Below are 72,089 nucleotides of genomic sequence, written 5' to 3' on the forward strand. Positions count from 1 at the left end.
TCGTATAAAATCATATTCGTCTTATACCGAGAAACATGCGAAGGGTTAAGATGCGTGTTAGGTTGAGCTCGTCCGACAAAATCAGGAAACCGAATTAAAAATATAAACGGGTTTCGATCGTGCTTTCGAGTGATCGAAGAGAACGAGTACGCGAGCTGACAGAAACGGGAGATCATGTACACATAAAACCTCATTTACATTCAGCCCGTTTTCGTGGCAGTGAGCAGGGAACTGGGCATGGAAGTGGGCAGCACGAGTATGCGAACACGTCACTCGCGCTGATCATGCCCCTCGCATTGTCACTGGCCGCCGCTACCGTTAGGAGCGGTAAATTGGGCAGTGCGAGCAGCAGGTTAACCGACAGCGTGATATTAGCACACATTAACAGGGCAATGTAGACGCTCACTACCTGCGACGCTGCCACTGAAGTATTTTGACAACGAAATACAGCAGCGCGAGGAACAGCGGCAATGGCTGAATGTAAATGGGGTATAAGGATGAAGTTTACCGTTCATCGGGCGTACTCACGCCGAGCGCATTTTTTTTTTTTTTTTTTTGTTGACCACAGGCGCCGGAGTCGCGAGCGGTTGGGCGGGCGTCAACGGGCACGGCGGAAGCGGTTGGGCAAGAAAGTCGATGGTCCACGAGCCGCATTGGGTGGCCTACAGGGCTTACATCCCGACGCCGGAAGACGATCACGCCAGCGAAAAATAGACCCGACGAAATCTCCAGACCAAACGCACACAATGTATTATTTCGTAATGCGCATACAATTAGTATACGTACCGTTTGTAATATACCGTATAACAATGTACACACGTGTAATACGTAGATGCATATACGTATTCGCATTCTATAGATATATATATATATATATATATATATATATATGTATGTGTGTGTATGTATGTGCGTGTATGTGTGCGTATGTGTACGTGCTAAATTATTATTTAAACGTGGTTGTATTAAACATTAGGTACATAAGATTCGAGAAAAACGCGCCAATCGCGGCCGTGCCGTCCGTTCAGATGCTTTTGGACGGCGCGAACGGGGTCCAATTATTGTCGACATAATACACCGATTTGTTGTGAGACCGGTTCGAAACGTTAATATCATATTATTTACGAGATCGCGCGCAATAAGTGAACACCGTCGTCCGGTCGTTTCTGTTCAATCGATTATAATATAAAAGTTTCTTTTTTGCCGTAATAATGTTATATATACACGTATAAATACTATTTATTATTATTATTATTATTATTTTATTTTTATTTTTATATCGTTACTCCGTTAATTTATTTGTAAATAATCTATTTATATTTTTTCGATATTATTATTATTATTATTATTATTATTTATTAAAGTAAACTATACACATCGTGAAAATTACGAGCTCAATTTTTGTTTTGTTATTAGTTTTTTTTTTTTTTTTTTTCGATATCCATTAACACTTCGTACAATAGTGTGGTCGCGCATGTGGTCAATAGATGCACAGACCGTGTTTTTGAAGCACGTGCGACAAATTGTATTTCAAAACAGCGTTTATACTTTTTATTTTTCTTTTATTTTAAAACACGCACAGAAAATAGCAAAATGATTTATCGTCGATTGAGATTTATTTGTACATACATATAAGCATTTAATAGATTACTTTAATATTGCTCGTCGTGTATCAAATTTTTCATTACTTCGTATTAAACTGCAGTGATTTCTCTTCAATATGGATATACATTGGTTTTAAACTACTCGTCGTTAAAACAGTATAACATTCCAACACACATTCTGTGGTATACTTTTAAGCTATATTGGAAAAGCAATTTTCTGTTAAACCAAAAAAATCATTTTCGCTATTAATAACCACTTAAAACATATTATAATAGTAGTAAAAAAAAAAAAATAAGTAGCTATTATATTAATGAAAAATATAGGTAAAATAACACATATTTTTAACTCTCATAATACACAAGGAAAAAAACTGAACTTGACAACCTATATTCAATACGCTACAACAATAGCGTATATTTTACTATTATTTTGTGAGACTGGAAGAATGTAAGTTTTTTTATTTACCTTATTTAGTAACTCTCTCACACAGTCACACAATACGTATTAATATATCAAAACAATACAATTATTATGAAATAATCGATTTATAATTATTATTAATTTACACAATTATACGCACTCAACAAAACATTGTAACTGTAATAGAAATAATAAATCATATACAGACTTGCTATGACACTGTAACATGATTATAGATATTTTGAATTATATCTAGCACTTATTATATAAAACAATATATTTACATGATTTAAATTTAACAATAGCAAACTATTCTTTCGAATATACTCATGTTATGTTATTTGAATAAAAGTTTGATTAATGTATACATGTATTATAATATATATTCATATAAATCTGAAATCTCATATAGATGTTGAAAATTGTCTAAATTCGTGTAACCAGGTATCGCAGTTACATAGTTATACTTCTTATGTTAAATTATTATGATTTAAAATCAAGCTTTGAATACACTATTATGATGCGATGTATATTATGATAATAATTGAAAAGAAAGCACGATAGGACTGATTTGTAATTTTTATTTATAATTTCTTTATGTCAAGAAAACAATTTCAAAATATTATTGATGAATAACGGGGAAATTAATTTTTTATATATAAAAAAAAAAAAATACTTTGACGAATAAGACAAGAAATTAATACAATAATAATATTATAATAATTAAAGCCCGAATTTATATGCAAAAATATTATTGAATATGCAGATATTTATATACACGAAAATTCAAAAATATGCACATTCTTTTTAAGTGTAAAAACCATCGTTCCTAATAGGTGTACTTCATCGTATAAACTATTACAATTTACCATTATATAAAAATTAAGGAATAAGTAATAATTTATTAAATATATAAATTCAAAACTAACAGCAAAAAAAATATTAATTTTTGACCAAATAAGCACGGAACTACAAAATATGATTTTACATTTTTAAAATAGAAACTTTTATGGTTGTCGTACATAGCACGTTGTACGTGTTGTTTACATTGTTCTATGTAGCATACATTTATACATTAATTATATTAAAATTTCATTCTACGTCACAAGAAATTATTAGCGTTTATTTAGAATAAGATAAGTCCTCAGGTTACTATACTACAATACCTAAATTTTCGTCATTTTTTTCGTTATAAAATTTTTTAATTATTTATAAAATTTGCATTTTTACGCAGCTATATGGAAATATCTAATTAATTATTATTTTCACTCAAAAATAAAAAATATGCAAAAAAAATTATCCATAGGAATCCGTATAGGGCGAGACGTCAAAATTTGTAATTAATATTATTTCTAAGTGAATTATAAATGAATATGCATTTACATAAAAATTCGGGCTCTAATAATGATAAAAAAAAAAAAAAAAACAGATAATTTTAAAAATATTTATCCAATAATCCAATGATTATGAATTTTGTGTAAATACTATTATAATAATATTTATGTTAACTAGTTTGCATAGTTGCCTGATTGTTTTTTTTTTTTACTAATAATAGTAACAGTTTAATAGTTTAATCATATTGCATTCAATAAAGGTCATACGATAAAAATATAATAATAATAAAAAAAATTAATAATATAATATTTTTTATGCAGAATATTTCAGCCTAATAAATATTATATGTAATTAATTAGTAGCTGTTTGATTTTCAGTAGTTCCAAGCTCGGTATAGATTACACCTGTAGTGTAACTTAAAGTCCATCAATTTTAAAACGATATTTACTATACCAAAAATAATATAAACAAGTTTTTACTTTATAAACTTTGTAGTTAATATCGAATATCAATATTTATGCAGTACTACCCATGTAAGTAAATAAGTGAATATTGACGTTTTGTACAGTAATATTTTGCATGCGCACGCAGACACGAATCAAACGATAACGTATATAATATACGCATCGCACGTATTTGTTTTAAACATTACAAATGGGTTGTACCTATATAGCTGTAAAGTTAAAAAAAAAAACAAAAAAAAAAAAAAATAATATGGAATAAAAAGTTTTTATCAGTTTTTTTAATTAGACAATTAGACAATATTAACTATAAAAAACGAAATAAGTAACGGTGGTGGGACGGTTTTAAACGACGTTGATTTTACTACCATATATATATATTTGAACGTTTATTTTTGTGTACATAGTCAATTACACCTAAGCGCAATCACGTGACTCTATATTATATACACAAATATATATTACACGACTACATAGGTATATATATTTTTACGCGATTGTCGAACAGCTGTTTGTGTTAACGTGCGTATGAGTGTATGTGTGCACACGCGTGCGTGCGCGTGCACTTTATGTACACTACCCGGTCGGAAAAGGATAAACACGTAAGGTCTAACCCTTATGTTCAGCCCACCCCACTGTTTAATGTCGACCATTTTTTTTTTTTTTGTTTTTTAAATGCTCCGGACGTGCATATATATATATATATATTCACGATATTATATCGTTGCGAGCGGCTAGCACGCGTTCGAACTTCGGCACACTGCGCGCGTGCCACACCATCTAACAGCGGTTACGTACATCGTAAACGACTTTGCCGGTCAGTCGCGGACGTGGACGAGTGCGGTCCGTACCGGCGTCCGATCGGTTCCGACTGGGCTTTTGCATGCGTGTTCGTCGTTTTCGTTGACGTTTAAAAGAAAGAAAATAATGAGAAAGAGCTGGAGAAAAGTAAGTGAGCGCATCCGTACGTTTGCCAAGTTTTTTCTGTCACGTTCGTTGACTTATCTATTGTTGACCGCCACCCGGGTGGTTTTTATTTTTTATTTATTTATTTATTTATTTTTTTTACAGTCATACAGTAGCGTAGCATATCATACCGCTTACGAAACCGTAGTCGACGTGGTCGTTATTAGTACCGACCGACGTTGTTACGGTACACGTTTGACGTGGTTGTTCGCGCTTTAAACTTGCGACAGTCGTTTTTTTGTAGCCGCACACGCGTTTCCATCATAATATCAAGAGATTAAAGCGGAAAACGTTTACGTTTACAATTTACATCCATCTGGTTTACGAGCTACCCGCGTCGACGGCAGAGAGTCGTTCACATCGCTGTAATCGCAACGTATATCACCAACGGTTATTCGTTTACCGGTGTACTCGCGTGACGATCACGTTCACGGTGGATCATCTCTGCGTGGACGTCACTTAGGAGTAGATCGCATTCGAAAACAATGTCGACGACCGGCACTGCTGAAGACCGTCGGGATACCATCGCTGCGATCGACCGCTTTTAACGACCCGGACCGTTGTGGCCGGACGGACGGCCCGTTATGAATATTCGAGGAGCGGCCGGTGGCAGCGGCGGCGGAAATTCGCCCCCCGACCCCGGGTATTCGGCTGCTCTGGTGGACGTGGGCCGGAAAATGTTGGCCATGGAGGGCGTGCAGCCGGCGATCAGGACCGGGCCGTCGCCGGTCGCGCACAACGGCCGCTATTGGACGCCGGATCGGCGCCGGGAGAACGCCGAGACCGTCCGGTACATCCGGTGCCTGGTGCAGACTTGCGAGACCATCAAACCGTGGACGGCCGGAAATCGCGGACAGGCGTCGTCGTCGGCCACGCCACGGGCCAAGATCACGATGGACCAGTTGCCGCGAATAATGCAAAAGGTTAGTTCGGTTAATACGTTTTCCGGTTACGGTTACGGTCACGTGATTTATTCGTTCCCTGTTCAAACGTAAACCTCGGTGAACCGCCTAAAAAAAACGCGGTGTAGATATAACAAAACAAAATACGGCAACCATGTACCGACCATGAACGTGTTTTCGATGAAATATTTTATAAATTCCATTTTGCGATCTCTTTAATTTTTCTTCCATCGAATAGACATTTATGAAAAACCAAAAGGTATAACACAAATTATGTATTCCTACGATAACGTATGAAAAGCAAACATTATTATCGTTACCTCGAACAGTTCTTAAAATGCTACTTTATAGTAACCGAGTGGTCGTTGAGTGTTTTTTTTATTTTTATTTTGATTCAGCTATACGTTGCGATTTCGAAACGTGGGTTCTTGGAAAATCACCAAAATTAATCATTAAAAAAAAAAAAAAGCAGCATCATAGACGATATTTTCGCACCGATCAACTATTGATAATACTCAAGTGTTAAAGAAAATAATAATAATTATAATGAATGAAAATGTAATTTACGTAATACGGAAAGTCTATTAATGTGAATTCGCCGTGAAAGTGTGCAAGTAACTAAATTCAAGTGAAATATAACTACCCGTATAATAATCATAAATTATTATTTCGATATCGTACAGCAAATAAGCGTTCTCGAGTTAGTTTTCAAAACGGTATGAAAAAGTGATGATAATGAGTATATCATAATGTATTAGATTGCAATACCTATGTATAATATTTACACTATTTTAGTTGGACCAATTATTATTCCGATTCTCAACGTAATATTATAAATGCGATGAAAAACAATGAGTTACGTTGAAACGTTTCGTTCTCACGTGTGTCATTCGTATTAATATGCGCATTCGAAAATCTTCAACTATATTAATTCAAACACTACCGTTCTGATGTGGTCAATTCTAATTTCAAATTGATTTTATGTAACGGGTAAATGCATGTTTTCAGTACAAAACAAGAAATTTATCATGATTGTAGTTTTCTGAAAATTACAATAAAACAGAAGAAATAACCTTTTATTTCCTCGTAACTACTTACAAAACCGTTTCGAAGAAGTTAGCCTAAAATCTTTATCATCGTCATGCAACGTTAAAAATAGTAATTGCTTTTATTTGCATTAAAATCGCGCGCCCACTGCATAAATTAAAACGTTTCAATGTCATGAACAATGTATATCTTATATAAGCCATCGTGATATATGGGGTAGTTATATAATATTCTACTACTCACAACTTAAGGTTATTTGTGAATTAAAAAAATATTTTACATTACTTTAGATTTTATATAATTGAAACAAGTATATTATTGGATAATTTTAATTTACATTATATTAAATAACTATTCTATTATCTTATTTTGAAGAATGAAAATCATAAATATGTAAATACTTCGTTTGAAAATTTTAATTGTAGGTGATTGATGATTCATTAGAATAGCTATAGGTTAGTCGATAAGTAATAAAACAAAACAATATAAACGACTTGTGTGTGTTACAAAGAAGAACGAACATTTTGAAAATATAATATATTATATAATAGAAGATAATATAAATACGTTGAGCAGACAATAAATAAAATCATACTGTAACTTCAATACTTTCACGTAAATCAACGAGAAGCATGCATTAAGTTTGTGTGTAGTCGGTGGAATCGCGTGCTCTAACAGAGTATAAGACTTCATATTTTGCGCGGTTGTAGGTCTCCAGAGGAGCAAAAACTATACCCGCAGAATAATAATATAATTTGATATGGCCATTGTTATTATATATTCTCGTCTACCGCAGTAGTGTAATTATCGAACTCGTATACCTATCACTAGGGAAGCGTTTTCGAGTGGGCCTGAACGATTCGATGTGTTCGCGTTCCTCGCGGTTGCGAGTCTCGGAGGGATGGCGTGTCGGAACCGCTTTAACCAAATCGTGTTATTATACGACACTCCGGGTGGTTCGTCGTTATCCGTTTTACCGCAATCTATCCTTATCTACCGTACGCAGGTGCGGGTCACGGTGAACATGGGTCCATGGGGTAGGGGGTAGATGGAACATTGAAGTCGATAAATCACGCGGAGCGCGCGCACGCGTCAGTTCCTCGACACGTTACGTTACGTACGCGCACGGTATGACGTACACGTGCTTTGCGTTACTCGTCGAATTTGCATACGTACGTACATATTTCATATAGGGGTGAAGGGTTGGGTAGGTATTCATGACCGAAGGTAATACATGTATATGTACGACGGGGTAAAAACGCACCAGACGCACCATAAAAAGGGGTGGAAAAATACCATGATCTATGATACACCCCCGATGCAGCGTATTTCAGTTACGTCTACTCCAGTGATATAATTATTACATTATTATTATATTTTTTTTTTTTCAAGGCCTTTAAGACCAGTATCGTCACAATTTTTTGTGAGGTCCTAGGCGAAAGCAGTAACATTTTTTACACCTAAATAATCGAATTCTACCAATTGTGGGCCTTCGGATTTATTTAAGTTTGAGGTCCTAGGCAATTGCCTATGTTGCCTGACCGCTAGTTAACGGAACTGTTTATGACCACTTTTAAGACTATCTCGTCTGTATTACAAATCCTTTTTTATTCTTTTTTATTCTCCGTTACCTATTTTCAGTCCTGGTCAATATCATTGCCTCCTCTGGCTCTTATGAAATATTTTCTCATATCTTCCCAACCTAGCATTGACTTCCTTTATAAGTTTAACATGTATTGTATATATCAGGGATGGGCAACTGGTGCTCCGCGAGCCACATCCGATCCGCGTACATTTTTTATCTGGCCCGTGCTCCATTTTCAAATTATTTCATAACATTTCACCGTTTATCGGTATTTCATTTTATCACTTTGAACGTAATATATTAGGTTTTTCTCTATAACTGAATTGTAGCTAATTTATTAAATGTATGAATATAATATATGTATATTGACATAGCTAACATAGCTATAGGTATTGGGTAAGTATTGTATTGGTTTATTCGTTAAATTAAATTATATAAAGTAAATGGTGTTTGTCAATTTTAATGACTATTTTTTATTTTTTGCTTTTTTTTACTTCGGCCCGCCAGATTTCAAAACGCTATAAATTGGCCTTTGATTTGCTCATCCCAAATGTGCATTATAGCAGGGGTCTCTAAACTACAGCCCGCGAAAAAGTTTTAACCGGCCCGTGGCCCGCATAGGACGCATAGATAAATATAGATATATAAAATATATAAAATATAAGATAGGTATGTGTAATTCAGAAAATCGTTATCGCGGGCACGTATCATAATAATTTATGAACTGAAATTATTTTATCTATTTATTTATTTTATTTATAATTTATAAACGCCAAACGGCAATTTTAAGTTACAGATTGAGTATAAGTTTAAAATTAATAGATATAATAATAATAGTAAAAATACACACAAAAACAGAACATATGGAAACACAACATAATATAAACTAAGTAATACCTTAATTTAATAATATAAAACTATATTTAAATACATATTAAAATCAAAATTAAGATGGTTTAGATTGCGAAGCATTCTATGCAAGGGTTGATTATGTCCACATAATGTATTGTGAGTTGGAACTTGGAAAAGTGAGTGATTTCTGTAAAAGAAGGAAGAGATACGAAAACCTATGTTAGAAAGGAGATCGGGTGCATCCATGGTGCCAAATAGGAGCGAGGTTATAAAGTGCTCATCAGCATTTTGTCGACGAGTTGACAGCATTGATATTCCCAATGTACTACGTAATAAGGAATAGTCATGTGTAGGGTAAGGTATCTTCATTATGTAGGCAATGTAAGAAAAAAAAAACTATTTTGTACGCGCTCGAGTCTTAATTCATCTTTAGCTAAGTAGGGATGCCTTACTACCACTCCGTATTCTAATATTGAACGTACTAATGAGAAGTATAATGTGCAGAGACAACGAGCAGAAGAAAACTGTTTAGTATTGCGTTTAATAAAACCCAATACTTTTAAAGCTTTACCTACAGTGACATTTATATGGTGCTTAAAATTTAATGATGGTTTATAATGAATACCAAGATTTTTATAGAGGGAAACACGGTTAAGAGAAGTGTCATTAAGAGAATAGTTGTGGTGAATAGAAGATCGCTGTCTAGAAAACGACATGACATGACATTTGTTTATATTAAGGCTAAGACCAATGGAGTTCGCCCAACTTGTAAAAATATCGAGTTCAGATTGAAGGATATAACATTGATTAAGATTGTCTATTTTAAGAATGATTTTTATGTCATCAGCAAAAAGAAGAAGTTTAGCCTTTGTGATCCATTTGGTTATTGAGTTAATGAACAGAATAAATAAAAAAAGGACTAAGGCGATCACAAAACATATGAACGACTTCAATCTCAAATTATAAGGTAGAGGTGTTCTTATTTGCGATACTTACACATTAGTAAAAGCTTAAAATTTATTTGAAATACAAATTTCAAAATATTGTTTTACTCATTTTTTTATTTGCGATATATATAATAAAGAATATAAAACACAATTTCCAATCGAATTTGCTCAAAAAATAATTTCTGAACTTAAAATTAAATTTAAATAACGTTCTTCTGACTTTGACGTAAAATCTGAAGATATATATATCTTTCAAAATCCGTTTTTTGTGATATTGAGAAGTTACCTCTTACACTTCAAATGGAAATGATTGATTTGTAATGTAACGATGCACTGAAAATATAACATCGCGAAGAGACTTTAGTTGATTTTAATAAATTTCTACCAGATATACAATATCCAAATTAAAAAAAAATTGCTATTGATTATATCTCTGTATTTACTACAACTTATTTGTGTGAACAAAATTTTTCCAAAATGAAATACATCAAATCAAAATATAGATAATATAGATCGGCCATGATGGACAAACATTTGGAAGCAATTTTGAAAATCGGAACTAGTGACATACAACCTCAATTCCATATAATATTGGCAGAAAAACATCAATTTCATAATTCTCATTAATAAAAAAATTATTTCAAAAATTTATTTATCTTATATTTATATTTGTTTTTATTTAAGTATATTTTAAAGTAAACAATATTTTATAAAAAAATGTAAACATATTTATTTACCTATATTTTCATGAAATTAAACATTATATGTGTTAATAAACTTTTGGACCACTAAATGCATTTGATTTTTTTTGTGGCCCTTGAATAAAAAAAGTTTAGAGACCCCTGCATTATACCATCGTTGAAATTCAATATGTTACAATAACATTACATACGTAAGTGTTCACTGGTGATAGGATACGAGTTTAGTGATAAATCATTAAGTCGAATGACTTAATGTTGTATAAAATTTAAATCCAAATCCCACCCGAATACTCTACAGTGGAAGGCTTCATTGTCACTTCGAAGAAATAAAAAAAAGAAAAGGAAACATTAGGTGCAATGTATTATCGTTTTTTATAACAAACGAGAACTTTTTTACTTTTTGCACTTGGCGATTATACATTTTTCAATTTTTCAAATGAACGTAAAGTGACAATTTACAGTGTAAACGATCCAACACGTGTTGCAATAATAATGATAAATTATTACACAATATAATTGTGATTAACAATCGGTATCGTTTTCATCTGCGCAGATACTCGGAAACAAAATTCGGAACAACAGGGATCATAAATTCGTCAATAACTGGACGCCAAGTCATTTTGTCAACGACTGTCTGTTTTGGCACAACTTCTACAGGCACTTTCATCGCTCGTCCGACTTGGTATTGAGCGCGCACGTGAGTCGATCGGTGGGGGCATCGTACATGGGTGACAGCGGCGGCGGTCTATGTGCATTAAATTTGCACGCCGCCTTATAATAATATTATTATATAGTGTTGACAATAGGTCGATGAATGGTATTTGATAAATGCACTTAATTGTGTGGTCGAAATTTATCGCACGTGACCCTTTGACCAACTCACCTTTCGATAATTGCAGCAGAAATGTATACATTATCTCTAATCAGAACGTTGGAATAAAAATATAAATTTTTATTTTTTATCGAATTACGAACATTTGCGGTGCAATGTGAAAAAAATATCGGTACCTATATACTTTTACTATTTGATATTTTTGATTTCTGAATCAAAATTTCAGTGTTTATACTTATTTCAAAACTTATTAAAATCCATAAATAAATAAGTATATATTATTATAATTATTATTATTATTATTATTATTATTTATTGTTATTATTTAGTGTTCATTAATATATATTATGATTGATAATTAATTACATTTTTGACGTTGCCCAAAATGTTTTCAATTTTTTTTTTTTCGACTTTTGAGCATTAAAACTAATTATAAGATCATATTGCATCCAGATTTCTATGTAATAACGATAATATCTAATTACAAAATTAATGTCTTAGTTAAAATAATGGCAGAATACCAACGATATCGTCCAACACGGACGCACATTCGAATTGCCTATGTTTAACGCCGTTTTACTCAATAAAAAAAAAAACAAATTTTTTACAAATCTCCTAGTTATTACTTCATTTATTTAACATAGCGGAACTCCTTACTTATTATTAATTTATTATTCAAATTGAATATTACTTTTCAAATCATTTTTTATATTTTTAATTTTAATTATTTATATTAACTTAAGTATTCACATGACATAACTTTTTTTAAATAATAGCACCGCTTATACTATTTCTTTTGAAGAGTTGTATAAGCTCATCATAGTATATTTATCAAATAACAACGATTATATAGTATTTTTATGAGTGTTGTGGAAATGAGAATATTTTGATGAACGAGTGAAGTGACAAGAGAAGATAGAATAAGAAACGAATATGTGAGTGGTAGTATTGATGTAGCGACTATAGTGAACAAGATGAGAGAAAATAGACCAAGCTGGTTTGGGCTTGTGATGAGACGAGAGGAAAAAAATGCAGTAAGAGTTTTTATGAAAACTAACGGTGAAAGAAAAAAATGAAGAGAAATACCACAAAAGAGATGATTTGATACGTTTGAGATTGATACGAAGGCTGTTGGTGTGTGCGTAGGAGATGTAGAAAATTTAGACAAGTGAAGGCTTAGGACAAAGTTTGCCGACCTTAAATAGTTGTGAGAAAAGTGAAGGAAAGAAGAAGAATAACAAAAACAACAATTTTATTTTAATACACTGAAGCATAATCATTTTAATCTTTGACTGCATGTAAACTCCTACACACATGACCTTTTTACCTGAATTTAAAACATAGTGTAATCCCATACACAGATCCTTTTTACCTGTCAATAAAATATGGTAAAACTCCTACATAGACTTTTTTTTAGATAGAGGTTAAAGCTAGATGACATAAACACCAAACACTTAAAAATATTGTGTCACATAATATGATGCTCTATCATTATCGAGGTGGTGTAATATGTATTTTACTCATATCTCATAATATTAATTTTATTCGTTTCATTGTTCATTATATACATTCGTGTGTATTCATAATGAACATTTTATTCAGTGCAGTAGACATTTATACTTGTATAAACACCTGTCATTTTGACGTACTTTTTCGAGATCGTATAGAAGATTCTTGGACAAACGATAACGTATAAAATTACGCCGTATAATCAGTGTGTATTTTGTGTCCATTCTTTGCGTCAGTAGTATTTTTGTAAAATAATAATAAAATAATAATTACAATTGATTTTAGGTACAGTTAAAAATGGTAAAAAACTTTTATTATTAAATAACATTATTGCATAAAAAAAATTATATAATTACATGATTTTGTAATTGAGCTTTATCTTATTTTTAAAATAATAAGACTGATTTTCTTTTTATTTGGATTATAAAATAAAGGATGTTTTAGTAAAATATATTTATTTTTAGTAATTAATAAATATTTAGTAATTAAGATTTTTGTAACTTAAGTGTAGGAGTTAACACTAAATGTGTAGAAGTTAGCACTATATCCATATAGGAGACCTATTATTTATTTTTGATTTTTAGTCTTTGATTTGAGCCTCAGTATAAAATTATAACTTAAATTTCGTAGATTCTGAATGAAATGGAGAAAATAATTGATAAACCCTACTGTTTTTTTCTTTTTTTTTTTGTGTAAATGATTTCGACCAGAATAATTACTTCAATTATTACAACTAAAAGAGAATTCCAATATAAAATGTTATTTGATTGTTACTTTAATGTAGATAATATTATCAGTTTGCCTTATGATTATGATAAATCGATGAAAAGTTATTAAAAATAGCCTAACCTTCATTTAACTATTTACAGATTAGTGAAAAGATTTGAGCTTAAATATAAACACAAAAAAGAAAAAAACAATGTTTTGAGTATAAACTACTAACAAAATGAATAAAATTATAAGAATCCTCTATATTTTTATAGCAAAAATTCTTTACAAAATTCAATTGGAAACTGGATAAAAGCCTTTTATAAGATTTCCTCTGTGGTTAAAAAATTAATTTTCTAAAGAGTCTCAAACACTTTATATAAGCATTGCAAAATTCAATTTTGAAGAAATTGGATAATGCCATTAAACGATATTAGTTATTTAGTTAAATATATTTCGTATTTTCGAAGTATTACAATAAAAATTGTGCTATATATAGATACTGAAATAAGTAAATTTTCCCACAATTTAGATATATTTTTCTTATAAATGTTAGAGCATTAAAACTCAGTTTTCAACTGAATTAATTAAGAAAATTGGTTCTTTTACTGTTTCAAACCATATATATAAATATAAACTGATCCACTCGACCTGTTTTTTTTTTTTTTTAGTTTCAAGTTTAAAATACCGATATTGAAATACCATTCATCTATCCCTGTATCTTGTCCTATCATAAAGTTACAACCCAACTTAAAAAATTTGCTCTTTTAATTCACAAAAAAACAAAATATTAACTTATTAACATTGAAAGTTTAAAAATTATTATTTTTTATTTTTTTTTGTACTTAAAACTTTTAATGGTTTATTGAGTCTTTGAATAAAATAGAAATATATTGTTTTAGTTGTGCGAAGAAGCACAAAACTGGGCAAATAATTTGGCACATACTGAAACGTTCGCCTATCAAAACAAAATCAACTACGGTCAAAATCTATTCTGCAGAAAACTAACAGATAGGACAGTCGAAATCGAAGGTAAGACTAAATTATACTATATACTTCAGGAATCGCATCACAAATATAGATGTGGTACGGTCTGAAAAAATAAATCTTGGATATTAAACTTTGTAGATACTTTACGTTTTTTAATCAAATATCAATACTATGTAGTAATCGCAAAAATTCAGAGTTTTTCAATATATTATTAGGTCATTGATTTATTTTAAATAATTTCAGGGAAAGATGTGGTTCGCGAGTGGTATTCGTCTTCAAAAGTGTATAAGCCAAGGAAGAACCCGAGAATGTACTCGGCAAACATAAATTCGGGTAATCGTCGCAATTCGGTTATCATGTATACTTGTGTGTGTATAGTGTGTTTGTGTGTATGTGTGTCGATGTGAGTGTGAAATAACATACAATTTAGGTTTATTTTTATTTTTGTTTTCTTTTGCAGGTCCTTTCACGCAACTCGTTTGGTCAAACACGAAAGAGTTGGGCGTCGGGAAAGCGTGCAGCCGTTCGGGCAGGATGATCGTAGTGGCCAATTACCATCCGAAAGGCAACGTGAACGGACAGTATGCCAACAACGTGCACATGAATCAATATTTCTTACCTGTAAACAAAAAAAAATTAGAAATAATCACGAGACACTGAGAAAAACAGATCGTTTGGGCGGATATACCAACAATACCCGTTCTCTGGTAGCCGGGTCTTTTTTTATTATTCTGTACTTTTTTCCGCTGCTCGTTTGGAGATTGAATTCGGTGCGTACAATAATGCGGAAAACTATTTTATGTTTCCATCTCACCGATTCGACTTTATTGACTGCAATATTCGAGATACTGTTGGACGAAAATCAATTACAACAATATGTATGTGTGGACGCTTTTATTACAATAGGTTGTTGTCTATGCGGTTTTACAATGATGATTTTCGTTTCAATATTTACACGTGTCAATACGAAAATTGATTGCTGGTCACCGCAATTCTAATGAAATGCACGGCTAATACGTACAGCAAAGACACAATCAAGTTCATAAAATAATATGTCGTGTTAATATGAAAAAAAAAAACTTAATCGAATTTTATTATAATTATATAATCATCATTATATGACTGGTTCAAACATTCAACTATTGTACACACGGAAATTGTATATTTATTTATTTATTTATTTATTTAATTAATATACGCCATACAGCTTTTAATACAATTTAAATAATGATACTATTTTGAAATGTATACAATTAAATGGGTAATATATGATAAACAGTTATTGAGTAGTTGACAAAAATGAAGAAAAAAATAACAATTTACCTATAAAAAGAGAAGAAGGGGTCCGAGTATGCTTTTTGCATGCAACGAAAAGGTTGGTTAACTGAATAATTTGTTTGAGTTGTTGGGATATGGAAAGGAACAGAATGACGCATGAGACGAGATGGGGCTTTAAAGTTAAGTTGTATTAATAAAGAGGATGAGTCAATTTTTCCATTGAGTAAATTTTGTAGGAATAATAAATTAGCAGCATGCCTACGGTCGGCTAAAGAACTTAGATTTAAGTGTGATAATACAGGAGCGTAATTATGGAGGGGGCAATCAATGTTTTGTACGTAACTGACAAACCTCAAGAATTTTCTTTGAACTTTTTCAAGTTGAAGAGAGGCTGAAACACTATTAGGATCCCAAAAGACTGAACCGTATTCCAGAATAGGTCTTACTAGTTCGCAATATAAAGCCTTAAGGGGTGTTGATAATTTAAAAAACGCTGAAATACGCATAATAAAACCTAGTGTTTTAAGTCCTTTGCAGCATATATTATCAATGTGTAAATTAGGATTAAGAGTAGGAGTAAGAATAAATCCTAAACCACGTACTGAACAATTAACAGAAGAAATGGAGTTATTATTGATGAAGTAAGTAAATTTAAATGGATTTTTTGTGCGACCAAATGTCATAGAATGACATTTACTAATATTAAATGGTAAACCTTAAGTATTAGCCTAGAACACCAGTCTGTTTAAATCACTCTGAAGTAGGTCGTAATCATTTATTGAATTTATACGCAGAAACAATTTTATGTCATCAGCAAATGCTAAAAGTTGAGATTGTTGTAATACTTGGTTGGCACTATTAACGAAGAGGGAGATGAGCAAGGGAGATAGTAGAGGGTACGATAGTAGAAGGTGATTTAACACCATGAATCTTGACTATTTGCTTCCTATTGGAAATAAATGAGCCAATCTAAGACAGCAGAGGTTCCCCTAGACCAGAACGAGCAAGTATATATAATATAGCATAGTTATTAACCCGATCGAAGGCCTTATTGAAGTCGGTGTAGACCATGTCAACCGTAGGTATTATATATAATAATAATATGTATTACTTTTCAATCGTGCATTTTTCTATTACTATTGGTGGACAGTGTATGATTAATGTTTTCCATGTATCATATTGTTTAATATATTACTAATATGCGACTGATTGGTATTACATCAAATTGGCTCTCTACATGAAAATGGCGTGTTCAAAGTTGTCGAACGAGATACTGAATAATGTCAATTTAATTTTAAAACAAGCTAAATTGATACATTCTTAAAATTTAACCGTGCCATTCGATTCATAATTTTACCTAATTCTCGACACAACGATTATATTTTAATGTTTACGCAAAATATGTAAACAAAAACAACATTTTACTGACAACCTCGTCTCATCACCACTTCTAGATCACACTCTTATTACTTAGTATTTAATTAGAAACTTTTAATGCATTACATTTTAACGAATATTGACTTAAATTCGATTAAAATATTAAAATTTCACTCTTGCGTTGTAGCCATACACATAGCATTTAGAAAATAATCATCTAATTCGTTTGATTCTTTGTTCAACGAACTTTCGTTTTAATAAATATTATCAAAATGAAAATTAAATTAATAAATTAATAAATACGTTTCAAAAGTAGATCAGTGATCTTTTTTTAACAATGTCAATATACGAGTAGTTTCATGGCATGATGAAATATTATTATATATTTCTTATACTATACTAGATGTATACTAACGCACTGCATTTGAGTAATAAATATTAAATAACACATACATTTCCAGTTAATAACTAGTATATAATCGTTTGAATATAAATCAAATTATTCAAAATTATTTTTATTTCAGAGTATTAAAATAGAATAAAGCGTATTAAAAGTGTTATTATTATTATAACATTATCAAATTAATAAGGCTTCAACATTTGAGGTCATCAACTAAATATTTTCACGTATTTATCTCAACATTTTCAAATTAACTTCCCCTTCCACAACTAGACACGAAGGAGTAGTTATTACAAGTTCGTATTGGACACTCTCGTTTAATACATATATATCTTATAACCAAAGAAAAGCATCTAATCTCCGAGTTCTGTAACAAAAAAATTACCACAAAACACTTAATAGAATGGTCTAAATTTAGCAGTTTCAGAAAAATTTTAGGAAACCCACTTGTGATGAAACAAGCACTTCGAGAAGAAAAATCGGGAAAGATTTTCAAGTTTTTTACAAATATAGGTTAATCAAAGCTAATGTAAAAGTATTATTATTTTATTCGAATATAGAAGTTTTATTGACACTGATGTATTATGTTTGTCTCTGACTTAACTAGTTGAAAATTTAAATATAAATATAATAATCTTTTTTTCTATAAATTATATTATACTTTTTAATATTTAGGTACATATAAACATGTTCATTAATTAAATTACAATTTTTCTTATTTAATTGTAATTTAGAAATTAATCTAAGTATTCAGAACTTCATTTTGTTATTATTTGCGTTTAATTTTACTTCAGTTGTCATGTACTTATAATATATATACATTACAATTCCGTGTATAATATTTAATTAGTAAGAATACATTTATTTATTGATTATAATATTATAGTATAATAATTATTAAAATTATAATATATTATTTGATTTTTATAACGGACAATTATCTTAACATGATATTGGATTGACTTCAAGAAAATAGATGTTTTGTTAAATCATATAAATAATATAATTCAATTAATACTGTAATAATTATTAAATATATAGCAGTACATTATATTTAAATGTAAGAATAGATAAAAATAAACAGGCAATAATCAGCTGTGTATCTTAAAGTTATGTAATTACATCACACTTGTAACTTTTAAGCTAATACATTTTGTATGTAATTTGCATCAAAACTGAATGTATTTTTAAGTGATGAAAATTTAGAAGTTCAGTAACGTAGACTTATATTGTATAAAGACCAACAAGATGAATTGTTTTAATAGTGAAGATAAGAATTTATAACTGAATTTAAATATGTTTATTATATTTTTTTTTCTTTGTTTCAAGAGCGATACATATGTTTGAACTATACACAAGTAAAATTGTAAAATGTATGTTGTATAGTATGTTTTAGTAATAATGGTAGCCAAGTGGGAAAATTGTTCATTTCTCAATCGCGAATGCCTATACGTTTACATTTAATTAGTTAAAAATAATTTTTGTCCAGCATTAAATCATCGAATAAATGGTTGCGAATACTCTTGCTATAGTGTGAGTGATAAATAAAAACAAGACATGAAATACAATATGTGTAACGTGTAAATGATGGACAAATTGTTTTCAGAATACGCGTGTAATGGAACATAACGAATGCATGTTGTTAAATTATCTAAGCTTGCGCCGTCTCACAAAATCTTAGTCAAACACTGTTGCGCCGTTACGTTTTTGCCGACACGGAACTGTTGAAATGAAAAATATACTATAATATTATATGTACACTCAATGAACACTGTTAAAATATTACCACGACACCAACGAACGTTTCGTTTTTTTGGAATTCCTTCAAGTGTTAAACTATTTTGCGATTATATTGATTTAAAACCTTACGAACAAATTGATTATGATTATCATTTATTTTTACAATATTGCATTGGTCAATCTGGTTTATACGGTAATTGCTATTTTAGTAGTCGAAATATACTATAAAAAAAAAAAAAACTACCTATGTAAAACATCATAAAAATAAAAGGATTTCGTTCGGGGAGTTTACTTTATGGAAATGTGTTCTGAGAAAATAAAATAGAAAAAACCAACATTTGTCACTTCGTTCGTGATCTAAATTCAAATAAAATTAAAAACCAAATAGTTATGGATCAAAAACACGTTGTTTAATCATGGTGACTAAACCGTTATCGACTAATAAAACTGTATAATACTAATATAAAACTAGAATCGTTTTACAACGATAAAAATGGTTCCAATAACAAAGTTTTTCATATAAATAAATATAAAATGACGTGTTTATAAACAAAACAATATAGTTTCAATGTTGTAAAGATGTATTCGAGTACAGGTATTCAAATTTGCGTTGAATAAATAACAACATTATAAATGATAGTATTATAGTTCTTGAGGACCCAACGAAGGGTTCTAAGAAGGTCCAACTGTTTAGTATTGAAAACATTCGCTTTGAACACAATTGCATAACATCACGTGTGAGAGAACGCAACTATCACAATGGACGAGTGTAACTAAAGGTGAGATGGAACAAAAAAAAAAAAAAATTCAAATACGTGCATAAAGTTAAATAAATAATTATATTAAACACATAAAACTTTACTATATTATCGGTTGTACCTCTTACAGTATTTTTAACGGTTTTCGGATTCCATCAAAACGGTAAGCGACTTTTTTTTTTTTTTTTTTTTTTTATATAAAATTTAAAATAATTTAGGCGAAAATACAAAATAATACTCGGAACGCGTGTCGAAAGACGTTTTTCGACGCGGCGACGGGTGACGATGAATAAATAAAACGATGGGTTCACGTAAACAAATGTTAGCGTGTCCCGGCCGCCGGCACGTGGAGGAACACGGCGACCGCGTTCAACGGTTGTACGAGCGGCGGCGGCGACGTTCGATGGGTATGTAGATGGGCGTCTTGTCGGACGTGTGGATGCGGTACACGATGTGGTCGGGCTCCTCGTCGGACGACGGCGGCGACACGCGCTGCACGGCCGCCGAGCCGATGGACCGCCGGTACGCCGGGCCGTTCTGCGTGGCGGCCGCGTGCGCGTCGTCCGCGATCGCGTGCGAGTGCGTGTACACCGGTTTGGTGACGATCTCGTACGTGGTGCTCTTCGGCTCCGAGTGGCCGCCGCCGCCGCGGAACGACGCCAGCCCGGACAGCAGCAGCGACATGAGCGCCGTCATCAGCGCCTTGCCCGCGAGCACAGCGATCGCTTTCATGCCCAGCGCCAGCAGCATGGCACCGGTCACCCAGCCGGCCATCAGGATGGACTGCGCGTACTTCTGCTTCTTGCCCCGGCCTACGGGCGGACGGGCGAAACGGGGGTTGAGGAAAAAAAAAAAAACAAAAAACAAAATTATAAATCTTTCGAAACGCTCGGAAACAACGTATGTACATCGTTTATACGAACGTGAACGGCCCAGTGGCGCATTCAAGGGGGGGGGGAGGGCGAAAGGGGCAAATTCCCCGGGCGGAAAAACATTCCAACTTTTATTATTGATGGGTTCATGATTTTTTTTTAATTTTCACACCTTTTTCGGCATTGTTTAGCAATTTAAAAAATATTGTTGAGCATCTAATTAGAAATTAAAAAAAATTATACTATACCTAGTCACCTAGGTAATAGTGAAATAGCAAAATAGGTATATTACATTTATTATTCGATAAGATATTATATTTTCGTTCAATGTTTATTACTAAGACTCGGGTACACAGAACGTGGTATTCGCTTTAAAGCACATTTAAAAAGTTTACAAAAGGAGTAAAATTGTACCTAAAAATGTTCAATGTATGTTAGCATTTATAAAAGAGAATAGTTTAATTGAATTATATACTTATATTGATATTGGTCTAAGGATATTACTATGTAACATATGTACACCTTCAAGTAATTGTAATTTAATAATTCAATAAGTCAAATCATTTTCCACATTAAAAAGGGTCAAAACTTATTTAAGATCAACAACGGGAGAAAATCGTCTTAATTAATTATCAACCCTAAACATTGAAGCTGATTTAACGAAAAATATTAATTTTAATGATATTATTGAACATTTTTCTTATCAAAAGTCAAGTAAAAAATTATAAACTATAAAAATTATAAGCTAATTATTTTATTAGATATAATTAATAATAAATATAATATATTGAATCTAATAAAAAACCATGTATTATTAATCATTGTGCATATAAGTGTTAATTCCGTTTTCTATATTTAATATATATATATATATTTTTTGAAAGGAATATTCACTTTGAAAAAAAATTAGGTTAACGTTAGGATATATATTACGATAAAATTATCTAATACAATATCGCAAAACAACTGATTTATAAATTGTTTCATAAAATTAATTTTTTTATTGCTTAACTTTGAATTTATTTATATATATATATATATTTTTTTTTTTTGTAATGGGAAAGGGGGAAAAATTATTTTGCCCCGGGGCGCGTATATTATAAATGCGCCACTGAAAGGGCCCCGTACACGGTCAAATTTGTTTGTCACGAATTTCTTGTTTTCATCGAACAAAAACGCGTATGTGCGATAGATCGAATCGATATGTTAAACTCGCCCATAGTTTCGGCGGTATATGGGAATGAATTGCAAAAGAAATAATTTTTCAGAAATATTGCCGCTATTTCCGTTGTCGTTCATCGCACATGTGTTCTCGTTTGTCGAACAAAAATTTGACAAATAATTTGACCGCGTACTTAATATCATTATTACGACCACAGGTTTCGTGCGAAACTATTATTGTTTTGCTTATATCACCGTGGTTGCGACCCGACAAACTCTAAACGATCCGCTGTCAGGACGACATAACGACACAGAACCTACCGATCTAGAGGCGAAAACTATTCACAAGTGCGTCGAAGGCACCTGTAAGTGCCCCACTTAACTGGGCCGAGAAATCGTCAGTGCTTAGCTAACGAAATGCGAGGAACGTCTCACGTGGTAGTCGTGTAGGGCGGCGGGATTCAGAGAGCAAATATCCCTCGAAAAAATTCTGTTATTTATATTTTACTACATTCACCCATGTAATTAATTGGTTTTAAAAAATTGTTTTAAATCCGGTTCGTATAACAGTTTTTCAGTGTATTATTATTATTATGACCCAGAGCTCGGAAGCTACAGTCCGATATGCAACTCCGAGATTCATTGATCTGAATGACATACGTACGCAAATGACGTTTGTGTTGCATCACCAAAAAAATCACAACAAACGAAAAACGAACAAAAAAACCATTCAAATAATGAGTTTAGACAACACGTATTTTTTCGATGATGCTTAATTCAAAATTCTGATGAAAACGTCGAAAACGGTAACGAAATAAATATCGCGTGCCTAATCCCCCCAATCACGGACTAAAAAAAATTAAAATTTTAGGATTGAGAAGGCAATTCAGAATGATAATTGAAATTATTGATAATCTTCGGATTTCCTTTTTTTTTTTTTTTACTTTACTTTTAATCTTACTTGAAATTTGCGTTAAACGTCTAGAAACTTGCAATTGGTTTAAGTTTGTGTTATTTGAATATCAATGTATTATAGGCATAAATATGATTTGTCTGTCTGTCCGTTCGGAAACACATGTTTAAAAACTGTACGAATAATTTGCACGTATTATCGTATGATTTAAAATAATTAATAAAATATTATTTATTAATATTAGTAATATTTTCCGGAATAATTTAGAATTCCTTTATAAGAATCATTATTTATCGCACCGTTACGTAATTTCTTTTTTTTACCAACTCAAGGGATTGACCGTTCTGTATATGAATCGCGATGAGTTTTTCACTTTATTCTTTCTGCGTTTCGACACTGCGCGCAGGCGCTGGTCACCGGTGATAATATTAAAATCTTAGAGAACGATAGTCAAAACACGATTAGCTCGCTTGTAAAGTACCTGCCGACTGAATGGACGCGTCGGCCGTGGCCTCGCCCAACTTGCGAACCGACCGCACCGTCGCTTCGTCCAGCAGCTTGACGTTGAGCGTCAGCGTGCCAAAGTACCGGCCCAGCCTGTCCACGAAGTACCGGTCGAACGCTTCGGAGGAGTCGCTACCGGATGCGGGGACGGGCCCCTCGGCCGTTCCGTACTTCTCGCCCGACACCGTCACGCCCGGCGCTAGCGCGTAGCTCTCGTTCGCCCGTTCCAGCCGGTCCACCAGGTGCACCAGCGCCAGTTTGACACACGTCACGTAGTTCTTGGACATGCACCTCTTCCACATGACCTGAAACGAAGCGACATCAAGGATTATTATACGTAAGGCCGGTGTGCGCCGTCAGCGTGTAGTTGTTACGTTTGGACCGGACGAAACGCAATCAAATCAAATCTTTTGTCCGGATTGATCTCTGTTCGGCTAATAATACATTAATATCGATCCAGGCATGTTTCCAGTCACCCGAAAACACATCTAAATCGAATGAAAACGTTTCCAAGGAAATTTCGATAAATTAGTACATCGAGTTTGTTCTGTGGGATAAAAATATGTCTTAAGTTGGACAAAACCATTCAGTGTAAATTCGTAGTAATAGCACCATTTTTCCCACCACAAAGAGACGATGATAAAATGTTATTTGTATGTTAATATTTGTAACATTTTACGGTTTTTTTTTTTTAGCTATAGGAAATTATCAAAAAATATCATCGAAATAATAAAAAAACTTCATCATAGATAATGTTCTCTACTTAAAAATAAAAAATAAAAAGACCGCTACTCGGATACGATCACGATTACATGCATCCATATGTGTGCGTCCGTTAGCCCTATCATCGTGGATCTATGGAGCGTTATGCCCATACGGGTGCATTTTTGAGTATCACGTCCTTTTAGAATTTTCGCACTCTAAAGAGTTCAGCTAAAATAATAGACCGTACTGGATATAGTGTCGATGGCTTAGTCGGTTTTGTTTTTAAACGTATTATTTTGTATCATCATACGGCGCCAATTCAATGTCCAATCGTATAGCTCTATACAAATGAAACAGAACAATAATTCGTAATGCAACAATTACGAGCCGTATTAAAAGTTTGTAACTTGCGTAGTTTTACACATTTGAAAAATTATACCTGACTTTCCATCAATCAAATCGTAATTGTAATCTAACCTAACTAAATGTTATGAATTACTATAACTACTCGCATTCGGAGCGTACACGATTTAAAACGTATTCCACGTACGTATTTACGACGAAAGCGACAAAAACGAAAACGCAAAATTGTCACTGTTCGTCAATTACTCGGTCGTTTCCGAGTTATCGCGCGGCGGAATTTCGACTCGATGTACGTATAGCACGCGAAGTTCGATTGTCCTGATTTTTCCATCATGCCACACACACGCACAAGCTAATTGAAATAATTCATCGGTGAGAATAAAAACGAAAAACCGGATGCTTCGCTTCGATACGAGTCGTACGTCGATTGCTGTTGGCCTGCAATGATCGACACGTGAAATCGGTGAACTGCCATCGAAAATACGTCGTCGCAACGATCATTACGGTATGAAAATATTATCGTTCCGTTCCCGTAGTGCCTATTTATTAGAACGTTTTCGCGTACACCACGAACGCGCGTACTACCCATTTCACATAGAATTGCAAGTACGAGTACAATATAACGTCCTCTGCGACACGCGTTATTATACGCGTTACACTTGTGCCACGGATACGTGACAGGTACGCGCGCCATCAAAATAATATTATTAAATTGTGTGCATAACGTATGGCGTTTACAGTGAAAATAAATTGTGATAACAATATGCCGCGTACAAGTTAGGACGTGTTATATTATTACAGTAGACGACGCGGGATATTGGCTGCCGGTAGTGATTTGCCGCGTACCAGTGGTCGGGGTTTCGCACGTAAAAATTATAATAATTTAATAAAACGATCGTGCACGTACGTGCTATAAATTTGCTGCGAACGAGCGTGTAGTATTGTTGTTCGATTTCTAAATCGTCCGTCAAAAATCGTGGTCACATTACGTGGTAAACGCGCAGTTTACCGCATAAACGTATGCGGTCAACAGCTGTAACGATACGAGAACGGAAAACATCGTCATCTGTATGTTTGGATTCGTTGTGTACAGGGTGGTTAACTTATTTCAATAGTGACTCGTTAAATTGTTAACTTCCCGTGAGACGAACGGCCGGGTATCGCACCACCACTAGCGTTTGACTCAAAAGTCGATGTTCGACGGTAACGATTTCTGTTAGAGCTCCGAGTTTGTACGTATCATTGGTTTTACAGCGGATTCGAACTCTCCGATAATATTTTTATAACTCAATCGATACACTTATCGATGTTTTATTGTTATGTGTACAGGTACTACGTGCTGGCATAATTTATAGCGCAAAAACGTTTTGAAATGATCACGATAGGTGCTAATAATATAATAAATAACCGTGAACAACGCGTTTCTGGAGGATCCGAAGATTAAAATGTATACGATATAATATGCTGCGTGTGTTGATTGAATGTTTAAATTTTTTTGTTATTTTTGTACTGCAGCAGAGATGCAATTGGGTCGCGACTCGTCAAATATGAAAACATCCATATCTTACGTTAATATAAAGATGTATAATATATTATTACAATAATTGTAGAAAAAAATAGATTTCGTTACAATACGTGTATTGTAAAACACTATAATAGTATATAATTTCTTATACGTTTGAGCCATGTCTATATTTTCACTAGGACCACCGCGTTTCGCTATCTGCGACCACATTTTTTTATTATTTTCAATCGATACGATCCAAGTGCAGTTCTAGTACAAAGCTGTTGTGGTCCACAAACAATACCATCATGGGAATAATCCTGACCAGAATCGGTGTTTACAACCCGACTCACGGGAAACCTATGTTTTACGCGCTTCCGAGTATTCTCATAATAACAGACGGCTGCGAAGCAAACCCGTGGTGAAACTGATCGCGTCTGGGCGAAGTAACTCGAACGGTAGATAATACGTGTTGCAGATTTTCACGCATACGTACGTGTATGTACGCGTGCAAGCAAGTCGGAAGCGTATTCTAAATCGAAATTAAGGACAAGCAAGTGAGATTTGAATTTGAATATCGTTAAATCCTTAAATGAACGATCTCCTTCCGAAATCAAACTTTATCAAGCGGAAAATTGGTAACAATTTCATCATTATTTTCGAAAAGAATAAAAGCAGAACACGTGCCCGTGTAAACGTGTAAATGTTTTTTCGCGTGCCATCATGTATTGTTCCTTGCGTGATTGCGTTATGCACCTGTGTTCGTCAACTGCAGCCGTGGCGACGATCTCATTTCCGTTGGTCAGAAATCGAATTCGACGGTTATATTAACGTACGATAATTCTACACACAGAGTACATCTTAGCGTGAGTACGTGCGTCGAGACGAGATGAACATGCATTCGACGCGCAAGCGGTAAACTCTCGGCTTATACAGATCTGTATATGCGTCACGTGTAGCGTACGAGTGTTTATCGATACACGAGGAAAGGAAATCGCCCACGGAAATAAAAGGACACGTGCAGCGTGTGCGTGTGACGGCCGATATCGAGAGTTCGGCGACAGAAATATAATACACAATCGTCCTCGTCGCCGGCACTACGATCACGTATCGCGACTTTCCAACCCAGATTTCGCGAGAAAACCATTTGAAACGTATCAATAATTTTAGGTTGTACACGTGTTGGGCATACACGTCGCCGTCGTATTTCCGATCACTCGGATGCGGAATATGACGCGACGGCTCGTAGCTATATTTCGAACCGATCCCATAATGGAGATGGTTCACGAAATTGTTGGTCGCGATGCTTTTCCCGTTTGGATAGATATGGCAAAAAATATTGTGTGTTATTGAGTTCGGTATATTCGGAGAGGAAAACCACAATCGATGTCTACATTAAACTGTTATTGATAACACGCGAAAAATGTACGTAATATTGTCAACACCTGTATTTCACGATCGACAAATGAAAGACATTTTTACTATCCAAAAAATGTATAAAACCTTAAGTGTACATGTTCTGAAAATCGATATGTACTATGAAAATAGGTTAGATTCATCCGTAATGAATGATCTTTTCGTAAACCAATAAGGAGCTTATTTTCTGAACAATTCGAAAAATACTAAAATCACACATCCGTAATATTGTACACATTCGACACAGTATCACGTTGTATAAATATTAGGTGCAACGAAATATATTTTCACTGCCATCGCAATTTATAATCCTATACATTATTTATAGTTAAATATCACAATAATAAGAAAAAATCGTGACAGTAGCTGTATTGTTCATGGTTTATATCGACGGTTAATCGTTATTATATCGCGATTTAAGTTGTATAATGTTATAACAATATGGTTTATGACAAAAACGTCAAAGATTCTTAACTGCTGAAAACTAGCTAATAATTTTCAGTTAAATAAAAAATAAATCTATTACTTCTTAGCAATTCATAAAGCAACATAATAATGTCATCATAATTCGTTATCGGATCACACTGCGCACGATCAAGAACATTGAAATTCACTCGTTTGAGATTAATCGAGTTATTTACGTTTTGTGAATTTGTCGTTGTTTTTAAATACCCGGTGGCCCGAGTCGCTGTATAAAATCTTAATAAAATTATTCCTTGAAGAATTTATGTGATTATAAATATTTTTTACCGATGCAGATCTTAACCTGAAAATACTCGTGCACTAAACTAACGTGTCCACTTAATGATTCATAAACATGGTTTATAACCTTATTAACAAAATTTTTTGGTTATACTTCATATATTCACATGAAGTTCACCGTGGGCAAAGAATTTTCGTACTTTACGGGAAAATAAATGGGAGATAAGATGACCGCAAGATGACCGCAGCGCTTAATATGTTTTTAACCGTTCATCTCAGTTGAGATTGAATAAGTTTACGGATTGGCGCGCATGGAATATACACACATGCTTAAAATATTAATCACGTGTTATATAGTCCATAATCACTGTGTATGAGAATTATTAAAGTTATTATTTTAAAATGTTATCGTTTTCACGGATTCTAAACATTTTCACTTTTAGTGGTAATTTTAATAATAAGACAATTACAAAAATACTAACAAATCCCATTAAATATAAAAATGTCCGTAAGTCAAATGGGAATTCTGCACGGTGCAATCGAGTAATATTATAATAATAATCTGAAAACCATTCGGTACGAAAATTATTGATTTCGAAGAAAGAGGCACGGTGTAAAAATAAATGTGGTACCGCAACAGTTCAACGGCGGCACACAACGTTTCACTATCATTATTTAAACAGCGGTCCGTTAAAATAGTCTCAGTTACATTTCTTTATCGAAAAAATCGCGATATTCTGCTATTAGTTTCACCAATCAAACATGAATAAACAGCCGAATATTAAATATTAGGTATTATGATGGGTTTCTATTATATATACATACAAAAAAAAAAAAAAAATAAAAAAAAAAAAACATAAAAAATATCAATACACTGTAATTGTTCACGAGATTTATTTTAAACGCATGTTAACTGGACGTTGAAAAATGAAATAAATGTAAATAGTCAAAATCAAATAAACATTTATGCAAATACGGAACAGTTCACAAAATACACAAACGGTTAGTCGTTATTATTTTTTTCGATTTCATTATCCTCACTCCCGAGCCCATAATATCTATATAGGTGAACCTATCACTTTCGCGCGAAAGCAGATTTAAAGGCCCACGCAAATTTATAGGAAATCGATACTGATAGGAAAAAGTGATACAAAAAATCGCCACTCATATCATCTCCTGCCGGGTCGTTTTGAACAGCATGAACGGTTCGCGCGGAACGGTGTAATGGTTTGTATGATTGTATAGTTATTGTTGAATAGAACGTATATATAATACACGTAGAGAGTTAATATTGTTTTGTATTTTTTTATTTTTATAGAAATTATTGTATATTTTAACATAAAAGTGTCGGTATCACTTTCGATACGTGAGACACAGTCGATAATCTACCGTGCCTAGTATTATATGATTGTAAATAGTTAATAAATAACGAGAAATCATAATAGCGACGAATAATTTTAATTAAAACGGATTTTAATAAATATAATACCAATAATACACACCTATAGCGCACAACACGATGATTTCTATCGGCTATTGGGTTTTTTTTTTTAACTCTTAAAGTTGAGAGTTTTATTAACAGTTCGATGTGAAGCTAATAAACAACGATAAAACAGCACGTCATCTGGAATTTGTTCGTACACAATCGACGGATAATGACTAATTTACACAACGACTTTTGTGCACAATACACCTTTAATGGTGAGACATAATGAACGTTACACGGCGGAAGTTTCCTCGGATCGATGCGATCAGAGGAAATTAACTTTTTACAAATGGCCATTCGGGGAATGTGATTCGGTAAAATCCGATTAGATGAGAGTGTGAACTCGATAATTATTGAAATATCCGTTTCGTATCTTGAATGCACAAACTATATGTTTCTGCCTTCGACACATTTGCCGTTCGTAAAATAAAAATACCGATTGGCGATTACCGTCTAAAAAATTGTGTAAAGTATTCATTGAACTTATTATATGTGAAATACGAGGTATTGGGCGGACTTGGCATCACCCATTTGGAAAGTAGTGATAAATCATCGTGTTTGAAAAACGATTTACAGCTCAGTTTGTTTGAGTAATTACAAAATGTTTTAAACGCTCATTAAATGGTAACTGTATATGACTAGAAATAGATTATGTTTAACATGGTTAAATTAACAAATACCTTGTTCAAATTTTAAATCATTACATAAACCATAACTACAAAGTGCATCAAAATAAATTATTGCTAGGTTTTAAAAGTATATAGTAGTATTTACATTGAGTTTTAAAATTTAAAATGTCATGTAGTTAAAAACAAAAATTCCTAATAAACTCGCCGATGTTATATTTTATATTTTATTTGAAAATTTCAATTTTTATTATTATTGTTATTATTATTACTCTAAGCTATGCCCATAAATTAAAATTCATAATATATATGTATATTACAATTATTAAAATAGGGAAAATCGTTACAAAGTTCTAATTTCAAGGACCATGTATTTTTTTAATTGAATCTCACTAAAAATGGACATGGACCCGACATAAATATCGGGTTTTCCTTAATTTTCAACGATTGTTCTTCGAAAACACTTTGAAATCATTCAGACATTAAAAAAATGACCTACATAATACATAATCAATTAGTTTTTAAATCTATTGATAGGTATTTTATAAAACTTTTTGATCATTCTTTCCACGAAAAATATAATAATAATAATCATAATAATAATAATAATAATAAAATATATCATTGTAAGACCAATGCTTACTTTGCTACGCTCGAAAATTAAAAAAAATAAAAGAAGTTAATCACTTTAACATAACAGCATTGTACAATAATAATAATAATAATAATAATATAAACGGAAAGTTCATGCAACAACTAAATTCGAATATGTCCATTACCATATTGCCTATATATAAGTATATTTTTGTGTAATAAATATAGGTAATATCAATTTTTCCAACAGATCAGAAATAAATATAATATATACTCAAATTCGATCGAAAACATGAACAATGTCACGGTGGTGGTGTTGTTTTGGTAACACAACGATTTTCTCAGCATGAGCCAATTGAAGGACGTGTTCAAACTGTGGAGTTATTAAACCGATATTTTCTATTATTCGTGATATTGCTTTGGTACATGAAACGTGATATTCCACCAATTCGTTTTACAAACTGTCTATTGGACAGGAATGAAATAAATACAATGTTAACAGCGTTAAAAGCGTTTTCGGGAATGATTATTAATTTAATTTTTTCGCTCCGACAAATAATCGGCCAGCAACATTATGCAGTGGCAGAAAATAAATGCACTCGATCGTTACGATATCATTAGCTCAATCATTAACATATTATATCTGTACGAACACAATGGAATGTAGTCTTCTATATATAATGATCGTGATCATGTCCAGACGAGGAAGTCCAAATGGGTATCCGCAAACAATTTCACCCTTTTTTGAATCAGAATTATTTCAACTCGACTCTCTGGAATTCTTCATAAATTACAAAAGTATTTGCTCTTATGGTTATCTTTTAGAGGCCTTCAAACAGCAAGATAGGTAGCTTTAGAAAATATAAATCTATTAATAAAGAATACATTTCCAAAATATTTACCAAGCATAGAAAATATTATTTTAAACATGTCATTATTTTTACATTTTCGAACCAATATTTTCAGACCTAAAATATTTTACCCATTTCAACCCCTATGGAGGATAACGGACTGTATCGGTTAAACATATTAGTAAAACTGACTTTTTTCATATCCTCTGCTTGATTTATGTCTTACTCGTATTATTTATCATATTATTTCCACGGTGAATAAATTACACGTATTCTGATTTTATTTATTTAAACAAAAGTATATTTACAATCTGTAATATTTGTATGGAATAAGTACATTTTGTATCTTAACTAAAATAATAACTAAAAAAAATAACGTGAAGAGGGAGGCTCACCAGTGTGAAAATCCACTAACTCGGCGGAAGAAAACGTTTTTAGTTAATTGAATACTCTTCGGGATTCAAGATCTTTCGGCACCATTGTGTTTTAAATCGACGAGGGAAGTTATCTGGGATGTATTCACTTACTAAGTTAAGGTACTAGTAAATTGGTATGATTGATTAATTTGGTGTGGACATTGTTGACTGTAAGAGATTTAGTTGTAAACCATTAAAAACCATTTTAATTTTTAGGTCTTTGTGCAAAGAGAGGTTTGAGACGTAACACGACACAGATGTAATTTGGCGAAAAGAGATTGACTGAAAAGGCTTGGGTGGTACTTACATGTTTGGGTTTTATATATTAATATATTATAATAACGTTATAATTGCGTCCAGACGGATTGACGTCTTCATCGCACTCGGAAATATCGGAAATAATTTTATCGAGTACGTTTTCGTGTTACAGGAATGACGAAGCACGTCGCGAATCAAAGCACTAATATGACCGTGTATTCATCGAATGATCGAGATATTCGAATAGCGTATTGTTATATCGTGTATTATTATAGTGCGCGGAAATCTTAAACCACTGATTACCAATGCACCTAAAAATATTGTGCTCGGTAATGTTCGCGCGCTGTCGAGTTTCTAGAAGCATTCTATTCAATATACAAATAATAACACAACAAATAATAATAATAGTAGCGTTTCTATCAAATACCATGTTTATATACATTTTATATTGTGTTAATCTTTTCCATGTACACGCGCATCAAATACTGTAAGTTTCAAAAGTTTATAATTTACAGACCGTGGACGAACACATGCTTAAGATGCGATCGCACCTTGAGCCAAAACTTGCCTGTGACAAACGTGAAATGAAAGTTTATGGTTCTCCGATATCAAGAATTTTGTGCTTTCCTAATTTCGGTTTGTCCGCACGGATCTTTGTTTTGGTTCGAACGATTTTTTTTTTATTGAACGAGAGCTTAACATTATTTACCATATCGGTATGATGTTTAAAAATGAATCAGTAGCTAAAAAATGATTCGTGCTGCAGAGCCATATTTCAAAGCTTGTTTGTGTACAAGTCAACGCATTCGGAGTGTTTTTGGGATTTGAAAAGCGGACGAGTGGTTCTTGGAAAACATGTCGCTTCATCCCGACACACCTACAACTACGTAGGAACGGGTTTATGGGGGTGGCTAAGAGGGCATTGCTCCCCCCCCAATTTGAACTAAGCTTACTATTTTACACAGTCAAGTATTATGATATATTGATATATTAATAATTATTAAAAATATCGTCAATCGTCATTGATGAATATAGTATATATTTCATATATATTTTTATAAATAAATAGCTAATTTTTGTTGTTAATTATATGTGTATACCTATATTTTTAAAACGGTTTCAGATCAAAATTGATACCGATAATATAACTATTTAAAATTTATCACTGTTGTGAAAAAAACGACTTACTTATGACGGGGGGGGGGGGGCTCAAAAAAACATATTCTGTAATTTAAAACTGTATTTAGATTTAAAAAACAACCAACTAAATTCTTGAACCTCCATCGGTGAGTGATAAAACCCGTCCCTGCTACTACGTTGCTGCGTGTTACGTACCTTTTTCAGGCCGTCGGACGATCCGTTGAACGGTCGGGTGGCCGGGGTCGGGTTCACGAGGTTGTCCGCGATCTGTTGGCCGGCGTCGGAGACGTCCGCGGCTCCGGGCACGTCGGCGGCCGATTGGCCGTAAGCACGACCGGCCACCGCGACGGCCAGCAGGGCGGCCACGGCGATCGTGAGGTCGCGGTCGCGAGCACGACGGCCGTACATGACGACGATCGGTGTCTATGCGTGCGGCGTGTGCAATGTGCCGTCGAGCGGGCGCGGAAACGTGCGAACACGCGTTTATGGCCGTACGTGCGTTGCGCTGCGTGTGAGCCGATTTGCGGTGCGGACGGACACACGGCGGTGTTGCAGCGGTTACAGCGACGGTCGGTTTGTGCGATGCGCCGGCACGTTGCGAGATCAGTTATAGGCGCGAGCGGACGAACGGTGCCCGGACGATTTGGGTCGCGGCGGAGGCGGTGCCGGAGGTGGTGGTGATGGTGGTGGTGGTGGTGGTGGTGGTGGTGATGGTCCATCCCCCCGCGGCCGTTGCGAAACGGTTAGGAAAACGTGCGCGCGTAACATAATGAAACGAATAATTTCTCGTTCGTATAAATACGTTTCTATAAAATGTACGCCGTACGCGTTCGTCGTCGTATTATCATCCGGCTGCCAACAATGGAAATAATATGTTGTGTGGAAACGTACGCGACGGACGTGTTAGATCTGTGTTAGCACGTAGTCGTGCGCGCGGAGGGTGCAGGCTCACCCTTCCCACCGCCGGAATGTTGTAAACGGGGCCCTACGATCCGAGTCCAAGAGTAAGGACTCCGTGTTTAAATCAAATCAAATGTTATTCGTTCGAAAATATTCGGTAAGAAATAAAAGATGTTTCGCATTTTTCACAGTAGAGAAGATAATGATAATAATAACGAATATTTATTTAGGGGTTTTGAAAATTATACACGTTATGTCGGTATTTTAACGTTATACTGCACCGTCTATCACTAAGGGTGTTCCTTTGTTTTGATAGACGTGAATATCGGAAGGAAATAAATATTTATAGATATATAAAACTAAATTTTTGAAATGTTCGTGCAAACATTTATTATGTAGCATAACAGATACAGTCGACAGCAAAAGTACAAATCATAAATAAGTGGAGGTATTCGTGGACAATTTACGAGATTCGAGGATAACATATCGATTGCTACTGATGTACAAAAATTTACATTAAAGAAAGAAAAATTAAAATTAAAGAGATGTTTATTTAATCATTTGTACATTATAATTTTTTAAATAAATCTACACGATATGTTTAGATAGGGTCCAAAAGTTTAGAATTGAAAAGCGTTCCCGCCCATCTGCAGGTCTACAGCGTTTTCCATAGATATTTTTCGCCGGCACCATCAAGTCTATTGCTGCGCCATGTATTTGTCATTTGTGTAACGTTTGTGTAACGCTTTTCTTTCTTTATTTATCTACAAACCCTCCGACCTGGCTAACACAGCAGTCGAACACGCTATTGATTATCAATAACCTGTGTTGCTTTAAATCGGCATGATTAAGTTATTTCTCCCATCAACTGACATTATATCCCTGTTAACAATGGAACTCTTAGAAATAATCGTCCCGATATTAAGGTGGTCAAGTTACATAAAACAAAACAAAAAAAAAAATTAAAAACCCTCATTACCTTAAAAACGCGATTGAACGTGAGTAAAAATCGCATAATGAATGTGTCAATACATTTTTATACCAGTACATCATTCCCACGTACATTATCCGTTTATCGTCTCTGCTTTATTATTTTTTTTTATTGTTTTTTTCGCTTTTTTTAGTTTCGTATTGATGTATTTTGCAGCATATTTAAATCTGGACGGTGGTTTTCATGCGTACACTCCGATAAAAACTCGTCGCGGCAATTGTCGTGGTCAGCTGCGCAGCATACCTTTTATTATTATTATTATTATTATTGCTATTATTTCGATCTGTTCGTGTTTCTAATGTGCAACAGATGATGATTGCAATAATGATATTAATTCGCACAAAAGACTATTGTAATTCAATCGGACGCGCGCACACTCCCGGCCTACTAAATGGTGAATTTTACGCGCTACCTTGGAGCGATTTGCGAGCACAATGCCACCATCACAATGGTCATTCCACCGGACACATAGATCTTGCGTGGAGGCAACGTAGCGAGCGGACTATTCAAAGGCTTAGTATAATTGCAGTTGATGAATGGTAAATGAACGCGAATGACATAGAAAAACTTAATTTTACTTCGCTTTGTACCAACCATCACGGCGTGCACGCGCGTACGCTCGGTTGTCTTTTGGTAAAAATATAATATTTTAATTATGTACGGTTTTGGAGCCAGTATTATTTTGGATAATATTACACGTATAAACCTACGATGGGAAAGAGAATATGTTTTGAAAACAAATCTCGCACCGCTAATGAGATTTACGAAAAGAGGCGTACAAATGATTGATGTCATTGTCGGAGATCGAACTGTGCGAAAACACCAATGGTGCACATAATCACCCGTAGATTAAGGTGCCTATGTGTATTAATATTACATTTAACAGGCTTAATACTTGATAATGATTTAAAACGCGTGGACGTTTTTGAAATATAAACGATGGTTTTCTAATCTTCGTATTATTTTTCGATTGCGTTTTTACATATTTAATCGAAATTGTAATGGCTTCGTAACTTACTTTTGAAAGCGCTTGTTAAGTGAATGTACATCGATACCAACGAAAACCTAATAAAACGTACACGCGATTCAAAGGTTTAAATTTTTATCTTTAACATTTATTTAAATGTTATTTACTTACATAACATTTTACTCCATTAATCGTACCGCAAATTTTTATAAAATAAATTATTATTTTATTAATGGATAAATGTGTATGCATTTCGAAGGGTGGTATCTGAACACAAAGAGCTAAATAAAATATTATAAAGCTGATCGAACAAATTGAAACTTTTTTTTTTTTATAATTTCTTTCCGCCTACCTTTTAGTATATTTTTACCCTAATTGTTTACACAGAGATGTTAAAATACGGTATTTTATTTATTTTTTGTATAATACCGTATTATATCGTATAGAACCTTGCAGTACCTTAAATTATAAAGAATTTAACAAAGGTTATCACCTCATTGTTAATTATGAAATACAAATTATTTTAAAATGGAATAATTGAAAAAAAATGGCTAAAAAGTTAGAAAAAATTAAAAAAACACATAATACAATAATTATTCACCAAATTAATATTTAGTCAATTAATAATAGTCATGCTATCGATTTGCAATTATGGTATAGGTAACATACGTATGTATTTTATACATAGAAATACATATTTTTTAAATAGAAATAAAGAGAAAACTATACTTTATACTTTTATAGTTATATACTATCTCATTGTACGTATATATTTACAATATTTGAATATTATAATAGTACAATAAATTTATTTTAGTCATTTTTAACACCTGAATTCTAAATTAACACGATTGCAATAATACTGTATATTTTTAATATTTATAATAATGCTGTACTTTATTGGAGATCCATTCTATAAGTACAACTAAAAAATTAATAGTTGAGTTACTAAAAATAACTAAAAATAGCGTTTTCATTATTTTTTATACTGTCTGTATAAAATAATTTTATACCATGTGTATATTACCTTGTATAATACAGTTTTTTACCACTGTATAACACAAACTTACTTCACTATTTACACACGCTCAACTACTTGAACGAAAAAACGCCGTACATTAATCCACAGGTTAGCTGCACAAGTGTTATGGATTATACGTGGCTATCGTAACGATGTCGCCGAAGAAAAACTCGTAATGACAACGTTTCTCGTTAGCCAAACTTCAACTTTTGGTGCATCTTTATTTCGACTGACAAATACTCCACACAGAGTCTCTACATCAATGTAACTTATAGCGTACAATAAATTATGTCTGGGTATGGTCTGGCGGCATATTCCAATTTTCATATGCCTACGTACACTCCGAAATTCCGGGTAAATATGCACGTGTCATTGTTACAGCGATTAAAATCATAATCTTGGTATTATAAATTATAATGAACCGCAGAAACATCCAAATAGGCCTTTCTGATGGTTATCTTAGCGTCGAATCTAGTTCTTAATTTTGTTTATATATGTATATTAATACAATTACAGTCAAATAACCTATTATGTTGTCTTATAATGAAGTCTCTTGGACCGTACTTGAACGCAAAAAGCGAGTAGATAGAACGTGGTTCTACTATCTAGAACGTAAACATAATAATATCTTTCTTTTTCTGTGCCACCAGCGTGATTTACGGTCTATGTTTTACAGTCAGAAATTAAGAAACTAAAAACATCGTAAGAAATAATATTTTTTCAATTATATAGGTACGATTTGGAACTACCGTGAAGAGTAAAAACGATATTCATGTAATATATTATACAATATTATAATAATAAAACAGAACTATTGATGATTTTTAATTAGTAATTGCTCTCGAAAAGCATTAAATGTAGTACATATATTATAGAAACTTTGGAATAATTATAACAGCGAAACAAAAAAAAAAAATAAAATGTTGACTATCCAATAGAGATTTATAACTAAATAATCAATAATTCAATTTTCATGTATCAAATATCATCACATATAATTTTAATGAATTATCAACTGATAATAATACAATATGCAATTTAGTGCGATTTAATTGTAGAGAATTTCGTATGCTATGATTTATGACTGATTATTATTCACAATTTTAATTTCAATATAATTAAATAACAAAAAAAATAAAAATAATACCACATTTCAAATGCGGTTTTCATTGCTGTATTGCAAAATGATAAATTTTTTTAAAATTTTCGATAACATTACTTGAAATATTTTTTCTAACATTTTGAGTTTTTATATTGCATGAAAATAGGTCTGATTTAATTTTTACATACTTAAAATAGTGAAAAATTAAACTACAAACAGATTATATTAAACTTGATTTACCTACGTGTAAAATATGCAAAATACTTATTTAGAAAATGGAAGTGTAAGATTTGATGATTTTCGTATTTTCACTTTTATTGACTGTTAATTTGAGTGCACATGTATGATGTTATACGCACGCGCACGCGTGTGTGTGATACATGTAGACTTATAGAGTATACAGACGGATTTATAATCCCGTGTATGACTATTTTCCAATTAGAAAACGTGCCTATTCGGACTGCTGTGTCTTCTTTGACAATGGTTTGAGAAATCTGACAGTCTCAATTACTAATTGAGTATACCTATGTTATTTTCAAAATCAAACAGTAAAATATTTTTGTGCAAATCAATATAATAAGAGTATGCAGTATTGTATATGTTGCTTGTCACGTTTCTACAATTATTTGTTTAAACCGCATCGAAAAGTATTATACGATTATTATGGGATATCAGCAACAACCAACCTATTAACTATAATCATAATTCAAACGTATATAATATATTTAAAGAAAGTATACATAGTGACAAGTAATTATATACTTACCTAAAATTATGAACGATACATATTATATATTTTGCTATTCAGGAAAATACCAATTTTCTATTTTTCTATTTAATTAAAATTAGTTATAATAATTTATATATTCATGACAATAAAACATTTAATTCACTTGATACACATTTATTCAAACAATCAAAACATAAAAGCAATTTTATGAACATAAAAAAAAAAAATTAATTCAACTCATAAATATACTGTCGGGTTCAGTAAACACAATTTAATCTTTATTTCTAGTTTAAATTTAACTCAGATTTATAAAATCAACCGGTGCTTTTATTATGTTCGATATTTTATTAATAAAAATTACATTATTGAAATGACCAAATAATGATACATATTTGGTGTTTTCTATGAACGTTTCATTGAACAGACTTTTTAGCGTACAGCGTGAAATTGAAATGTTCTACCAGAATTAACTCAAAAAATGTCAATACTGGCTACGGAATGCCAATGGTTACAATAATAAATAAATATAATAAGCACACACACATAAACAAATATATTTATTTATACAATATAATAGTGATAAGTTAAGCGTATGAATGACTCTTCGATTTTCTGGGCCGCCATAAATTATAGAACAATTTCGAATAGGAAAATAGTTAGAACCGTTATAGTAGATATTATACACCCACAATGTAACGTCACCCATTATTGAGATCGCAGTTAAGCATCATCGATATTGGAAGAAATTTAATTTTTTTTAAAAATGTTTGTGTGTACACAGAAATACCTTATTTTATCGATAAAATGTAATGTTATACACAAATAAGTATTTGACATAAAATAAACAATAATAATTTTAATAAAACGGAGTACAAATAAATGATTCGTATAGGAAATTTTATTTCGTCGTAACAACATTGGATGTTCGAAGCGATTAGCGCGCAGAAAATTCGTAATTCCGTAGATAATTATTTTCAAAAAAAAACGTGATCGTCGCGATAAAGCGAACCAGTTGAAATCGTGATTCGCACTAAAAATATATATGTAAAAAAATAAAAACATATTTTTTTTAAAAATTTTTTTCGGCTCACTGCTACCGCAAATCTTCTACCCGTCGAAAACATGTATTGTTGACGTTGTCCGGACGTGACGTTCTACGGGCGCACATATTACTATTGTATCGCGGTGCGGTCCTCCGCGGGGTCTCGTGGCCAACACCGGTTTCCGAGTACACGGCGAGAATCGCGACCGGCGTTTTCTCGTCCGATTCACTGTTTCTCTATTATTATTTCATTTTTTTCCTTTTTCCTAAGCACCGAAACGTAGCCAACAAGCCATTGTGAAACGAACGTCCGTTGCATTGTGTACAACACATCGCGGCGGCACATGTGTATAGCTTTGACTGACGTTCGGAAGACCGTCCGCGCTTACCGGGTACAGGATAAAACCGTTATCGGCACCTGTGCACGCGACGTTCGACTTGACGATATTGGTCCGGGTGTTTACCACGCACGTTGTTTTCGCCACCGGAATAAGAAGGGACGGAAATCCGAAAACGCGCTCGCGACTGTTTGCGATCCGACGAACAAGACTTGTAGTACTACCTGTATATAAACACCGTTGAATACCACGATGATGTGCACAAAGTGTCCCGTGAGGGTTTACCACGATAGTTCCGAACACATTGTGTTCGAGTAAAAATGCAAAAATATCAATAAGGTTTTAAATCATGTACTCGTAAAGATTATAGAAGGTTTATCGATTTTTCAAAACGATTAGATATATAAATATTTCTGTAAAAAAAAAAAAAAAAAAATAGAAAAACGACTTTCGATTTTTCTTACGTTCAACGCTGAACTATCAACGGATAAATTATTTGAAATAATAATACTATTTTTTAAGAGTTATTCACGTCGAAAGGTTTATATTTCCTGAAAAAATGAACGTCATAAGAAAATGGTACTAAAACGATTGTAATCGATTTGAACCGTGTTAAAAAAACAGAATTCGCTTATTTTTACCTACACTGGAAGTACTGTTATTCATTTTGAGTCTTCCGCGACACCCTGTACATAGTGTACACGTATTCGTGTATCGTGTTTAGGCATGGCTGCGGGAGACACACAAGCTGTAGATGAAAATATTGTGCGTGTGTTTCACGGAAATATAAAATAATAATAATAATAATAATAATAATAATGGGTAATAGAATTTTACGTGGTACACAATCGAGACAGCGGCGAAATCGCGCATATATGAGTGAAAATATTTTATCGCATTGTCAAAAAGCGTACAGGTGTACGACAGAACAATAGTGATGATAAAACTAAATGTATTAGAATAGTGATGATATAGTATCAAGTGTCACAGTGAAATAGTGTACGCGAAACTATCTATGAGTAGAAAATACGTGTTGTAACTAGTGGCCGAAGTGGTTCGAATTGATGAGCGGAGGGCACGACACGAATACTCTATGTCCACAAATGTTTTATTATTATTTTTTAAAGAACAAATCCATTACAATCAAACGTAATACTGCAGCAGTATCGTTTTAAAAATTATTTACAAAACGTAATATATATATATTTTTTTTATTTGCTATTGTCTGAGACATTACACTGTAATGTCCCCGACAATAGCTGTAATGATTACAGCAATACAATTAAGTACCAGTAATTTATTGTGTGGTGTACACGATAATTTAAAAAAAATACGTTTATATTGATTAAATTAAGAAGCCGGTGGAAATGATAAAATTAATGATGGAGTTGATGATATGGGTAGAGCGAAAGTTAAGAATAAGATTTGAATCGGGATAAAGATAACCTAGGGTGGATAAAGAATGAAAAAAGGAGATTTCTACTAGGATAAAGAGAGGGACAACGGGAAATTATATGATTGAATCACAGACTATTTCTACGTGGTGTAGGGTGCATAAAAATGAGTTAAGAGAGAGTTTAAAGGAACGATGAGGTAGTAGACAATGGCCAATTCGAAAGCGGGTGAATGAGAAACGTCATACTTAAAATCACATTTTTTTCAATCAATGGGTGATTTCCAAAATAAAATAATGGATCCCCATATTCTACTTTATGAGAACTTGTTAATATGTATTATTATTATTATAATTAAAACTCATAAAAAATAAGAAATACTTATATTTACTAATAAACAAATAAAATAAATAATAACTGTATACATATTTTTAAAAGCTACTTAAATATACAAACGAATGTTATAAAAGTTATAGTATATCACACAGGATACAGAATATAATTTCTAAATGTACTAAAAATACTATAAAAATGTTTTGATACGAGATGATCAATTAAAATTATTATTGTATTCTACAATGTCACTTAATTTAATAACTCTAAGTAAAAAAGCTACCACTGATTATAACTACCGCTGTAGTAAAATACTGTTGTGCTTAAATATATGGGTCTTCTCAATGTAACGCTCGTCCTGATTCGTTCCCGAAATGAATACAATTAAGTTTAATTTATTTCCATATTTACAATGCGCTTTAATGTAATCATCCAAACGACCATCAAAATCCACATGAACAGTTATACAGCAAACGTCGAAAAAATAACGGATAAATTACGTCGATAAATAAATTATACAAAATAATTCGACTGATCCAATGGAACGATGATTAACTAACGTAATGACGTACACAGCAACGTAAAAACGCACTTAACCTTCGGGTGTGAGATGAATACAATACACGACTGTACACGGTTTGAGTATTTTTTCGCGAATTGATCGAAAGCCCTTTTCAACGATACTCTTGAGGATATGTGTAGTAATGTAGATATGGATCGGGGTACACGTATTGTCTTATTCTTCTTCGGTTTTTTTTTTTTTTGTTTTTGAAGGCCGACGAGGTCCATCCCGTGCTACTGTTTCTCCGTCTCGTATCCGAATTTCCGCCAAATCCTTTTTCGCTTTGTCCATTCACCTTTGTTTTTCGGTTCGTTTCCAGTCAGTGGTCTTTTCCCATATGGTTTTCGTTTTAACACCATAAGACCTCCGCACGTGGCCAGCTCTTCTGCACTGCAACACCGCTCTACTACGCCCGGTTCTTAACACAACTACTAATATAACTAATATGTACATCGCGTCGTTATTATTATTATTATTACTATCGTTATTAATTAACTACTTTGCGCGAGACCCGGCTGTATCGGCCGGCCGCGCACTGGTCGGCGTGCTCACGGGTACGCGTATGTTCCGCCGTAACCGGCCGCGCCGCCTCCGCCGTAACCGTATCCGCTGTAATCGTTCGGGTACAGCTGCGGCGTGTACGGCTCGTGGTGCACCTCGGACGAGTAGCTGTGGCCGTGCGTGACCTGAGGCTTGGCCACCACCTCGTACACGGCACCGCCGCCGCCGCCCTTGGCCGGGCCGTGGCCGCCCATCCAGCCCGCGCTCAGCCCCGTCAACGCGATCGCGCCAAACGCGAACAGCAGCGCCTTGCTGGCCATCACCACCAGGGCAAGGGCGCCCAGCGATATCAGCGCGCCGCCCGACATCAGCGAAGCGCCTAGCATGTGGTCCATGTAGTCGTCCTTGTTACCTGCGAACGGAAACCAACGCACACACGTTGTAAGACGATCGCTGCACAACGACCGCGAACGTCCGCTATGCGCGATAAGATGTTTCGTCGGACAGAGGGCTGGTTTAAGGAGGTGGATAAGGGGAAGTTAGCACCCCAACCCCTTAGGACTAAGATAACTATTTTACCAAGCCAAGTATTATGATACATTGATATATTAATAATTATTATAAAACATCGTCAATCGTCATTGATGAATATGGTATTTTTATATATTTTTTTATAAATAAATAGCACATTTTTGTAGTTAATCATATGTATATAGGTATATATACCTATATTTTTAAAATGGTTTCAGATTAAAATTAATACCAGTAATCTAACTAATTAAAATTTGTCACTATTGTGAAAAAAATGACTTACTTATGAGAAGCTCAAAAACATATTTTGTAATTTAAAATTGTATAAAGATTTCAAAAACAACTTAGTACTCACGACGATTCAATATGTGATTTTAATCACATTATATTTAACTGTCCTTCCTTTCTCCTTAGCAGACAACTTTTCTTATTCTTATCTTCCTTTGGTTATATAACTCCCGACTCTAATCTTCTCCTTAACTCTCACACTATTCCTATCATTCATTCCACTATTCATTTCATCTATTTTTCTGGCTTTCTTATTTAATTTATACATAATCATATTAAGCTAATTAGTAATAATCTTTATATTTAACTTATCTAATTGTATTGCTGTAATGGTTATCAATTAAGGCAAAATAAATTTAAAAAAAAAAATTAACTAACTTCTTAAACCTCCATTAGCTCCACCTTTGGTGAGTGATAAAACCCACCCTTGTCGTCAGAACGAAACTCCTTCGGGCCTGCGCGCGTTCGCGACCGAAAACCGTAACAGCTTATCGCCGCCACCAATTTTTTACCGTAGTCTAGCCCGGTCGTCGTGCATTGTTTTCATTAAATAACGTTAAAAATCGTATAAATATTTTAATTTATTTTTTTTTTTACGATTAACAATGTTTCTAACTAGCGGCGTACCTACCCTCTACTCGGTCCGTACCATGCGTCGCTTCGATCGTTTCGGGATTTTGCGGTCCACCGTCAACGGTTGATCGTGAGCAGGATAGATGCGTAGCTAATGAGAGTGTATCGCGAACAAAAAATATCGCGAAAACCGATACAAGCAATACGAATTTGAGCGGAAATTCGCCGAGAACACAATGCGCGGAAAAAATAGCTATAGTTACAAGTTAGCGTGGTCGATCAAACCGACGAAGTGCAAGTCGATCGAATATTTAACAACTGTTTGATTGATCTCGTCGCACCATCAATTTCTGTTTTAGTAAATACCGTTCCTCATAACGTACTTCAGTTATCACACGCCTATCATTTCATCGATAAACTGTTAAATCGCAAACATTTGCAAAGAATAAAGAACCTCGTTTAATGTGTTTAGTGCAATTAAACTCCTTAAAATCTAGTCACGTCCTGATGTGAATCATAAGTTTCGCTTCTATCACGGTTTGTATATCGGTGTCCGTTCAGTGTTCGTACGAAAGAAAATATATGCCCCGGAATTTCGGACACTTTTCACTGTGGTACCCGTTGCATTATGTTTAACTCGTTCAAACTGTTGTGCGGGCGTCCAATATCAAATAATAAAGTTGGCCCGCTCACCGAAATTTCATATCGATTTCAAGCCATCGCCTTTATATTTCCAACTAACTCAAAACTATATGGAATCTGGTTTTCCGGATTTGATATATTAAATTCAAATTATTTGTCTCGGAAAGTTACTTTTCGTGCAGGGATCTAACTACACGCTGGTTTCTCGGTACCAAACTTTATTTGCTTTCGTCGAACGTTTTTGTTTCGACCAATTATCATACATACACAATGATCATCACTCTGTGTTTAATGGGACTGTTGAAAATGTATGATAGTTATACAAATTAATATAATACGAAAAGAAAAGGAAAAGTTTTAATCTATCTTGTAATACTAATAAATTTCATTAATCACAAATTCAACGAATTTCGAAGATCTTTCTCGTCTTGTAGTACAAAATAAACTCCAATAACAATTAAATTCATACACACTTGCATAGTAAATATCCTTTATAATACAATGTAGTATATCGTGATTATCTGTCTGAAATGTTTTTTAAAACGTAGATATATTATTGGTAATAATATATCTATATTTTAAGTAATAATTTATTACTCTCAATTCCAGGATAAGTATAATGCAAAATATATAGTTCACTGAAGAAAATACTAAAACATGATTACTGTTCTTCAAATTTAATGTCTTTATTTAAATGTTCCGACTGAAATTTTCAACATCTGTTATCAGACAGCTGTACAATTATTTTGAATATATCCTTTAAATATGAGTAAAGCTAATAATACATGATAGTTATTTGTGACGAGATATAATAGGTACGAATACAATTAGCAAGAAAATGTTTGGAGTGATAAAGTATTTAACAATTAAAACAAACATTTGTCGGAAAATACTAGAAATTATTATTTATTCGAATTATTGTTACTTTTTTACATGAATTTTCTTCAAATATTATTTCCATACAAACTCTGACATACGAGAAATGTTTGCCTACTGGTTTTATTTCAGACAGTATAACATAGAAACTTATTTCACTTTTACAGTGAAATGTAAGACATTTTCGAACAATAATAATAGTTAAAATTGTAAAATTATAATAAATTTATATAATATATATATATATTGTTATATTAGCGATTTTATTTAACCCTTTCAACTCTACTGTGTTTGACTGTATAATGTTATGTTTAATCGTTTTCATAATACTGTACTGAAGCATAACTGTTTTATTTTACTAATTAAATTTATGAAATTTATTTCATCGCTTAAATTTATTCCATTTAAAACTTGCTGATGTTAACCAAGGCATGCTATAATATTTAAATGTTAGTCAATCGACGTGTAATATTCAGTTTGCCTTGTGCACATGTTTTTAGAAGTAAATACTGAGTGTTCAATGATTTTATTGATACAGTATAGTATGGTATTTGTTTAAGAAAACTGTATACAAAAAAATTCATTCAAAACTATCCAGTCTCGATTAGCTATAAGCAAACTACATGTAATTCAGTAATAACTTCTTTATGATTTCCTATTTTTTTCTTCTCTCTCACTAGTATTAATACCACACAATGGTCATTGCTGCTGAGGGTTTGTTTGAATGAAAAAAAAATAAAAAATAAAAATATTCATTCGTATTACCTACATATTAAACGTCATATATTTGTGAAATATTATTTTGTATCTAAAAATAAAATAAATTTTTTTTGTTATTAGTATAATTACCATAGCCATGTTTTTTCTTTCCCAAGTGCTGTGGGTGTGGGACACCGTAACGATTTCCGATTTTTACAATCGCAGGTGTAACTTGTGTGGCAGTCGGTAACTCCGAAGTCTCAGGGAGTGGCATGCCGTCAAACTCTTCTGAAAAATCAAGTTCGTTTTAATATAATTCATGTATAAAATACCAAATTTTACCCAAAGAATATTTATGATACTACAAATAATAAAAATACACAAAAATTAACCACAGCGTGCATTGGTCACATTTATGTATAGGTTATATCGAGCAATATTATACTGCTTAACTAATAAAATTTATTAGCTTTATAATTAATATTTCGTTAATATTAAGTTTTACACGAAATAACTTTTTTTGTGAACAAAAATTTTTGGTTCTATCGTGTATTAGTAAAATAGTTACATGTTTTCGATTAAACTAACTACGTATATGGAAATAATAATCTAATGAGCAAAACTTTTTCTACGAATATTTTTATTGCATATTATCACGTCATATTATTACGTTGTGATAAAATTAAATTGTTAAATTTAAAGTTTTTTTTTTAATAAAATAAACTTACTTGCACAGCTTAATTCGTATTTTGAACGCTAGAAAGCACTCGACTTATAGTAAAAATAATTATTTAGAAAGTATTACTAACAAAACGAGATAAACATAGTAGGCAACTACACTAACACACAAGAGCAATATATCATCAAACAAATAAACAACTCGGAGTTATACGTTATCCTTGTTTTTTTTGTTTTTTTTTTTTTTTTTTTATTAAATTAAATGTTAGTCCGAAATTTCAGATGGTTCGCTTTACAGTCGACATTTACTCAGATTTCGTTTCTGTAAAAACATATTCGATATTATGAACAATAGTCAGGTCAAAGGCTGATACTTTTCTTCATTAAATTTATGAAGTGCTTAATATAACATTAAGTCTTTGACGGGCGGTTTCAAGTTAAGGAAACACACCTTGAAAATGTTTGAATTGTACGTACAATCACTGAATACAAAAACAATATTATAACTATTTATTGATGCACATACACTTAAACGAAATTTTAGATATTAGATACCAAGTAGTTTTCGATGTCTTAAAACGTATCTCACTGTAATGTTGAACGGGGACGAATTTAACGTAAATTTAATGTCACGTAAATATTATGTTTTAACACGACGGCGATGCGAAATAAATTATTTGAGTATGTCTCTCGCAAGTGTTCAACGGATTCAAGTCATCGCGCGCGTCCATATTGATTTCCGAATACTCTACTGTTGTACACCATTGTAATATGTTCTGATGCGCAGTGCACATGGATCGGCGACCGTTACGACGGAATAAACGATAATACGCGCCTACGCGCGCGTGCACACATTATTGCCATCGCAGTGGTACGGTTATAAGCTAAAATCATTTTAGTTCGAATGTACAACGGAACGATTATTGTTCCGTTGTGCATTTGAACGTTTTACGCATTTTAAAGTGACACGGTTTTTCGGGGGAAGAAAAATTAATCATAATGATTTTGTACGTGCGTTACGATACACCACCTAACGTGTTGGCGCGTAGTATGGTTTATCGAACCGTAAGCCCCTCGAAGTGCACAGCCGTCAGGGTGCGTGTCCAGCTCGCAGCGCGTAGATTTGTATTAGTTCAACGACGGCATAGAACAACACAATTATTCACCGCTTACGCTATAGCATACTCAAATGATATACCTTCTTTGATCGCCGTGCCCCATTTGTCGTCGAATTGCCGGGTTTCCTCGCCGGCATCGTGGCCAAACGCCGTCGAAAAAATAGCAACCACTGCTACGGTAGCAACGCAAATCGACTTAAAATCCATTTCTGTAGCGTACGGTTCAGAAATACATTTCCACCGGCCGTAACGTGCCGAAGAAGACTGAACGCGATGTTCACTCGTCTTTTATTGATAATACTTACCAAACGTCAAGTCAGCCAGTGTGTGAACCGTTCGTGATTTGGTTTTACGTGTACCCGCGCGTTAACAATCGACTATACAAAGAATAATATGTTATTTACATATATATATATATATATATATATATATATATATATATATACGTGTGTGTTTGTGTGTGTGTATATACGTACACCTATTCCTAGAACAATAGTGAGCGACTTCTTTACTTGTCAAAACAGTCATCTTTAACTACAACGTTTTGTTTTGGTAAAATTTATTTTTAATTTTTTTTTTCTCTCCACTTATGTGTTGGTTGGACTGAAGAAGTGTTTGGGAATCGATTACCGCTTTGGTAGTGTACGTTTAAATTGTATATATAGACGTTTTCTATTTAGTCGCAGTGTCACGTGTATTGTTCTTAAATGACCGACCAAGAGTATTCGATAATTATTCTTGTAAAAAAAAAAGAAAAAAAAACATTCCACTTCGGCTATTATATGTACACTTTAATACAGTTATAATAAACCAAGAGTCATATACTCGTATTTTATAAACTGTATAGTTTACAAAAGTTCTGCAAATGTATTATGTGCACAGAAGATACGTATGAAGATTTATTATGTCATTTACCAATATTTATAATAAAATTCGATTTGTTTGAACAACAAAGTCAACAGATTAATGTAGTAGTAATTTTTAATCCGTTTTCAGTGAGAATTGAAAATTTTATTATTTCATTGACAATCCTATTTTACTTTAGATTTGCTTTGTAATCAAGAGATTCATTAACAAAATCCAATTTTCATAATTTTCATATGATGCACAGAAGAAAAAAATGCAGTACACAATATTCGATTGAAATGTATACGTATGTGCAGCACATACCAATAGTCGACGGGTCGTATTATTTTCCTGACAGGTAAACCGTAGTGAGATCGATGAACGTAAATCTTAAAGCTACAATAAGCGTATGGATGTAAACAACCAACAATTTTATGCCACCATTTCTACACGTACTACAGAATTCATTATAGTTAACGATGCAAAATAAAAGTATAAAATGATTAATTATTTTTATTTCACGGACGGTTAACGAAATATTTATCTTTTTACAAGTTATTGTGCAATAAAGATAATAACCAATTCGATGGGTCCGTGTTCAGCAACATAGCTTACAAAATATTAGTTTCATTAACAACACAAATGCGCGTGGACATTTTCGTAGCAACTGTACACGGATGTGAGGCGGAAACGAAATTGGTGTAGTGTGCAGTTCCAGGCGCGTGACTAATATATGTTTATCTGCACGTACAGTAATCGTGTAAGTGCCTGTAAGTACAAAAATGCTGACAAAAAGTTCCTTGATATGTTTACGATCTGATGTTTAGAAAAATCGTACAATCGCATCAATATGATTTGTACTATGTGTACCCATTATGATCAATATCGCACAATAAGTATTGGTATGTATTATTATACTTAAGTTACCGACGAAGACGTTCAGTAATATTTTCTTACCATCGTCGTTGTCAAGAAATTTATGATATTTCCTATAAGCTAGGAACTATAGACTTAATGCCCGTTGTCAGATTTGTGCATTTTTCGTCAATAGATATAATTTTTACAAACGTTGATATCATTTTATGTTAAGCAATCAACTACTTTTCCTATTAATATTACGAATATTTACGATATTGGCTGGATATTTATTACCTTGTTTCCTAAATTGCATTATTATCCTTAACACGAACATATTTATGAGAAGAGAAAAAAATTAATTTCATCAAAAAACAACAGGCAAACATGTGATGTGCAGGGAAAACGGTAAAATCATCTCCGTTTATAATATAATACGGCCGAAACGTTTGTTCGCTATATCGACATTTCAATGACTTTTTTAATATGTATTTTTTTTTTTAGATCGAATTGTCACAGTTATACATAGAATCGTCGTTAAAACTAGTGTATCGAATTGGAATGACGTGTAAGACTACATTGTACGATTAATGTGAGGGTTGCAGTATACCGCGGTAGCAGCAAAGCCGATCGCATCGAGAAAAATAACGATTTCGATCGGACGACCACAATGGGTACTGTTTAGTAGCGCAACAATACAGTAATAATACGACGTGAGCACATACGTAAATCGTGTGCAATTGTCAATCGGACGTGTTATCGTAGAATAACATGATTTTACGATGCTGCGCATAATGCTATCGGGTGCGCGGAAACGAAATCGGTCGGTCGGGCGAATCCGTACGGGAGGGACACAACACGCGTTTAGATGGCGTGACTAGAACTCCGATTGGCCATGGCAAAACAATCCAGCCCTTGGCCATACAAAGACCCACCCCTGCTAATAGGTAATAAATAATTAAAAACACATTTCGTACACAGTCGTTTGGTGTCGGTTTGATGACATATTTTTCTTCTTGAATTTGTTTTATCAAACACAGCAATGGAATCTTCGAATTAACCTTTCGAACCGTTTGTCGTTCGATTGAAAGTAACGCCAGGCCATTTAAACGGTCGTACGATAAGTGTCGCAGACATCGCGAGTTGACGAACAAACGCTGTACATAAAACAAGCGTGTATCAGTCACGTAAACTGATTTCACATTAGTTCGGTTTTACTAGAGCGTAGGGTTTTTTTCTCTCCAAAAATCACGGTGTTTTTCGATTTCGTAATGACTGTTATTTGGATTGCCCGCTTTCCTCGATTAGCCCTCCGGAGCCACGGGCTCATCGGCCCCCGTCTTGCTATCGCGTGCAGTGCATGTGTGAGCCCGCGCTCGCACCTCGGCCGTCGGTAAACTTATTATACGACCGCTGTGTTCACAGGCACGACGGACAGGTGTACGGACGCGCGTTCGACGAGCGAGAAGAAAGTGGTGCGCGCATGTGTGTGCCGGTGAAGCGAAGACGTTGGAAAGTAGTCTGGAGGCCGCGGATCGATGTTTTTTTTATTTATTTATTCATTTTTTTTCCTTCTCTATTTTCTTCGTCGGCACTACCGTATACGGGCTGCTCGCTCGCGACTAGTTTCCCATTGTAGGTCAACACAACCTTGGCCGTAGCGCATTCCGACGGACTTTTCCCATCCGTATCACAATGTGTGCGCTCGCACGCGCACGCAACAAGGACACGAATTCGGGTCAGAAATCTAAGCGGCTCTCGTTGCGATCATTTTTTCGTGTCGGACGCGGACCCGCGGGTACAGTGCACCGTGTGGGCACCAACGGTGTTTGTCGACCGTGTTCACGCCCGCGGACCGACCAGGAGATGTACAGAATGTTTACACCGTTGTACAACTCAATGTCGTACTAAATCGATTTATTGTTTATCTACCTGTACACTCTAGGGCTGTAAAGTATATTTAAGAATACGCATTACTACCATTTTATTACACATTACGCTTGGCCATACGTTGAATACAATACATCAATGTATTAAAATGTAAGAAAATCCTCTAATAAGGACAGTGTATCTTAAATCGCAGTCGAGTTTAAAAGAATACCGTTTATAATTGTAATCCTCACCATGGTCTAGATGTTATGTATCATGTTAACTTACATTTACCTCGCAGATAAATATTTTAAAAATAATCGTCATAGCATAATATGCTTAGCGATTAGCATATACGAATTACAAATCTAAAAGATAGTAAACCAATAAATGGCAACGCATACTAATGCATCTCCGGGCTTTTTTTCCGTCATGCACATGTATTTAATATGTTTATTTGTACTTCTTTTATAATCTGCAGATATGAACGCGGGAAGTATTCGAATCCGACCGCGGAGACTTTAACGCGCTCGTCGTACATTGGAGAGTATAAAATACGACATATTTTACAGATGCTACTATAACATGTACCTTAAACAACCTATCGGATATTTCGGTGCTTCAGCGGTGTTGTGTTCTATTGAAATCCATTGAAATATTATTATGTATACATCTGGCGTGTAAATGTGTACGCGAGGTGACTTCACTAACATGCCTTCGGTATGCCGTTAAACAGTATTTTATACCCATCGTGAGCGACTTTATTATCCATTGCGGCCACTGATAATTTATCTGTAACAATAATTATCATTTAAACTGTACGCGTCGTTGACATAATTTATTCAGTTTTTTTTTTTTGTTATTGTAACAATAACTTATTATACCTAATAACTTGGGTACACAAATAAATAAACATAACTATACTACTTTAACGGTTAAACATATCTACGTGGTTATTTACATGATTTCGTAGCTACTTTATTAGGTTTGTTTCATTTCAACGTATGATATTTTATTTTCTGATGTTAAGATAAACAGATTTTAAAATTTACATATTTCGAGTTTTAATTCCGAACACGCACGTTTTACTAGAGGCTCTACGATAATGCGTTTGACTTATTCTGGCACTATGAGTTATTAAATATAATATAAACGTGATAATAATATTATTATGATTATCAAATTAAAAAACAATTATATTTGATATTGTGATATTTCAGGTAAAGAGAATACTTATCCCGTTAAAGAAATGTATAAAAAATTATTTTACAGTACCTTTACTTTCAGTTTCGAGTTTCATCCCTAAATAATGAAATAATTCAAATTATATTTTAATTACTAAACACAAAAAAACTGCGCAGAGGTTTTTAATAAAACTTAATTTTTTGTATATTTTATGATGTCAAGAAAAAATATCATCATGATAAACAAATATATTCTTCTTCTGTAATCCAAATTTTATAGCAGTTTGGTTGATAAAGAAGAAATTTTGTTTTTATATCCTTTAAATGGGTTGGTCATTATTTGATTCCATATTTCAAGGGAAACTTAGTTATTCTTATGATAAAATATTTCAAACTCACAAAATAAATCAATGTAACGGTATTGTAGATATATATTGTAGGAAAAATATTCAGTCAAGTATCATATATATATATATATACTTTTCACGATATTTTACCAATTAGCTTGATTGGCATAATAATTCTAAAAATATTTATTTATACGATGTCAAAAATTGGAGTTTTTGAAAAAACACTATTGTTTCATGACTCATATTTTTATTTATTTCTGTGCTTGAAAATATAAATTTTTAATATTTCCTTAAAACATTTTTTTTTACCCTACAATTTGAACAAAATCATATTTATGTTGATTATGAATATTTATAATATTATTTTAAGTACCTATTATAATCCTATTGGTGTACTTTGAGACTGTTTTATGTTAAAAAGAACTTAGTCGAATGATTACGATTTACCAATACCTTTACGTCGTTCATTTCAATTCACACATATTCATAATTTTTAATTCATACACAGTAGACGATTTCTAAATTTAATTTGCCGATGTATAAAATTAAAGTAATAATATGCAATGCAATTTAAATTAATTTCAATAATATCTAATTATCATACTTTGTATCTTATTGTTACGATTTTTTAAACATATTTTAGGATAATAATCTAGTCCATAATAATCTAATCTATGTTCATGAAAAATTTAGTATTTATTTGAATATGCCTATAAAGAAGTATAATACTATTTACCAAAATAATATTTTTCACGATGTACTTTGTGAATGTTAAGTAACTGTCAAAATTCATTTTTGACATTTTTCTGAATGTTTAACATTTCTAAAATAACGTAAGTAAGACTTGTGTTAAATTTACTCTAATAAAACTAAAAATATACGATTATATGGTATACTACGTCCTTCAGACTCATTAATCGTACATCTCGTTCATATTTAAAACTTAACTAAGGGCTACTTTGATTAATGTTAAAATTTCAATATTGTAATTGGTTTTAAATCATATTTTTAATGCATTTAAAATAACCAAGCAAAATTGGTAGTATAGAAAAAAATAATACCGTTATATTATAATGTTTCTCCTTTCAATACATATTCAATAAAATTTTAACTTTGGAATGCAGTGATATTCACGTGTGACATATTTGCCAGGACGAAGATAATTGTGTGAGTAGATAAACAAAGTTATGATGATTTAATAATGATAAGTTTTAATATTTTTTTTAAATATGTTAATATTTACATAAATATTACATACATATTTATACATACATATATACAATAATGTTAATATTTTAACGCATAAACTGATGCAGTTGGAATGGTTTTACTAAAACATGGAAATACTTTTGAAAGATATTAAATGTTTATGTTTATGAAACGATTTTTTTAATGTTATAAATTAAACAAATATGTATAGTAGTTTAGTGAAGAATAACGTTTACCATCGTATAATACTCGTATATAATAGTGCAGTGGACCCGGATCTAACAATGTTTCACCGTCGAAACTACTTTTAAGAAAGAGAAAGTTTTCAATTAATTCTATAAAAAATAAAGTCCGGTTGTATAAAAAAAAAAAAAAAGATTATATTCTTCGATTAGGATTATTCTTAGTTGTAATATATTTTATTATTTGATATACCATCATTGATAAAACTTACTTATTTATTAATGGAACTATAGTTTTATATTACCAAAGTATATTTTTATTTAATTACATCGAGTAATATAATGAATCAAAGTTATAAAGCCTTCTTTGGTTTAGTAAAATATTTAGTCATTTATTAAAGAGAAAATACTTATTTTGTATTAGTATAGATTTACGAAAGCTATTTAAAATAATTTATACAATCGCTATGCTATGGATTTAATATTTGTTTTTCAAACATCGGAATAGATGTTATTTGCTGAAAACGTGTTGAATATTGTTATCACATAAATTTAACTTTTCTGACTGACTGACTGAACAAAAATAAAAAAAATCGTCTGTAACGACGCATCCATATGCGTTTAACTATCGTTCGTACGTAAGTCAAGTTTGAACGTTGAGTAGGTATAACCGAAAAGCATAAAAAAAAAATATAATTATAACGATACCTATAATATTAATATAATATTATACCTATAATATAATATTCGTTTATGTACCGGTATGAAAATATCTACTAGAAATTTAGTCGTATTATTATTTTCTTTATATTATTAAGGAGATTTAAAGCTGGAGAGAAAGCGGATTAGAGTGGAATGTGCCTGGAGAAATTCTACGTGAGGCTGTTTACGTGTACGTCCATCCGACCACATACAATATTATTAACGGAACTCGATAGTCACATGACCCACATTGAGAATTCCCCACGTTGTCAGTAGAAATATTCATGCAGTATAAAATACTAGACCCGTACGAGTGTACCGATCACTTCAGCGCAAGACACATATTATAGTTAATGTTGTTCAGGTTCTTGAAATGTTATGTTGGTACGTTAAAAACGACATACAATTAAAATTATAAAAAGAAAATTAAATTTTTTCCCTTTACAATTTGAAAATTTGTAGTTCATGCTAAATTTTTGTTTGTCACAATTCGAAAATGTTACTTACACGTGCGTCAAATTCTAAATTTATCTGAACTTCAGTCAAAATTAAATTTTTTTGGTTTTTATTCTTAAATATAACATGCACAGTTTATGTAAAAATAAATTAAATATAATAATTGAAAGCAATTATTTCTATAACCATTATTAATAATTGTTAATAAGTAGATAATATATGGATTCACGATTCTTACTTAGTATTTATAGATCAACTATTTCGATGGATTTATTATACATATTAATAAAATCAGTCGATTACTCTAAAAGTACTATAGTACATTTGTATTAGATCACACCTCGGAGCAAATATTTCATATAATGAACAAAGGAACACAGTTTTATTCTGAAACGACTGTAATATAGTTTAGGTGCATTTTTGCGAAGTCGAATTACAGAATTATTGTCATTTTTACATCACTACGCGGATCATTTTGTTATTGTTTGATATGATGATAAAGATTTTGAACATCACATGGATAAACGTTTTATTTGTCGATGATGCGATAAGATAAATTAACTCACGTGAAATATTTAACGCGGAAATATTGTGATATAATAATAATATTATTATCTCAATGTCATAATTATTCGATTGAAATACCAGATAGTGTTATTTCAATCAGCGTAATCAGTTATTAATGAATTAATTCATTATCCTAGTAATTCTGTATAGCAATATCACCATGGTCTTATTGCAATCTGATCAAATCAATTTAACATTATTATATTGATTCAGACACCCAAGTGTTCCGAAGCACATCGTCAGATGGAACTTTTATGATTCACGATTTATCATCCATCATACGCGGAATCGATAATATTTTGTAATATGCATACCTGTATCGATAAAAATGAATATATAATAATTATTTTATTGCATGATGTTCTATTATTTAAGAATTTTCTCCGATGTCTATCTGCTCACGTAACAGGCGTAGTAAACAACACGTTAATACGATACAGAAATTACTTTTATATCCAATTAATTAAGACAAAATAATATGATTTAATGTGTTCTTAAAGATTATTCAGAACTATTCAAATTAATTTCCAAGTACCATTCTTTTATACTCATCACATTTATCCATTTTTCTAGCCAATTTGTAATACCAACTATCCAAAAAATCAACTATTATACCGAATGATGAGCATAGCTAATAAGGATCCATCAACTCTACTTTAAAATATTTTCTATTAATTATATATATTATATATTATAACATTGTATTAATTTAGGAACGTCCCATATTGTTTTATAGCATAAATAAGTATGTCTCTGATCTTTTAATTGACTTCTACATTTATTATTGATGATTTTTCTCCAAAATATGGGGTATAGTATTTTGCAAGACATAGCTAATCGTTTTTTTTCGGTCTTGTTTATACATGAAATTACGGAAGTCGTATTCTCATATACGTTTGGGAATATAATAATAACAGAAATACTATCGTATGACCGAATAAAATTGTACATAATATTATATTTAAATATAATATACAAATACATTATATTTCTATTTTTTTTTTTTTTTTTATGAAATTTTATCGAAACTATGGTCATGTAATATAATTATATCATATTACTAAAGTGCTGTGATATTTAATAAAATTTACCTTGATCCTGCGTAAATATTCTTTTTGAAATTCCAATCTCACATGGTAAAATAAAAATATAACTTTATTATTGCTAAATAGAGTCTCAAATAATAGAACGGACTACTAAAAGTCTCGTGAATATGATTTCAATAATATCTTTAAAAATATTCGTATTGGTCTACTAGATATTTCTATTACGCCTTCTACCAGACACGTTGTCTTGTACATACGAACAAGTATATTTATTATCGGAGCAAAATATTATTAGGCGTTTTACGTATAGAAATTATGAAACTGATTTAGGCGAAAAAAAATGCAACTAAAGATATAGGTGATTGTATTTTGTTTGCCGCTATCGTGTTTGAAAGGAAATAAGACTTCTTTGCATGTCAAAATGGTTAATATTTAAATGATATAAGTTAAAAAGAACTATCCATCCAACCAATAGAATATACAACGGTATTGAATACCAAAATAATCTTGCAATAATCTTACAATATTCATATTCTACCAATAACGAGCATTAACTCGTAATATTTTCAACAGTCCAAAAGATAGATAAAATATATAATAAATATAAAGTAAAGATACGTACCTTCTTTACGTTATAAGGACGATATTACATTTACTATTGAATAATTAAAACATAATATATAGAATGAGTAGTCAGAAACATCTAAAACGAAATCTAAAAATTAAATTATAATAACTACAATTTTATGTACCGACGATTTTCCACTGTTTATATTGTTTTAATAAAGTTATGATATGCTGTAAAAACAAATCGACCAAACCAGCACTTGCAAAATTAAGCAATACATTAGAAATATTTATTTTATCTCACGTGATTACCATTCGCAATAACTTTTCAAGCAAGTTTAGCTTGAACATAACACATTTATGTAACAATAATATAATTTATGCATTACACTATTATTGAAATAAACTGAAATGTACCTAAAATGGTAATGAATAATAATTAATAGGTTGTATTGGAATGTTCATGTAGCCATACAACTCAGTTTAATATCCATACAAAATTTTCAAAATACGGATATGTTTCGTTATAACATAATATATTGTGTAGTGCCTATCGATTTCGTGTAAAAAACTTGACGCGTTCCGGGTTTTGAAGTCTTTAAGAGATATTATTCAGGTATTAGATAATATAATGAAACGCGAACGCACAATATCGTTGATAAATATGTCTTATGAAATAGAACTTACGATAAATTTTCATAAAAAAAATAATATATCAAGCTTTCAAAAAATATAAGAGTTATTTAATTAAATATTTAGTAAATTCGATATTTATTTGAGAAAACGGAGAATACCAATAAACCTCTTGTTTACAGTTTTTGGACTGGTTAACAATATGAGAAATTGCAGTATAATTAACAGTAAATTCTTCCACTACAATTATTGATTTTTAATCATTTTTATTTGAAGGGTCTAAAATCCGATATATTTCAATCTAAACAAAACATTAAATAACTTTTGATAAACGTGATCGAGTATAACATTTGTAAAAAAAATTACAGAATGAACGCTTGAGTTTTAGTCACTTTTTAAAGTTTAAATTGAACTATAGAAGATCGATAAAAAAGTTATTCAAACATAAAAAAAAGTGTATTGAACTATTCAATTTAAACTATAAAAATATTAATAATATACAAATATATCGTTTCTGTTTATTAAAAAAAGGGACCGTGTGATTTGTTCGAGATTATTTGTGCAAACAATGTAACTTCTGCTACTAATTTTATTAAATATGACACTCTAATTTGCGAAATATTACGAAGCATTTTCATGGCACAATACTTTTAACAGTTAATAATTCTAGGTATTTAAAATCTAGACGATTATAATAAAAATCGTTAAAAAGTAGAAATAGTAAAATTTATAAATATTGTTTAAAAAAACTTTTTTTTTTTAACTACTTTCATAGTGCTATGACTTAAAATATGATTTATGATCAACAAAGTGAGAACAAACAAAGCGACACATATGACTACGTATCTTAAACGTTTAACTCGGACAACGCGTGTTTATCTGTTGTAAAACGTATGTTACGTAGTTGGCATAATTCAATACAAATACCCGCGTTTCTATTCGACACGTGCCGTCTATTACCGACGTAGATTTAGTATTTACATAAATACATTCGAATTTTTGTATTTTTCGTTACTCTGTAATCGTTTAAAATCTATAGGATAAAACAAATTTATTTTTACTTCATCAATTTAACTTTGATTACATTACAGTATTCGAATGTAAACGTTGTTAATTCAGTTTGGAAAACTCTACGTATACTTAATATGTCACGTGCAAAATATAATACCGTTGCAATACAAAGATACAATATATACTACTGTTTTGCATTTTTACTGTATGATAATGAGAATGAATAATACAAGACTTGTACGATACAAATAAATTACCTGTACTTACCAAAGTATTTCTTTAAGAAAATATCATGAGAAATTATGTTAACTTACGGGTGTGTTGACGATTGAAGGCTTCCTACACAAATCTCGTGGTGACAGGTCGTAGGACCAGCAACGTCAGGTTGAAATCGGAACGTCAAAGCGTATAAGACGGTTGGTATAGTTTTATGTCGAGTACAGTGAGTAAGTGTCAGTCTGAGTATGTCGTACCACTATAATGACGAAGTAAAGATTGAAAATGAGTTATTGCTAATTCCTTTCCATAAAAGGTCGCGTGCGACAATTTTAGCAAAATTAATCACAATAGCTGGTTTCATGTTTTGTTCCAGAGCACACATATGTTTTTACCTAATATAATCACAATAATTTATATACGACTATTAGGATGATTATTATAATCTTTAGTTATTTCCTACAATGCTGCGACGGCGTTGTATTCAAACGTTTTGCATAAATAAACTATGATTCATTTTGTGTTAACTGAAAAAATATGAGGATTTTCTATATGTATTTTCTTAATATGAGCATTCTAGTGACATTTGTCATTGGAAAATGAATAATAAACGCCAGTTAATACGATATTGATTGTAGTTGTTAACTGTCCATTCGATACAAGTGTGTTAAACTTGATGCTTTGTTATATCAAAAGTTGATATTTCATGTTGGTCGTTTCAACAGCCGTATTCTGTAAGTCTAGTTGGGTAGTTCTCACCACCGTTGTGTCGTAATTTATTAATCACTGGTCGACAGGATAGCGCTTTATCTCAATTTGATACATACTATTATACTAACACTATATTTTAGACGATGACTATAATTATTATTTTGTGAAAAACTGAAAATCTTTTTTTTTCACAATGATGAACATTAAATGTTGGTATAATTTGGTCTAGTAAATAAAAAATTAAAAAAAATATAATTGGAAGTAAATTATGACATTTAATTGTTAGGCTGTTTATTGACAAGTGTTTTAAATTTTAATCAAGGCCAACCATTAGACATTCTACTAGGTATTATTTCTTTTTTTCGATAAACATTTAATCAGAAAATTAATTTCCTTAATTTTATGTGGTTTCTACCAAGATCATTAATTAAATTTTAATGAAATTATTGAGCTGGACCTTATGATCCAGTGGTAAAATTAAAGTTGTTTAACTAAAATTGTTTCATTTCCGAAGAATCTTTTTTATAGCTATTAAGGAAAATATAAATATAAAATATTTTATAAAAATATATTCTCTTACATTAAAATAAAATTCCAAATTGTTATAAATACTTCTATATAGTATTAAAAATACATACCTAATACGTCATTATCTTAATATTAAGCTTAATAAAATTAACATACAAGTATTAGCTAACTATAAAATTAATATTTCAAACTGTTATTGTATGTAATATAAACAAAACAATTAAATGTAAATAAATTCAATTTTTTATTGGTATACAAGTTATATTTTTCCATGAATTCAGCTTCTTTTGTAAAAAATAAAAATTCAACTAATAACCGACAAAATCTAAATCATTCTTCCAACCATCGTTTTTTGAATTTTTTTGAAAATATTAATAATAATTAGAATAATAAATAATTATATATTTTATATATTTATAATATTCTTTATAATATTAAGAATAATAATAAATATTTTCTGGCACATAAGAGGAAACAATATTTTTCACTTCATTGATAATAAGTAAACAATTTACAACAACAATTGCTTTATAAATTGATTCATCTGAAACATATATTTATAATTGAATTAGCAAATTTTAAATAATTAAATTTCAATAATCCAGTATAAATCAAAAAAAAATTAACTTACACATTAGTTTATCAATCGGAAAGAAGGAAAGTAAGGATTTTCCCTGCTTTTCATTAATTTCCGTAATACTTAGATTCTTAATATGAGTTTTCACATAATACAAAATTGATATTAAATCATCAATACATTTGTCATCGATTTTTGTACAAAACACAAAAGCATGACCCATTTTGTCAGGTTTGAATACACCAGTCTAAAACATAATGTTATATTATATATAATATTGATCAACCATAATATATAAATTATCATATTGCAAATATAACATGGAAAACATAGCAATAAAAAATGTAATGATCATAATTATAAATTATAAAATAATTAATTTTAATTACCTTAAGAAAAATATTAACAAATACATAGAAAATGCCAACATTAACTTGAGAAAGCAATGGATAACCAATTAATAAAAAACTGTCAGACGCTTCAAGTTTTTTCAATGATTCTAATATTGAAGTCAGAGAATCTAATTGTTTTTTACTATTATTTATACAATCATTGGTATAAATCGATGTTACATCACAAACAATCAATCGACCATGGACTGTTTGTCGTGGAATTTTAAGCCGAAAATATCTGTAATACATCAGAGAAATAAAATTAAAAATAAAATTATACAATTTAAAAATTAAAAACTTACTCTTTACGCTCAGTAGGGTATTCTCTAGGAATATTAAATGATGATCTTGCTCGATTGCTATAACCAATAAGTTCATTTGCACAAAATTTTGAGCTACGAATGATAGAGACGGGCTTACCCATTTGCACATTCAAATTAGATAAATCAATTTTAGCATCCTATATCAAAAGCAAAACAAAAAACAAAATGACAAACTAAAATTTAGTATTATGTTTTATAAAATTATTTTCATAATTCTACTCACTTCTTTAGTAAACCATATAACTTCTTTATCATAAATCCATGAAAATCTATTGAAACTATCCACTTGATATTCAAGTAATTTAGCTTCAGCTGAATCTCGGCATTTCATTTTACGCAGTTTTACATTAAATGAATAATCCATTACTGACTTTTTTGTTGAAACATTTGGTAGATTTAACTGAATGGCCTATTTTCAATAATAAATAATTTGAGGTTAATCATAATACTTACATAATTTTAATTTTTATTCAACATTTAATTAAAATATATTATTTATTTATTTATTTATTTATTTATTTTGAAATTAAGCTCCAAGTAGGTAATGTACAAGATATTTTAGACAAATGGGTAAAAAATAAATGGCAGAATACAAAAAAAAAAAAAAATTATAAATCATACTTGAAGTTTATTTAATCCAACAATTTCCTGGGAACGGTCAATTGGTTTTATTTGAAATTTATCGACATATGTTATAGCAACACAATGTTGTAATTCTGATAATGATTTAATATCATTTTCAGTTTTTTGCAAAAAACGTTTTATATTATTCTCAATAATTTGGATTTGTAGTTCACTAAAATACTTTGAACATTTATACACGGATAGAAGAAAATCTTTAGGTAACTCTTCCAATGGAAACAAACAGTTATCAGACAAGGCTAAAATTATAATATAAAATTGTTATAGACTATGATAATATAATTTTTGGTAAAAACTTACTACGATTAGAAATTGAAAAAAATTTATTTAACAAAGGTTCTACGTATTTTAATCCCTTAAAACCACGACAGACAATATATATCTCAGAATTCCCTTGTTTACTTGTTACTGGTTTTTTTATTTGTACCGAATAAAAAGCACAACATAACAAATACATTCGACATAACGTATTACACTCAAACATAGTGAACATTTTCAAAATAAATGTTCCTCCTATAATAATAATTTAAATTAGTAAAAATGTAATTATTAAAATATTATTATAAAACTGTAAGATTAAAACCAATAAATGTTTTAATAATACCTTTTTCAAGTATCATTAAGGCAACCATTGTTTCTACCAACTGCAAACGATTGACTATATTTTCCTGATCATTCGGATTATCTTGACAATCAATACTACCATCAGCTGTTACCTGAATATTATATAAATTACATTATAATTAAAAAATTAACTATTTTAACTAATGGATAATTTTTTTCTTACCAAACTTGCTTTTTTGCCAAAACGAATTTCGACATGAGTGCAAAGATCCTTATAGAAATCTTTTTGAAAAATATCGCCTGTTTGATCCTGACCAAAAAACCAATGTTTTATTGTATGCAATATGATTCTATCATCATCAATCATTTCGGAATCACTATTTCCTTCATGATATGGATTCAATGTAACACCAACCCAATCCCACTTAAAAAAAATAAATAAAAACAGTCAGTCAATGAAAAATTAAAAAAAAAAATTAAATAAAATTACTTACTTCGACATTTATATTTCTGCTACGAATAAAATGGTTCAGAGCAGAAATAAATGCTCCTGGAGCTTCACATAAGTGAACACTGTATAGCTTACCATCATCAATACTGTGTTGAGGTATTACATCATTATCATTCAATATCTCATACAATTTTAACCAAGCTGTAGTCAATAGTTCAGGATGACCAGCTTCTCTAACTTTATAAAGAACTTTATCAGCTGGATTCATTTGTTTGGTATTTTTGTGCCATTTAGCCAAGTTAAAATTATTAAGTTTACTTTTGACGAAATTTAATGATTCCTTTAACGTGACAAAATTTGGTAACTAAAAAAAAAAAAAAAAAAATACTCTAATATATTTCTATTTCACAATTGTTTGACTGTGAAGGGGATATCCTATTTTTAAATCATTCAGTTCATATATACATCTACTAATTATTCTTAATGAGTCGCCAAGACAAAAATGGTCAGTATTTGAGGATAGTTTATTTTTATATATTCACTATCTCTCTTTTAATGTTTTTCAAAGTTTAACACTAGTTACGTTTAACAAACAATAAAATGAAATAAAATGAGATAGACTTTTAAAAATCTAATATCATTGCTGATAGCCAGGGCTAAGATTTGTATGCAATTAAAAATTTGTAAGATATGTATTTTATTTACCAAAATAAGCATTTACATTTTTATAAAATAAACATAGAAATATTGTAACAAAAAAATTATTTATTTATTGAAATAGGTACATCAGTGGTTAGCCGTTTGTCTTAGTATAATATAATTGAGAAATAAAATAAAATAAAATTTATGTTTAAATAAAAAATCAATTTTTATGCTTTAATCAGCAGGGCTAGAATTAAATACGAAATATTAATATTAATAACGAAATATACTATAAAACATTAATTTTTCGCATTCTTATAATCGAAATATGCAATAAAATTTATTTTATTCAATATATGCAATAATATGCAAAAACATGCAAAATAAAAACACCATCATTTATCTCGTGGACATTACTGATAAAATCAATAACTAGAAGTCGCAAAAAAAAACATGTTATTGCATACAAATTCTAGTCCCGCTGATAGCCATTAAATTGGATAATCGTTAATATTTCAAAATGTGATCTTTCGAGTGGGAGTTTATTTTCACATAGATAATAGATTTAGAATTCACATAGATTTTTCACATAAATAATTAATAGTTAATGGTCAAATCAACATAAGTATGTATTAGAAATAGGGTTTTAAAATTTAATGAAATTGATTTTCTTGAAATATTTAATTTCAATGAAAATCAAAAATAAAAATATTGTATCTAAAACTTTAGTTTCATTATCTTGCAAGTGAGTATTTTTGTAAGCAAGTTCTATATGTTATTTTTATTATTTCTAGAATTATATATAACGAATGTGGTAGTAAAAAATATTAAACGACTTTTTGTTTAATCTATTGAAATGATTGAAAATAGCCGTATATTATTATTGGGTTTTAGATTTTGATATTTTTTTTTAGACCTATTTCTAAATATACACCAGAAGAATTTGAGAAAACAAGAAACAAGTAATAACCCGGTAATTTGGTATAAATATATTTTTTTCATAAAATAATACCAAAACTATTTTTCAGTAGTATAAATAAAATATACAAGTATAAAATAATTAATCAAAAATAATATTATTAATAATAAACTAAGTTTATCCTTTATTTCTTTTCTCTCTGATCATCGAGAAATGAGATCAAAAAATATTTAATAGTTGATATTTTATACTAGATATTTTGATATTGAATAAAATATAGAAATAAAAATACGTTAACAAAAAAGATAAAAGAATGAATACCTATTATTAATAAAAAAAAAAAAAAAAAAAAATATGACATTTGATAAACATAAACATATTAAATTAATAAATTTTAATAATATAACAATTATTGATAGTGTCCAAGATTTTTTTTTTTTTGTAAGATATGTTTTTGTTGTCGTGTACCTTTTGAGAAAGTTGACCAAGAACCAAAATTATATATTTTTCTTTTGAACGACTTACTTTCTTATTTTATATGTTCATCACAAAAACACTTATGAATATCGTGCTTTTTTTTTCCCATATTAATTTATTATAGATAAATAATAATAATTAAATAGGTATAAAAACGAAAAACGATGTAACTCCAACATGCAACAATCATTATAAATATATAACAACTAAAATAAGAAAAATATCAATGCCACAATACCTCCAAAAAACATAACGAATAAAATTAATAATAAATGACCAATGAGAATCCAACTAATAAGTGATAACCGATGTATAATTCAATAAACTTAATACTAATACACCATATTTTAAGCAGTTTTACAATTAACAAACTTAATTTAAAAATATTAACATAAATCATAATACGAGTATATTAGTTCATTAACCTTGATATAAATTATAACTAATAAGTTTTTCATTATCAATATTTTCTGTGTATAATCAATATATTAGAAAAAATATTTTTCAATATTTCATTGAATTACTTCAAGAAGAGTGAAATATTTAAAATTCAAAACCCTAAATAGAAATGATAAACACTGTACTATCTGTAAACATATTCTCAGAGTTTGGACACAAGAATGAGGTTTGATAAGTCTACATTAATTATATTCTATATCTAAAGAGATGAGAAAAATGTAATTATATATATATATGTATGTATAATCAATGATTCGTGTTTATTTACCTCCCATTTGCTACGACTTAGCATGGTTTTTTGTTCTGGTAGCACCCATTTGTTGGACATTGGAATTGTAAACTGTTTTAAAAACAGTTGATTCACATCATGGTATTTGCTGTTGTATTGTTTCATGTTTTTAATCGCGTCATATTTTGAGTATCCGTATGTGGTATTGTTAAATTGGTCTTCAAACTTATTCATTTTAATTAAGTAGGATTTATTGCCTGCTATACAGAACTTATTTTTTTACTATATCATTATATGAACCGGAAAAATAATAGAAAAAGGTTAAATTTTCTCACTTGATTGTCTATCAGCTCAATTATGTATGAATTGACTATTGTCAATGACTGACAACTCTGTTGTTCAAGTCAACAACTGACTGAACACTGACTTGCTATATTATTCAAATAGAAAATTGGCAAGTAACAAAGTTTAAACTTTCAAGTTCAAATGAAACTTTTAAATTCCTCGGAAGGTATTAGAAAAAATCATATGTGTAGATACAAACAACTCCGTTGTTAATGTGATTAATAAATATTTCGTATGAACTATTGTTAGTTAAAATCTAAATTTTAATTTATTGTTGATAGCCAGTATTATATGAACGATTTATTTATTTTTTTAATGATTGATCTTAGATTAGGTCTTAAATGAACCGATCGAAAAAATTAAAATAAAATTTTTTATGCAAATAAGTAAAACACTATAAGAGTCGATGCCAAATACTAACAATTAAATAAAATTATGAGAATCTCATGTCAGTACTTAGGATATCGTTGAAAAATTACTCAGCATATTATGTAAATATAATTTGTTATTATACAAATATTATTATATTATTGTTTACAAAAGTTTAAAATGTGATTGATTAAAAAATAGAATACATTTATTTTTTATTTTTATTAAGATAAGTCTCGGAAATTTATTATTAGTTAACAATATATTTTTACTATTTATACAAACATGCTTCAATTATAATGTAATAATAGTGATAATCTTGTTTATGAGATGTTAACTACAAATAAATATACATTTTAAAATGTAATTATTTAAACCTAGACTTTTAATATGTATTTGTTTGCTGTATTTGCCCATTCACGAAATGTGTATGTTATTATTATAATAAATTATAAAATAGTGTTATGTTGGAAAATTTTGCGCGTCCTTCGTATAGTAAAATTTTATATTATAACCAAAACACGGGGAAAACGAGTAAAGTTGAAAACGCACTGACTGCAAAGTTTTGTTGCAAAACATTATGAAGTGCAACATTTTGATGTGCAACAAAAAAAAATAAAAAAAAAAATAGCTCCCGCTTTTGTCCATCACACTGTGTTAGGGTTTAATATTAAAATATACTCGAATATCCAATGTAGGTTCCGTCGCTATCGTAATCGCAGACAGTGGAGCAACATTTTTGCTGTAGGTGTCATATAGCCCTCGCCTAGAGATTTTTTTTCCGATGAAATATTTACAATAATTAAAATCGCATTAATGAACTGACGTGTGAACCTAAAACTATCACCTTCGCAAATATATATAAACACAATATCCAAATACCGACGACGTGGACGCATGATGGATGAAGGGAGATGACTCTCTAGTAGTTGGATTAATGAGCAAATTTTACATTTACCCCTCTTCCCCGCGTTCGAAAAATTAATCACAAATCACGTCATCGTCGTATTAATATTGGACAACACTGTATTATACAGATGCGTTGTGGAGTTTTATCTCGTACTAATTATGTTTTATATGTGTTCGTGTGTCTGTGTGTGATTTATAGTATATCTGTTGATGAATGACTAACGTTTAAAATTGGTTCACCGCACGCCACAACGAATAAAGAATCTACAAGACAGGTGCACTTGTATAAATACATAGGTGTGCAATATTTCCAGCGAATTGATTAACGAATCATATCGTGGCCGGACTTGCGGTAAATTTTACGGTAGTAATGTAGAACAATTACACTGAAGAATATTAAAAATTTCATAGAGACTGCTCGAACTAACTGCTCTTTACTGTGTTGTTTAATGATATTTTTCGTATACCACTTGAACTACTTCGTCCGAGCAAAAATCTTTAAAACCGACGTAGGTACTAACTATTACGAGTCCCTAAAGTGATACCGTGACCCGTATAATTTTTCAACACATCGTGTGTGTGCAATGCATACACGCATAGGCGTGCGCACGGGGTGGCTGGGTGGGCCGCGGCCCCCCCTGCGGACTCTGGCTTTTTCTTTAATAAATGTATATCTATATTATACAAGATAGCGAACATTTTTACATTTAACATGTGAAGCCCGTTTTAATCTTTTAGTATAGAATTGATATCTGTGAATAAATGTAATAAAGTTATTAGTTATTAATCAGACTAATCAGAACTTGCATATAATATAAAAATTGAAGATTTAATTGATACATTCAATACCCCCGTGGACAAAAGGATGGAGTTGTAAATAGTATAATAATATGTAAATAAGGATTTCTTAGATATAAATTGCGTAAGTTTAAATAGTATTTATTTTTATATTTGCATATTGAATTAAATAAATAATTTATAAAATTTAAAATATTTAATTATACTAGTAGTCTTTAGTACAAGAATCTTTGGTTCACTTTTTTAAGGGGCCCCCCCAGCGGACAAAGTCTGCGCACGCCTATGCATACACGTAAATACAAACGTTTGTTATTAAAACTAAAAAATATCATTATAGCACTGACGTATTAACATAAATCAATTGTAATATTAAGCTGTTTTTTTTATTTTATTTACGTCTTCGTTTTGAATTGGGTGAGTTAAGATGAGTAAAATAAAAATAAGTAAGATAAGTAAGATCCTTACGAGAGACCCACAGTTTTGCGGAATACAATAGATGTTAATTGATGTACTTACATTGCGTGGAAGTAAAAAAAAGTATGTGTAAATAATATATTCTAGGTGTAATGGGAATAGACGACGATCGGTTTAAAATAGTTCCGATACGTTTCTGAACACGTTCTTACAAATTAAAAATATTTCGTTGTACACGCGTTCCATTATCCACGGCCCATATCGTCCCGGACGTTTCTGTGGCGTACGAAACGTATTGGCAAGGTGGCAAAAAATCGGCCAAACGAAATGGCGAAACAAACATAACGACGAACGAAAAATATGTTATAATTCATAAACAAATCATACAGCAGTCACATCGGTAATGAAGTGATTACGATTCCAAGTGCAGCACGTGCTGTACAGCGCAGAACGGCTATCTCCGTGTATGGATCATAATATTAAAATTTACTGTTTTGCACAAATGTATAGCGTCGTTTTTTTTCTACCCTATGAAAACTCATCAAATCCGTAGTAAGAGTTTGATTCATTTTTCAACACTCGATCTATGGGAAATGTATACAATGTTTATCGTGTCATTATGGATGGTGTAATGCATTTGCATTACGATATGTGGGACACACGATTACCCGATCATTATTATCCATATTATGTATTGAATTTCTCTTCCATCGTTAACAGTTAATTTTCATAATGCCATAAACGTATTATATAATTATTCGATAGAACGCGCGGTGTCAAGACACCCAACTTCTATTCAACATTTTTCGTGTTCAGCGTAAATTTCAACTCGCAAACGGTCGGGTCGAAAGCCTTTGGTGTACAACGCATTGATACGGTATGATATGGATATCATGTCGTGGCCCAAGTGCACGCGCAGTGACTTCGTAACGGAGTAGGGTTGGTCGTAACGCGGGTTCTGCGGTAATAGCTGGCCGCAACCGTCTTGCACATAATACGGTGTAAACGTGGACGCAGTGATCGCGTCAGTGAGCGGCGGCTGTTCCGACGCACAAAATTACAGACGAAAACACTCGGTCACCGGTTCCGCGGGAATCGAAAATAAACGTTCTGTGCACAAAGACACTTTTAGAAACCAATATCATTTCGACTCATCGGTTTGCTTCCGTTCGGTGCACCCGTATTCCGTGGTAGGCTACTGCGTACAGGATAAACTACGGTGTAATAATGGTGTATAATACCGCAGTAATAGCATCAGACGGTAGCGTCCGCGAACGTTCGCTCGCTCGCGGGAACACTGCCCCGGGGCACTTGTTCACCTCAATTAACCACTAATGTATTATTATTATTATTATTTTATTATTCAAAAGAGACGCGGCGAAAAAGAAACACGAAAAAACATAATACCGGGACACAAAAGTGACGACAACGAGAGCG

General features: G+C 31.7%; 5 protein-coding genes across 10 annotated transcripts in view; 2 read left to right on the forward strand and 3 right to left on the reverse strand.

Annotated features, from left to right (window-relative positions):
* Positions 1 to 1,246, forward strand: part of LOC112688422 — a 10,379-nt gene extending 9,133 nt beyond the window's left edge. The window contains exons 5-6 of one of the 2 annotated variants that reach the window (XM_025561591.1): positions 569 to 748; positions 977 to 1,246. In XM_025561591.1, the coding sequence (XP_025417376.1) occupies positions 569 to 714 (146 nt within the window). In that variant the 3' untranslated portion in view covers positions 715 to 748; positions 977 to 1,246. Of the gene's footprint in view, positions 1 to 568 lie in introns of both variants that reach the window. The other variant, XM_025561590.1, reaches the window with a different exon arrangement.
* Positions 1,247 to 4,500: 3,254 nt separating this feature from the next.
* Positions 4,501 to 15,878, forward strand: LOC112688448 (repressed by EFG1 protein 1-like). Of its 4 annotated transcripts, none has more exons than XM_025561625.1 (6): positions 4,501 to 4,769; positions 4,893 to 5,710; positions 11,375 to 11,518; positions 14,773 to 14,902; positions 15,104 to 15,263; positions 15,321 to 15,878. In XM_025561625.1, the coding sequence occupies exons 2-6, from the start codon at positions 5,372 to 5,374 to the stop codon at positions 15,856 to 15,858; spliced, it is 1,311 nt and encodes a 436-aa protein (XP_025417410.1). In that variant the 5' UTR covers positions 4,501 to 4,769; positions 4,893 to 5,371; the 3' UTR covers positions 15,859 to 15,878. The 4 variants fall into 4 exon arrangements, with proteins under 4 accessions (XP_025417410.1, XP_025417414.1, XP_025417411.1 ...); XM_025561629.1 differs by having other exon boundaries at positions 15,104 to 15,249; positions 15,321 to 15,492; XM_025561627.1 differs by having other exon boundaries at positions 4,510 to 4,769; positions 15,104 to 15,193; positions 15,321 to 15,605.
* A 4,597-nt stretch (positions 15,879 to 20,475) lies between these two features.
* On the reverse strand, positions 20,476 to 34,530 carry LOC112688414. Its single transcript, XM_025561580.1, has 3 exons — positions 34,120 to 34,530; positions 23,841 to 24,168; positions 20,476 to 21,225 (listed from the first exon to the last, which is right to left on the reverse strand). Exons 1-3 carry the CDS (start codon positions 34,330 to 34,332, stop codon positions 20,783 to 20,785), a joined length of 984 nt encoding a protein of 327 aa, XP_025417365.1. The 5' UTR covers positions 34,333 to 34,530; the 3' UTR covers positions 20,476 to 20,782.
* An 8,948-nt stretch (positions 34,531 to 43,478) lies between these two features.
* Positions 43,479 to 49,525, reverse strand: LOC112688436. 2 transcript variants are annotated; one of them, XM_025561608.1, is made up of 3 exons: positions 49,291 to 49,525; positions 47,565 to 47,699; positions 43,479 to 44,217 (listed from the first exon to the last, which is right to left on the reverse strand). In XM_025561608.1, exons 1-3 carry the CDS (start codon positions 49,415 to 49,417, stop codon positions 43,853 to 43,855), a joined length of 627 nt encoding a protein of 208 aa, XP_025417393.1. In that variant the 5' UTR covers positions 49,418 to 49,525; the 3' UTR covers positions 43,479 to 43,852. The 2 variants fall into 2 exon arrangements, with proteins under 2 accessions (XP_025417393.1, XP_025417392.1); XM_025561607.1 differs by having other exon boundaries at positions 47,565 to 47,702; positions 49,291 to 49,522.
* Positions 49,526 to 62,576: 13,051 nt separating this feature from the next.
* LOC112688380 (cap-specific mRNA (nucleoside-2'-O-)-methyltransferase 2-like) lies at positions 62,577 to 68,051 on the reverse strand. The gene is made up of 11 exons (XM_025561544.1): positions 67,857 to 68,051; positions 65,135 to 65,455; positions 64,864 to 65,064; positions 64,681 to 64,792; positions 64,377 to 64,589; positions 64,056 to 64,315; positions 63,658 to 63,843; positions 63,414 to 63,571; positions 63,109 to 63,349; positions 62,774 to 62,966; positions 62,577 to 62,686 (listed from the first exon to the last, which is right to left on the reverse strand). The coding sequence occupies exons 1-11, from the start codon at positions 68,049 to 68,051 to the stop codon at positions 62,577 to 62,579; spliced, it is 2,190 nt and encodes a 729-aa protein (XP_025417329.1).
* Between the last annotated feature and the right edge of the window lie 4,038 nt (positions 68,052 to 72,089).

The sequence above is a fragment of the Sipha flava genome, unplaced genomic scaffold (assembly GCF_003268045.1).
Source record: "Sipha flava isolate LNK unplaced genomic scaffold, YSA_version1 38_pilon_pilon, whole genome shotgun sequence".
Lineage (NCBI taxonomy): Eukaryota > Metazoa > Arthropoda > Insecta > Hemiptera > Aphididae > Sipha > Sipha flava.

What these genes read in the sequence shown, in the direction of transcription:
- LOC112688380 (XM_025561544.1), bottom strand. Translation starts at nt 68,051, where the DNA reads ATGAATAAGTTTGAAGACCAATTTAACAATACCACATACGGATACTCA. An exon ending in TTGGATTAAATAAACTTCAA is followed by an intron (nt 63,844 to 64,055) that starts GTATGATTTATA and finishes TATTGAAAATAG; the next exon opens with GCCATTCAGTTAAATCTACC. An exon ending in TCCGATTGATAAACTAATGT is followed by an intron (nt 62,687 to 62,773) that starts GTAAGTTAATTT and finishes TATATGTTTCAG; the next exon opens with ATGAATCAATTTATAAAGCA.
- LOC112688448 (XM_025561625.1), top strand. Translation starts at nt 5,372, where the DNA reads ATGAATATTCGAGGAGCGGCCGGTGGCAGCGGCGGCGGAAATTCGCCC. An exon ending in TGCCGCGAATAATGCAAAAG is followed by an intron (nt 5,711 to 11,374) that starts GTTAGTTCGGTT and finishes TCATCTGCGCAG; the next exon opens with ATACTCGGAAACAAAATTCG. An exon ending in TAGGACAGTCGAAATCGAAG is followed by an intron (nt 14,903 to 15,103) that starts GTAAGACTAAAT and finishes AAATAATTTCAG; the next exon opens with GGAAAGATGTGGTTCGCGAG.
- LOC112688436 (XM_025561607.1), bottom strand. Translation starts at nt 49,417, where the DNA reads ATGGATTTTAAGTCGATTTGCGTTGCTACCGTAGCAGTGGTTGCTATT. An exon ending in GGGCACGGCGATCAAAGAAG is followed by an intron (nt 47,703 to 49,290) that starts GTATATCATTTG and finishes TTGATTTTTCAG; the next exon opens with AAGAGTTTGACGGCATGCCA. An exon ending in AAAGAAAAAACATGGCTATG is followed by an intron (nt 44,218 to 47,564) that starts GTAATTATACTA and finishes TTCCGTTCGCAG; the next exon opens with GTAACAAGGACGACTACATG.
- LOC112688414 (XM_025561580.1), bottom strand. Translation starts at nt 34,332, where the DNA reads ATGTACGGCCGTCGTGCTCGCGACCGCGACCTCACGATCGCCGTGGCC. An exon ending in CGTCCGACGGCCTGAAAAAG is followed by an intron (nt 24,169 to 34,119) that starts GTACGTAACACG and finishes GCTTCGTTTCAG; the next exon opens with GTCATGTGGAAGAGGTGCAT. An exon ending in CGCGTCCATTCAGTCGGCAG is followed by an intron (nt 21,226 to 23,840) that starts GTACTTTACAAG and finishes GTCCGCCCGTAG; the next exon opens with GCCGGGGCAAGAAGCAGAAG.